Genomic DNA, 72,089 nt, shown 5'->3' with positions numbered 1-72,089 from the left:
AATTTAAGCATTTGCCACATCAAGAGGGCTTATCAAAGGTTTTACAGCAATGGACTTGCACAAAACTTGCATTATGTTAGAGATGATGAAAACTTTGTTAACACATATTATTGACCTTGTGTTGTCTGAATATCATAATAAAAATTATTTCCAAACTGACCCTCTGAATAGGACTGCAGCTCATGTCCAGATGTGAATATCCCACCTCACAGGAAGGGCTGTGCTTCCTACAGGAGCAGGGTCTCCAGGGCTGTTTCTCTCTCCAGTGAGAACTCCCAGTGTGCAGCTACCTGCAGTTTGCAAAGACTTGGTGAAGACTGCAGATGAGTTTGCTCTGTGGCTTTAGCTTACTGGGAGAGCAGTCCTTATGCCAACAAAGCCTAGGACCTTCAACATGAAGATTTTCTATCTGAATCAGCTATGGTAAGACTCTGTTTTGAGTCAGAAGTTTCTCTGAAGCTCCAAAGTTCTCTATAGTAACATCTACTACAGCTCTCCCACAACCCCTCACCCCAACCCCAGCACCACAACACAGGGCAGCAAGGCCCACCACGTGCCAGCTCTGCCCACTGTAGGTCATGCCTTGGAAACAGGTCTGTCCTATCACCTGGTGGGCTCTCACAATCATGGATGACAGAGCTGAGCACCCAGTCTAACTGCAGGTATTTTTTAGAAACAGCAAGCCAGGTCAGAGCCATTGCTATTTAAAGGTGAAACACTTCTGTTGTTGAGGTTTGTTTTTAAAAATAATTGACTTGTACATATTCACAGGTCATCACCATGAAAAATGAACATTTTGGAACTACTCATATACTTCCACACTGCAAGAAGTGCCACCAAAAATTTGCTGCAAAATCACATAATGTATTTACCCTAGAGACAGATAAGAGAGCACTCCACTATCTGGAACACACCATGTGCCTTTCCCAGATCTGAACAGAGTATGTTACAAGCTAATCTGTACTCTCAGTTGGTCAGAGAAATATTGAAGCAGCAGCTTTTGCCATGACGTGAAAAGTCTGAAAAAATACAAAACTGTTTTTGTAACTGTTAGGTTATTTTGCAGTATGTTAGAATCATTATGACATCTTTGGGGTTCTTCACATTTTGGTTTTCATTTTCTTTCCCTCACCAATAATTAGGAAAGAAAAGAGCAGCAAGTTATGTACCTTAAAGTTCACAGCACTAGTCAGACCATCTCTTCCTTGGCACCCCTCAAATTTCACCCACTGGTTTATTAACATCGATTTATATGGTCACACAGGTTGTCCAAGGCACATTCATTCTTTAATTTGTTTTCGAAAAGAAATCTCAGTGCCTTAATTCCAATTACTTTTTCTTAAAATTATCAGCTCTATTATTTATGGCAACTGTAGAAAACATTTTCTCTCAGGAACAAATATATGGTCTGAATTTTTTTTTGTCTACTTTTGATATATATATATAGTATTGCATATATTTTGAAATATAGTATAGCATATATGGCATGTTCATACCTTAGGACAGGCCTTAGCTTTTACTCCAAGTAACACCTTCAGACATAGCCACATCTCATCCTTACCTCCCTTATCTGCTACAACTATATATATATATATATTTATATATATATATTTTTAAGAAATGACAAATGTTTCTATTGCCCAATGTGGATTCTGATTTTAAAATATTAAGCAATAACAAAAATCTTCATGCTTACAACACACTACTTAAGAATTTTTGCAAGACAGAATGGAGAAAGCAAGAGATATCTTTCTTAATATATAAGGCTAATCTTTTTTGTTGCTTATTATGTTTACTATTACATACCTAGCTACAGAGTCAATCTGGTGGGAAGCTAAAAGAATGTCTAATCTTCACTTTTTTAAAGCTACTCTCTCCCATTTACAGTACTCTTAAATTTTCTGTTAACCGTGACAAAATTTCTTCTCCCTTTAACCTTCTTCCAAAAATTTTTATCTTTGTTTTGTTTTCTCCTTAACTGCATAAACTGCAACTGCTTTGTGATCAGTAAACAGATACGGAAAAGGACATTAAAGATTTTGCCTAGGAAAAGTAGATCATACAAAAATAGAACCTCCCACACAAACATACTTTAAATACATTTCTTATAAGATAGTCAGGAAGCTATTGCGGAGAAGTCATGATATGTGTGACACACTTCTCTGAAAGACTGCAAGCCTCATTTCTGCATGCACTACATTTGTAGCAAAATCAGGAAAAATAAGGCCAGCCACTCCAGATTTAGGGACAGTATTTTACATTAATTGATCAGCTTGATCCCCCCCTCCGCTGTTAAAAGGATGGAATACTTTCTGATAAAGCTCATAAAGCCAGGAGAAATGACTTCCAGCAGTTGTCCATGACCATATAAACAGAGAGAGTATTGTCAAACAACCATAAAAATGTAAGCTTTGAGGGAGATGATGTTTCCTTTCCAGAACCAGAGTCAGCAGTGGAAAAAGACTGGAAAGTTAGGAAAGGGACACAAACCCTTCTGAAACAGGAGGGGACTACCAGAAGATGCTCATCAACGGTCAGCACTTCCAGCTGTGCAGGAGTCAGCAGTGCCCATGGTACCAAGAGCAGCAAGATACCTCTGCAATATGGGAAGCACCATTAACATACAGGCTTCAGCAAAGATGCTGTGATAAAATAGATGTTACATCTTCCTGCAGTCAATCAGCATATGGAAAGATGCAGTCCTGTGCTGTAAGCCCTGCAATTCATATAAATGTATCTCAGGCAGAATGACAGCAATTGAATTTCTGAACATATTGTGCAATTCCTTATGTTTCAGATGACTGTAGTGAAGAAATGCACTTACAGCAGCTGGAGCATCCTCTGTGTCCCACTCCAGAGGAAACGCCAACAGTGATATAGGCGTTTTCCACCATTTGGCTACGTCACACACAGGTTAGACCACTAGTCTCTGGACCTTTCAATTTCCCTATTAACAGAGATCCTTGCCTGAATGCTGCGATAACCTCTTCACAAACAGCGCTGCAGAAATTAGTAGTTTAATTTTTGCTATTTGGATAAGAACACAAGGCAGAAAAGGAGGCCTGCAACTATACAGCTTATAAGAAAAATCAAAAATATTGAATAATTTCTAATTTCCTAGGAAATATGGGAGTTACATCCATACTGTACAATGATGTATATGATGTATATGAAGACTGTACACTATCAACACAGGGCTCAAGAAGCAGCATATCAGCAGATTCAAAGATTAAAAAAAGCTGTCCCCTTCCATTAAAAGGAGCTTATCTGTACAATCTTTGGCATCAAACTCACAAGGAAAACTAAAGCAGCAATCACTTCGCTTAACTTTCAAATAATTGTTCAGTTCTATAACACACTCCCTTTGCTCAGTGAACAAAGGGGCTCATCACCTATATACTGACCTTTCACTTGCTTAAGAAATTACTCTGAAATGTCAGTATACGAGCACTGGATTCAAGTTGCTGAAGTCCTCCTCGCTCTCTTCCCTAGCATTAATCTGTTAAACATTAATTTACAGCACTAGGATGCCAACAGACAAAGTACCTTTCAAATTATACATTTCTCCAAGAAATCAATGTTTGATAATTTTTGAACATTAGCTTGTTTATGAATGCAATTCATGCAGAAAAGAGACTTCTTCCATGACAGAAAACACAAACAAGCAAAGTGATAGAAGAAGAAAAGAATCTACTTTGGGACATGCTGCTGGCCTGGAAATTAAAAAGGGCAGAATTCTCTATGAAAGCAGCATGAGAACATACACACTTATGATACATTTTATTCACTTTTTTTATATTTTATTGCAGATCCTTCGCCAATTACTTTGACAAGGTGATCAAGCAATTGCTATTATATTTTAGCATAGATAACAATTTACCAGAAGACAAGTAGAGTAGCCTTAAGACATCTTAGGCAATCAGAGAGATACTTACCGTTTTTCTAAACTGAAGCCCTTCAGGGTATGCACATCTGGAGTAACCAACAGGTGCCAGAAGTATGGAGAATTACTACATTATGTAAAGACATGAAACAAAGTTTCCTCCTTCTTCTTTGGCTTATAAATTCTAAAATAGAGAGGTTCTATTTAAATGCAGTTCAGTTTTTCCTTGTTAAAGTGTTATTATACTGGTATTTTGTACGCTAGAGCAGCAGTTGGTGGAAAGAGCTATAAAGGGTAGAAATAAAGTAGGAAAGGAAAAAATTACAACCCTTGAGCTAACTTATTAACTTAAGGTGGGTAATAACGGCAAGTTATTTTTCAGCCCGGATAAAACCAGAACTGTTCTGTGCAGAACCAGTCTTTTAAAAAAAAAAAAAAAAAAGCAGCCACTATATATAATGCAAGGAGACCTTTTCCACCCCTTCCTCCAGAAGTGCTAAGCTTTTTCCAAAATATAGAAATACCCATGTTTATTGGGTATTCACATTAGCCTTATGTCACCAATATATGTATATAATAATATATATATAAAATATATATATATAATAATGTGTATATATATATATATATATATATATATATTTTACCAGCTTACTACCCCTCTCAAAAACAGAGTTATACCACTGAAAGGCTACAAATCCAGGCTTATTTGTACGATTCATAGTGTAGAACACTATGTTAGTCAGGCAAGCGTAAAGATCTTGGCTGGTTCCTGTGCAGATAGGGTCACGCTTACTTAGAGGCACATGGCAAATCAGCTGCACACAGGCAGGCAGCTATGCTAAAAACAACAGGGGAACGAAGGCTAAACGCTCATGTATTATAAAGTTTTAGACTGCAAGTCTAAAAGTTTTATACAGCAAGGGTGAAAGTTTACTTACGTTGCAATACACTTGCAAATTTTGCAAGTGTGATGGAGGTATTTTACTCATGTAAGCTTAAACACCCCTCTGAAAACAAGCTGACAAAATTCTTCCCCATACTGTGCTTTTATAACGCAAAGGACTCGGAATGCTCCCCTGCATGCCACAGACTGCTGACTTTTCTCTTCCAGGTCTGGTGCAGGCAGAAAAAGTTTGGAAACGAGGTGGGGCTCCTGTGCAGCACATACCACAAAAACAGATTAATAAGGGGCTGCCCCTGGCGAGGCACCATTTAATCAATGGTATTAGAACTACAGTCCCAACTGCTGCGCTAGCAGAATTCATGCAAACATCTCAGGGAGGAAGCAGACCATGACAAATACTTCTTTATACTGGCACTGCTCAGAGATGAACAGCTGTTGGAATGAAGTACAAACCTGCCTGCTATTTCAGGCAGCGGCAGCAGGAGACCCGCTCTTTGGGCTGTCTGACCTCTGTGGAGGCAGAGCTTGCTGAGCCGAGCGGCTCCGCGCTGCCGTTTGGTGCAGCTTTGGTGCCTGCGGAGCAGCCCTGCCCGTTCCCCAAGGGCTGCACCTCTCACGCGGCCGAGGGGCAGCGTTGCTACAGCCCGGCCAGACGCCTTGCGCAGGCCAGAAGGCACCTGACAAACCAAAGCCATAATGAACGTCAATCCAAGACGACACCACGAGGTGACGATGCCGCCGAGGACTTTACTGCGACACGCACCCTCAGCCCAGGTGCAGCCTTCCCCAAGGTACAGGAGCTGCAGCCTGAGCGCCCCGCGGCTCCCACAGCCTCTCGCAGCCAAGCGGGCTCGGCAAGGCCTCTCCCACGGAGCCCATGCTTCCCTGCTGCGCTTCACCTCCCCTTTGGAGGCCTGGAGTCCCGCACAGGCTTCCTCTTCTGGGACTAGTCTGCTTCTTACGGTCTCTTTGGGAGCTTTCACGCTGCACTATACAAACGTGCCTTACCTTTATTCTTAGCTCAGGCAGGAACAAAACTCAGTGAAGGAAGGACTGATTTGAAAAGCAAAGTTTTCTGGGAGGTGCAGTGGCAATAAAATCTTCAACTTACTGAGCCACGTGAAATTTTCAGGAAGAACTAACTCTTAAAGGAGGTACTAAAAGTTCCAGAGTCATTGAGATGTGCTGATATACTGAAATGTCCAAGCTAAAAAAGCGTGAAACTGGAACTGCACACTGGAGGCTTTACATTTAGTCATAGGCCTTACCAATTACCCCACCCTACAAACTGTTTACTCTGACTAGCATACAAGTAACACTAGATGCACTCATCACATCATGACGAGGAAGTATACAGAGCTGCATACATACATATATGTGTGCGTGTTTCTGTATTGTGTAAATATAATCTAAGGGAAGAATATTGAATGAGTTCCGTATCTGCTACAGATTAGAAGCCAACATTCTTCAACAGACTAAAGCACTGGCAAAAAAAATGCACGAAGTGAATCAAAACTTATATTATACGGAAAGGAAATGAGAAAAAGCATTTACCTTTGAGATCTTAACTGCTTCCCTGTAAAAGGTCATCCTTTGCTGAATTGTCTCCCTTGTACATAGTAAATAGAAACTATCATACCGTGCTCTTATATAGGCATACAGACACTTCACACGCACACTGAGTCCAAATACCAGCTCGCCTGGAAATATCCCATTCATTTTTAGAACACATCAGAACGGATATCTAAAGAAGGGATTTTATTTCAAAAGAAGCTCATTCATTTCTTTTAAAATTCGAAGTGTAGTAAAATAAATGTGATACAAGAATACAGCTGTGCATACACGCACACACACACCATGCACAGGCATGTGCCATCAAATATATGCACAGAGAGACCTTAACTAGGCAAACACCTGACTATGGCCCAAGTTTAAGTAGTGAAAGTGTGTGCTCCTTACTTATACTATGTCGGCAATTCCTATAAATGTTGATCAGGAAAACCTTGCGGCAAATACAGCAGACACATAGGCAGGAGAAGACTCAGTGCCAGAAACTTGCAACACTTACCATACTATCAAGGATCACAAAATAGGACCAACATTAATCAGAAGCATTCCAGAAATTTCACATTAACAGAGAGCACATTTTACGAAGAAACTTGCAAACCTAAACCACATCACTTAAACACATCACTATGATCTCACTATTGGTAATATAATAGATATTATATAAGTATAATACATTCTAACCAACAGTTTGCATGTTTCTTCTCTTTTGAAATCACAGGTGAGAAAGCCATGCTGCTCAGTACTTGCTTTTGAAAACTACAAGCTGGTTTTGGACTAAGCAATCCCAACGACCTTTTCTAGGGCCTATGCCCACTGCACAACTAAAAATGAGATTGATTTTACCTATGCTATTCACAGAATTTTCTGATATGGCACCGAACTTTGGTCTTTCTATAATCAGTTTCCCTGCAGTCCAACTGCGCAGACTTGTCTGTAAAACACAGTTATAAATTAAGCAGATAAAGCCAATTAACCTTGCATAATTTCACCTGCCTTCCCACCTCCAAACTTCACAGTTTAATGATTGCCTGAAAGTCATGCTGCTAGAGACATGTGCTCATCACCAGGGAGCTTTCTTCTAGGTCTATCTTCTCCTACACACAAGCTTCCTGTGTTCCCACATTACTCAGACTCAAGGTTGCTGTGAGGTTTCCCCTCCAGTCATCTGAAACTAAGGCCTGAATTTTCCTGTGTGGTTAGGTGAGTTTTAACCACTCAATGTTTTTAGGAATACTGTCATCCAGCTGGTTTCTATTAACACTTGCAATGGATCATCAGCCAGTGAAGGCAACATCAGATCTTCCCCCACTCTCAACCTCCTCACAGACAAAGAGGTTAGGGGGGACATAGAAAGGGACAGGATATCTGTTATCAATAGACTGCATCCTGTTAACCTCAGTCACACGAGTCTACATGACCCAGACTTACTAAGAGTTAAACAGAAACCACAATCTAAAATAATCTTCCATTCGATGCCCAGCTGTTAGAACATGAAAATAGATAATATTTGTGGAAAGTTATTTATACTGAGCTGTGACTACTCCCTGTAAGCACCGAAATCACAGGCAAGAGATGGATCTCTGTTGCAAACCCATGAAGAAAACTATTAATTCTCTGTTGCATAAGCCCCAAAATCAGCATGTCCACTGGAAATGCCAGTCCACCAAGATGCAAAAGTGAAGTAACTTTCCAACATTGTCCAGGAATGACTTGAAAACACTATTTCTTTTGTGAATTTTCTCTTCCGCAACACTAAATGGGACCTTTGGAAATAAAAATTGCATGATAAAAAACAAACAAACCCAAGGCCCGTTAAATGCAGGTCTAAAACTAACCCTCCCCTTCCACAAACATTTAAATACCTTCGTATAAGAGCAGTAGTATGAACAGTTACATTTTTAATCATAAATGAGTCATTAATGCCTGTTGCTCACTTTAGCACCTATTTCATTACTGTCATAAAACTTTGTTTGCATAGGCACTTCCCTTCCCTCTGTGACCAGCCTCTTTCCTCTATTATAGCAGACTCCAAAATGCTGAATTTGTATTTAGTGTAATAGATATTAACATTCTTCTCATGTCCTCTTGCAAATAAAAAACATGCTTAAGCCTGATTAAGTCAACATAATCTTATCCAGTCCAAGAAACAGGATCCAAAAAAGCAGCGAGACAATTTGTAAAATTTTAGTTGGGCACCGTCTGTTATTATTCATTATATCCACAATGCATATGCAAGATATATTACAAGCTCAGGTAATATTTAAAGAGTTTTTAGTCTGGGTTGCCAACAATCCATGTGAAAAGCAAGTCTGTCTTAGTAGATCTATATCCTATGTCCTGATTCCTCCTGGAAAGATTTAGATATTTCACTGTCTTGGTCTTACAAAAACCTCCCAGATCACTAACGAGTCCAATAACGTCAAGCATCTTACTCCCCCTCCCCTCTTTAAAAAAGGAGGGGGAGTGGTGTATAAATAAAAACGAACAATTTAGTATGACCTAATAATACAGAAGCTGAAGCAGGAATCTGAAGCTCTGGACTCTGTGCCTGACTCTTTGATAAAAAGACCACATGATCTTAGGCAAATTGCTTTCACTTCTCCGCATCTCAGCTTTCACAGTTTGTGGGCAAAGGAAACGCAAATGGTTTCTAAATTAAAAAATAAAATACAGTATAAAGGCTAGAAATATGAGCAAAATCCTGCTTTTATTTCACATAATAAATAAATACCTAATGGGTAGGCCTTTGCACATTATGTATCAAGAACAGTGGAGAGGGGAGAAAAAAAAGAAAAAAAGGGAGGAAAAAACCCAAGCACTTCAGAATATTTGGCTACATATTGACAGCTGTTAGAAGGGGACAAATATCAACTTTCAGAAATACTATGCAACGCAAATTACCTATAATATTTAAAAAGCAAATCTGCATGTGATTAATACTTAACAGCCTTAATGTAAGTTCTCATTCAGCATCACAGATACAGCTGAACATTTAAATTCAAACACAGTGGAATAACACCACCTTTCCAAGTAGCAAAAGTGATACATATATGCATATATACACCACACTCCTCAGCCACACTACTGAGAATTTTTGTCCTGCAAAGGAGCACATTTGATACTGCAAACCAAACAACCACTGACTTCCCCAATTGTACACTAACAACAAATGCTCCTTTGCCAAAGCCATGATGAAAGCAGCAGAGGCAGCAGTTCAGGCTGGCAGGGTCTCACTGGTCAGATTTCTGGAGACCTTTTCTTTGCCTTCCCCTTAAAGCAAAGTTGTGGTGGGCGACAGAAATAAGACAAAGAACTTCAATTATTCCACTTGATTTGAGCTAAAAAGGAACAGATGACAAATTGGAACCTCCCTGCTGGCTAAAGTAGCTCTGAATAGACATTCAGCTGTAACAAATCTGATTTAGTTCTTCACTCTTAAGAAATCTCAAACCCTGCAATCAGCCATGACTCAACAGAGATGGATAAACTTAGTAATTCTCAAATGTACCCACAAAGTCCAGATTAAACAGATACCATTGCCTTTTGGAAGCACATTAGATTACATGTGTGATGTTGAAATACTTCTTGGAGGGAGCTACTGACTATGAATGATGAAGTTTCAGTAACAAAACACTGAGGTCACACAGCAAGGGGATACTAAGACATGTCAAGTCACACACAGACCTCATTTGGTGCATTCTCCTCGTAATTTCTGTTGCTAAATCGGATAATGAACTATTCTAAGTGCCTTTGAGTCTCTATTCATGAAAATGGTTGTGTAATATGAAGAAATCTTACAGAGAAAGAGATCTTGAGAAATGACTCGCTTTTACACAAAACCAATACATGATCTCAAGCTACTAGATGTCTTTCTATATAATTGAAAACAGAAGAAATCTGTTCACCTCATTTCACTTCATTTCACAGCTGCTTACTGTCTTTGCTAAAATATTCAGGCACAAGAGACAAATTCATCAGATTCAAGTTTGGATCAGTTAGTTCTTCATGTTCTTTTCCCCTTCACCCATTTTCCTCAAAGTTTTTTTTGTGCTCCGTCTCCCTCTGTCTGTATCTATCACCTTTTGAAAATTCCTGTTCACAAGAGTGCCAGGAAGCCAAATGTAACATATCCCACAATAGCTGCACCAAATACAACCCGTACTTAAGGAGGGAGGGAAGTATACTATTTTTTGTTTTTTTTGTTGTTGCTGTTTTTAGAAGTCACCTCAATAACTACATCCTGCACTTCGCAAATAGAGTTTCAAATAAATCTGAAGCTTTTAATACCTTACAAATATTTTTGTTAGGATCAGAAGAGTAAGAAAAGGTTTCTGTGGCCTCATTTGGAACGTACCAACTCGAGCTGCATGGAGCAGTGAATCTCCAGTGACTCAGTTGCAGATTTCTCTTGAACAAATTGTGACAGGGCCCATATTGAAGAGCAAAGCAAAGCAAAGTTCCCAGAGCAAACAAGTACGCAAGTCAAAAGGTTGGTGTGAGGTTGCTTAAAAAAAATGAATCTCTCTGACCATAAAACACCAGCTACACTTTTTAACACTGCTTTGAAGAGGTGAAGTACTATACAAATAAAAATGCTATTCAAATATTAATGAGATCAAAAAGAACAAAGGAAGCTTTCTGAGGAGGTCTGGGGAACACTTGGTGCACTGACCAAACAGCAATGTATGGTAATTATTCAAAGACAAAACAGTTATTGATTTAAATGCAAGCGCTTGTTTGAATAGCCTCTGATAGAACAGCATTAGTAGTACCTATTTCTCTCCAATGTAAGCAGAAAGATGTGAAAACTCAACTGCAAGTGGAAAAATCCATGTTTAAACGCCACAGCAACAAATAGGTACGTTTGCTGACTACATTAATCCTCCTCCCCAGGAGGCCATACATCCATTCTAAATTCACTAGGGAATCAAGCCTTGCCGAGGAAGAAACCCTGGGGATATTTTGGCAACACTGCAGTGAGAAGGGCAGGCTGATCATGAAGATGAGGCACTGTGATTACAACAGGAGCTCTAGGGCATGTAGGACTAGCATAGAAATGAAAAATGGTGAGACACCAAGTACTTCTAATCCTAGTCTCCTTCAACTTTATGTTGTCATTTGGGCACACGTTTTACTGTCTAGTTTATCTCATTATACTTGAACAGAGTTTGTTATGAATAAAAATTGGTTTTGAAATTTTAAATCCAGTCTTTCTGAACAAAGACAAAAGGATATAAAAAACAGGAAGTTATGAAAAGCAGTTTGCTTAGTGTCAAATCTATATGAAATTTAAACACTCATTCACAGAGGAATTTCACACCCTCAGAGCTTCATATGCATCATTGTTGCCATATTAATAGATAGTAAACAATAAAGGTCTAAAATAAATATGATTTTGTTCTAGGTTATTGCAAACTGCTTCCAAGATTAAGGCTTTCAGAGATTCCTTGTAGCTTTTTGGATTTTGGTTGGGCAGGGAGGGAGTAGTGATCTAATAGGGACTTCAGAATCAAAATGGAAAATTTCATTACGCTTTGATAATTTTCATGTTGCTGTACATTCAATATTCCTTGGCAATAGCCATCGATATTAACAGAGATTTTCCAAATGAGGCACAAAAGCAAAATAAGAACTCAGCAATTTAAATATCTATTGTTTATTATAGAAATTTAATGATACCTTGCACACTTAGATCCTCTTGAGAGGTTTAAGCAAGTCATGAGTAGGATTTATTGCATTCCACCAAATAAGCATCAGAAGAGCAACCTGTTGCTGCAGGAATATGGGATGACCTATCTGGATGTTCTAACATGAGCACTAGAGCTGCACCACAGAACCAGTGTCCTGCTCACCTGACTTTCAGTCAGTTATGCTCAGATAACCTGTTTCCAGTGGTGTCAACTGGGAACCAAGATTTCAAAACCTGGAAGAACCTTGTCTTCCTTTTATTCATGCTGCAATCTATTCATATAGACCTGCTGTTGTTCAAAAATGGACCTACATACAAAACCATCTGCGGTCAAGATGGAGGATTTCAGATGCCATTCAGACAGACAGTGCTGAAATCTTACCCATTCAAATTAAAATCACAGTGCATCAAGTATAATTGCCTAAATGTAACTGCTAGACTTACAGAAGGGCTTCAATAATAGTATGTAGTCCTTGAAAGTCCAGTCTGAACTCTACTTCTGCACTGCTGCCCACATATTACAGAATCAGCATACCCTGCCACACTATTTGTTCTGTTGCATATATTAATCAAGACAGTTCCTAGGTTAGGAAATGGATTCCATTAAGGAAACGTTAAAACTTCAGAGAATATTCCCAAAGACTACAAGAAAACATCACAAATTTACCCTGTTCTTAAGTATATAAGATTAATTTGAAGTATAAGGGAGACATCAGTTGCAGACTATTACAATGATAGAAAATATCTCGATTGGTGGATAGAAACTGAGTGAAAACTGGAAGTTACTCTAAGCTGTTAGAAAACAGCAACCTTTCATTAGAAGGGGTGACTGCCACATTGATCACTCAATTCTTATCACTAAAATGAATTTTGTACTAATCAAAGAAATACATGCTTATTGACTTGCACAGCTTATTTCAGTATATAGCAGAAAAGTACGCTTGTTCATCTATGCCCCAAAACACCTGGGAAAGTAGGTAGCGCAGCAGCAGGAAGCTTTGCACAGAGAGATTGTTATGGCCAACTCAAACCACAGGGACAGTCAAGCAATGAGCGTGCAGATATTCCCACTAGAACTGGGGAAGGCAAACCAAGCACAAGGCCTCCCTCTTTTACTGAAACTCTCTTAAACAAGAGTTCAAAGAAGTGGCACCCTTCATAACTTGGGTTCACATAATGATAATGCAGTGATTCAGTTAAAAGTCTGACTACCATGACACCACCCCTAGAGAGCTTCCATACAATCTGTGAATCCATCTAATTCAATTTGACCCTTGTATTCACCTGACAAAATTCACACTTGAAAGCTGGGATGGCTGTGACTTGTGTTTAAAGCACCAACGCAGAACCAACTTCCACAAGCAAGCTCAAACAAGGCTCTTAAAATAGGGACTTATTCTGGAAATGCTGACACATCTCTAGCACTGCGAGTGGGCGCCAATATAATACACACATTGTGTACACATATGTTGCTGTCTTCCTGGGAAGCTTAACTGAAAGCCCACATGGTTGATGTGGGACAGCAGGAATGCCTCTTTGAAAGCACTCATCCTGCTTGTTCGTAAGATCTCAAATCAATCTCCAAGGCATATGGCAGGATTATGCTGCTTCACAAAACCGTATGATGGATAACAATGCTTCTGAATCAAAATGGCCCTTCATACTTCAAAAAGAAAACCCACCTTGTTGACAAAACTAAGACAGGCAAGTCTTAGAACATTTAAATTAAGAGAAATACAAAATGCTAGATTTTTTCTGGTAGTAAACACAGTTTAAGAAATTGAGTTGCATTCATTAAAAAAGGAGGAAGGGCTTGGTTTTGGATTTCTTTTTTTTTTTTTTTTTGCCAAAGCACACACCCGCTACAGAGGGTCACACTCCCAGAAGATTAATGAAGCTATAGATGGACCATCTGCTGCTACATAAAGCAAGATGAAAGCCCAGAAATATAGTACAAGGGAAGCCTAAAGAAAATAGCATTACCTTTACATTTTCTTTCACACCAGAATCTTATCATAGTTAAGCTTTAAAAACTGGAAAGACTATAGGGACTTCCAGGCAGGACAAAGCAGGACATTTCACACCCTTCAGAAAGGCTAGATTTTATTTCTTCATTGACCCTATGCCCATGACCAACATTCCAGTGATGAATATTCTCCCTCAGGTTTGCATGACAAATCACCGGCGTTTAGGAAATACAGCTGCCAAACTCTAAAGTGATTTTATAGGTACCTTGAATACCAGCTCCACAGATAGCACCAACTTCAGTGTCTTCTGAGCTGTCAGCTGATTGTACCCTAAGGCTTTCCCCAGCCCTCCCCTCTGCAGCCGATTTGTGCGCGCCACAGTGCTTTAGGCACTGAGAACTCCCTAACAGCCAAAAAACTAGCAGGAACAAGAAATTGCCTAAAGAAAGGATTGTCACAGAAAGATTCTCTGAAGAATAAAGGATTACCTAAGAAAGAAAAGCACAGACAGATGAACAGAACATTCATACTCTTCTGTCAGCTGCCCATAAATTCAGCCTCAGATTGCTGTATCAGATAAGATTCTCCTCCTCCAGTACTTTGGCATGATTTAGCCGCTAGGCACCTTTCACCATGTTAAGACAGATGCTAGGAGCTGGGGGTGAGACGTCTCATTTTGTTGCTTTATGTTGACTCAACAAGTAAAATTTCCTTCCTTCTTTTCCTAGCATTTCAGCAGTTCATTTCTTCCCTGGCTATTCCCTTTGCAGTTGCTAGCTGCATTAGGCTTCCAAGAAATTACTTACGTCAAAACACTTTTCAGCTATCTACTCCAGTAATGCTCTGCTTTCCCAGAAATCACAAATTTTAAGGACTGCCTCTTTAAACGAATTATCCAAACTCTGTCCTCTGTGCACATACTTTAATATGTTAGCAAACTCTGCTAAACTTTTATGTTGCCCATTAGAGCTTAGCAACACTAAGGTTAAATTCATGCAACACAAACAAGAAAACTTAAACCACTTCAGCCTTTCAGAAGGGCATTTGGTACGGGTGCTTCCTTCCACTGAAGCACTGCTACCTGCTGTCCAAACAACTCTCCCTCTGTAGTGAGGCTTGACTGAAGATGGATGCTACGTGCCTGCTTAGGCCTGCGTTTTCACCGGATGCCTAGGGGAGCTCTAGGTCTTCCCCTCACAGAAGGGATCTTCCCCCAGGAGGAAGTGCAATAAGGAGACAAAACTCCTCGCCCTTGCTCAGTGGGCCCCAGCTGCTTCACAAGGCCAGGTTCCCTTCACGCCATGGTCCCCCGCCGCGCTGGGGGAGCGAAGGAAACCACGTAAGCACCAGCTGCACGCCAGCCGGGCCGCCCGCGAGCCCCCGGCCAGCGCCTCCAGCCGAGCAGCCGCTGCGCGCGCCGCCGCGCTCCGCGAGGGAGCACGGCCCGCTCGTCATCGGGCCCTCGTTACGGGCATTAGCACTAATAGGAAACACGTGGACAGGATGTTACTTTTTCTTGCTTTGAATCTTTGCATTATTTGCTAACACCACGAACTATGGAGCAAGAGCAAAGTAAGAAGAATTTTCAGCTTCCAATGTGCTGTTTTAAGGAAGTCCATTTAAAAAGGAGTATATGGAGGAGAGACTTTCAGCTTGCTGACACGTGGGTTCCTCAACAAGGCAAAAAAAACAGGGCAATACATGTCACACTATTTTCTGTGTTTTTTTCTGCGGCTGCAGCACTGAACACGTGTAAGTTGTAGAAACACAGAAGCATCAGCCACACAGAAGGAGCTGTCACTTAGACACAGTTATGAGGTAGATCAAAAAATTCCTAAGTTAAAGCAGATAGTGGATTTTATCAGCAGGCCTGTCATCCCACATTGCTCTGTTATTACTATAACCAAAGAGCATAGGACTCAGAATATTACTCTTTATTCTAGGAAAACCTGAAAGCGCCACACAGTTAATTAAGCATCAAGATTCTTTACAGATGTAAAATACTCATAATGAGCAAAGATAGCCAGTAAAACAGTAACTTAACTGGAAATAAAACCTAGCCAACACCAAGAGCCTTGTTTCTAATAACATTAGCAATACAGGTTGCTATTCAGGATCTGTTCTGCTATGGCATTATCAGGATAACTCAGCAACTGAATATATCCTCTTCAGATTTTAGTGGTGAGGAGCTGAAAGCTAGGACCATATTTCATTACAAAAACACTGGTTTTCCTTAAAAACAAATAGCTTGAAAATAGAGAAAGCAATAAAAGCTGCAATATAACATAAGACGGCACTTGTATTACTAATATACTAGAGTAGCAGATGTTTGTAATAATTGTCATCACTATTTTCATGACAAATGTAATAGCCGCTACACAATCTCAAGAGGTTTGCGACAACAGTCTCCACCTCAGAATTTTCATAGTAGATTGTATATTTTACCTATGACAAATGAAGTGCTTTCAAACTCTTTGTTGCCACAAGCCTTCATTAAACTCTTTCCTAACACTGGGAAATCAAGTCTTCAAAAAGTGCTTTCTTCTATCAAAACGAAACTTTCTCAAAAAATAATAAGTTTGCCCATGGGATTTCATATGAAAAGACTAAATAAACTAACCTAGCTACACTTAATTTTTAAAAAAGGTATGTAAAGAGTGTAATCTACTATATTCCCATGAATTGTATAAAGTGTTATGAAAATCTGAAGCTGTTTCTATTCACCTTATATGCTTTCCTACACAAACTAGAGAGTACTTAGAAACCAAGATCTGCTGTTGAATACGTACCTGCAAGCACTCAAAAGTGACAGACTGTTTTTAAAAACAATGCAAATTCACCTTACAAATGTTCTTAGGTAAGAGATGTTTCATTACTGACCTTGCATTTCATACTTTCCATGACAGATATTCATGACTCGGAACCAACTCCAAGATGAGTTTACAGAATATTCTTTTGGCTGAGAACCATTTTCCATTGGAATAGTTTGAAAACAGATGCTATTAAGTTTGCCTGTCTTGAATTAATGCCCTTTAACTTGTAAGGGAGGCACATTTTTTCTCATGCAGTCATTTTGAAACAATACAGTACAGCCAAAAATGCCCTATTTTAAGAGCAGTAACTAACAAATGAGCATATCACCTTTTCAAATGCCATGAGTATTCCCGATACAGAGATAACAAAGGTTTTCAAGTCTTACAAGTCTTGAAAATAACAAGGTTATCAAAAGCTTGCAATACAACATTAATTCCCAACACACAGAAAAAATGAAACAAACTAATCTTATTAACGTATTTCTTGATCCTTAGTGTAGACAAGCCTAGAATTTTTAACAGAAAAATCCTCTATGCAAGTTGGGAGCTGATCACAGATTTTCTAGCAGGTATGTGGGTTTGAGTTCTTTACACAAGTTAGTGAACAGATACAAGAAAGAAGAGATCATGCTAGTCAGGCTCTTTAGGAGACATTTACTGCACCCATCTGTAAAAAAAACCCACAGATACATTCCTTTTTCAGTGGGTACCCAGGGTCTAATCAAATCCTGCAAGGTGCCAAAGATTTCCTTAAATACTAAGAGAGATTTCATCATCCTGGAGACTAACTCATCAAATGAGCTTTGCAGGTTTACATTGCAGGTTCAATGCTGGTTTACACAATTCATCAGATACTAAACTGAAGTTACAGCTGTGCAGCCTGACCATTCAGGAATAAAATAAATAAATAAAATTATCTTGGGATCCCCTTATTTGGAGACCATGACTCCTATCCATTCAAAAATTACATCTAGCACAATTGGCACATTATTACCGACAATCCTTCATTATATGTTCCCAGATTGGTTGTTTCGTATGTGCCTCCTACATTTCAGCTTCCATTGTTATCCATTACACTAGATCAAATTAGGAGAGAAAAAAAAACAGTTAAAACTATTTTTGCATTAAACGTACCAGAAAAATAGTGAAGACTGTGAGCAACTATGCTGAAACAACCAATCATGTGATTGAACTATGTGTTCACCTGTTTTATAACCTGCTAAAGCTTTTGCTAAGTGTAAAGTCAATATATTATTCAGTACACGTATTCTACGTCACACAACGTAAGGAAACGGGCAGTAAACAGAGATTAGGGTTAAGATCTTCCATTATAAAGCAGCTTCAGCTCTCTGTGTGCCGCACTCAATCAGAAAAATTCAAAATCAATTACTCATATACAACTGTGGTACTGATTATAGTTATTGATCTGCTTGCTCTGCAAGTTTTACTCCATATACAAGGTGGCTTACTAACTTTTTTTCATTTGTGCTCTGTATTAAGATTATCCTTAGTTTCAAAAACTTTTTACTGTTGGTACCTTCCGTGTGCCATTTTTCCCATTTGCTTTGTCTGACAATTCAGTTGTTTAACATTCATTGCAGTCTTTTACTTAAAAAAAAAATATAGTTTGTTTTTTTTCTCCAAATCAAGCAAGCCATATTCCTGAGCTGAGTTACTGTTAAAACATTTGAAATTCCTTAATATGACAGAATTGAGAAACATGCCAATATATTGATCTTAGCAGTAGTAAGATCGCTTTCTTCAGACAAAAAAATACCTATGTTTCGAATCAAATTACCAAGGTCTTACTCTAGCATATAGAAAGCATACAGAAAAATAACTTGAGAACGTGCAGTCACTCAATAAATCACAAGGACAGAAAATATTCACAGTACGAACACTTCTGTATCATTTTTTGGATGCCTAATGTTAATTGACTGAATTTATGTTGAAGCAGGGAATAGAATAGATAGGGAGAAGTTTATGTGAAAAGATTCTGAAACATTAAAAAAAAGCCTCAGGAAATTATCCAAGTACACTGGTCACTACATTTCAACAAATGGATCTGCACTTCTCCACTCAGCATCATCTCCATCAATACCTCATTCAATTCCTTTTGTTCTGAATAAGTCAAGCTTTAACCATATGAACCAAAACGCATAATTCCTCTCCCTTTTAGGTAAGTGCTATTTTCTACTCTGCACAGATTTCTGAAACCTTCTTTACTGCAGGTTAGGACACATAAAAGGTATGTCTTCCAGCCTGATATGTGATCAAGCATTTTTTTGGCAACAGCATTTTCACTACAGCTTTTCCGTTTTTATAAAGAAGCTTTAATTCGCTTTTGCAAAGACAGCCAAAAAAGCTTTAATTAACTGAATAGCAAGCGTGCCACTTGAAAGCGACTACTCAGTAATTTCCTTTTCAATTCTTCATAGAATAAAAGCAGATTCTTGTTCTTTCATGTTTCTAATTTTTAATGAAAAAACAATGTCAGAGAACATTAGAAGAAGCAGCTTCAGTTTTAATTTCTTGGTATAAAAAATAGATATATACGTAGAGGCCACTCACTTCTAAAGGCTTTCTCTGTGCTTCTTAAATGGCCTAACTGCCCCAGGAAGGCTAGTGTTGAAGACGCCATAAAAGCCAGTAGCTAATCACTGAATATAGAACATTGTTGATACTGGGAAGGCAAAGAGCAGTTTTCCTAAAAATCAACCCCCAATTCAACAGCAAGTGATCAAAGACCCCGGCAGAAGCATCCCTTTTACAAGGTAAATTTAAGAGTCTGTGTTGTCTATGCATCAAAATCCTAAAAGCTGCTCGATATTGCCAGCTGGGCCCTACAATCCCTGGGAATCCAGCTCTATTTAAAGCTGGCAAACACAGCCAGCCTAGACAAGCGCAGTTGTTCCCCAAAGAGGCCATGCAGAAAAGTAGGCTGAAGAGATGCAAGAAACTGCAACTAGGCTGCTATAAAGCAGAAACTCTACTACTACTGCTACTGTCTACTCTGCCAAATCAGAATGAATATTCCCAGACTTCTCTGACCAAGTGTATCCCTTCTTCCCACCTCATCTTGTCATCCTCTAACATCTTCTGAAGCCACAACCGAGCCCCACACACAAGCATGTCTGCATAGACATTGTATCAGTTGCTCTGTGCAGCAGCGGAACTGCCACTCCTTGGATCACAAAGGAAATTAAACACGTGAGAAATGAAAAAGCCTTGAGGCCTCATTCCCCACAGCTCTGTACTCTCCGCAGCCTTCACACCTGCCCCCGTAATGAGCGTGGGTGGAAGTGCTAGGACAGCCTAACCCAGGAGCACTCACACATGTTTTTCACAGATATAAGTGACCATGCAGAGTGCAACAAGGAGGAGCTCAGATGGTAGATTTCCCCTCACAACTAGCTGAGCTCTGTTCAGATGTGACTGCCGACTCCACATGAGGAGTTCCTCATGAGGAAACACTGCCTGATTTTGTAACAGGGTAACACAAAAGTGCACATATAGCCCCTTTTCTACCCCACCAGATATGAGTCAAGGATCCAAAGCAATAATAAAAATTCAGAAACCATTATATTCTTAAAGTCTTTTGTGGTTTTAAAATCTTGTCTTTGTCCACAATTTGAATAAATAGCTGCACCTTTAGGTTACTTTGATACTAACCATAGAATCATAGAATCACAGAATCATAGAATCATAGAATAATACTTCATTTGTTCTCATTTTGCAATATCCTCCCAAGAAGTGAAGATCAAAACACTTAAACTGAAATACAGCCTCACAACCAGTGTCACACAGCATATTTGCTTTTATATGGAGAACAAGCTGTCATAACACTGCCCTACCGCTTGCAGTCTCCACATGCTCTCACCTGCCCTCTGCAACAACAGCCTCTTTGTCACAGGGGTCTGCGTGCCTACATAACAGTGTGTTTAATTTAGACTCAAACCAAAAATAGCTAATAGCATATGGCTCGCTAAATTTGCACGAAAGCTCAATTACTCATACAGTTTAGGTATGCCAAACAGTTCCTTAAAATTGTTTTGGTTTACAACTCGCTTTACAGAAGGCCTGAAAAACAAGGAGGGACGAAGAAGGAGGAAATTCTCACCATAACATAAAAGCTTTCCAAAAAATTCATTGCATTTCCTCCTCCCACACAACCCCATCCAATTTGTCACACACTTTTCCCCCCCACCTCAAAAAAAAGTTTTTTTATTCTAATATACCTAGAGACAAATTCCCTTCCCAATTACAAAGTTTTAAGGTTATTGATATTTACACCAAAAGAGAAAACGTTCACTCATTTCGGGAAAGCACAGGAGTTGAAGCAATGAGCCAATATTCAAGAAGCCTATTAAGCAAAGGAAAAGGCTTATTTTCTTCCATCTGAAAATATGCATAAATAAAAACATGAGAGTAAAGGGTTCTGCTCAATTCTTTCGCCTTGATTCCTACAAATCTAGAAGTTGTCAATATAGTTGATCTTTCATAACCCTTGTGCTAAAGCAATGTAAATGTGTAATAGATTGATAGTAATTTGGAATCAAAGCGTTTAAATCACAACTTACTGTGATATAGGTGTATATCACATACGTATTTATCATACCTGTGTATGATAAATACATATTTATCAAATGCTTGGAAAAATGAGACAAATAGGAGAATTCTTAATAGCAGCCAAGAATTTTCACCATAAGGTGACATGTTCAAATCCAACCTGTCCCACTGAAGGTTTCCATCCCTACTACTCAACAGCTGCAACTGCCTACATGAAGTAGTGGTAGCCAAGAAAAGGCCCTATAAAAAGAACTTTTCTGAATCTGTACGTTCTATTTGTCCAATAATAAAGCCACCAGCCAAAACAACCTTCGCTTTTCCAAATAAAATTGTCCTGAATTAAAAATACACTCCTCCTTGGAGTTCTCTCAGTCAACAAAGTCTCCCCTGCCTGGGGACACCAACAGCCAAGTAGGCTAGGCAAGGTTACAAACATCACCACTTCCTGTAAATAAACAGCTACGTTCTGGTAGAACATGAGGTAATTCAAAGACGGCGGGTATGCGACCTCACACTTACCACAGTGCAAACGCACACACAGGGCTATTGCTGTGACATAATTCAAGACCACCCCACTGCTCAACATTGCAACTGCCTTATGAGCCTGCACACAGCAAGGAGGGTATGGGCCAGAAAACTCAGGATGAGGAAGGTCTCTGCTGAGAATGCTGTGTACTTTGATGGATCAGTCCAGGGATTTAATTAAGGAACTCTGGCTGCTGTCAGCTGTCAATACAGATGGAAGGAAGAGAAATGAAGCACTTTATAAATACCCTGATGATTCACAGCTTTGTAAAGCAAGGAACAGCATGAACAGGACCAAGGAGAACGTGACTGATGCTATGAGGCACAGGTGTGAGACCTCCCTAGAACGAGTCACATGGGGTAAGAACTCTGTGCTAACCAAAGTAGTTAAGTAAGCTGTAAAATCAAGAACTACAGAACTTGACTCAAGATACAAAATACCTAAATGAACAAGAGAGTTTTGCCAGGCTTTCTGTGCAGAAACAGGAATGGTGCTAGAATCTCCTCAAAGAACTTCCCTGACTCTTTTCTCTACGTGCACTCCACTTCTTCATTCCAAAACCAGCTCACCTCTTCTCTCCACCTTCGTCTCTGAAGATAGTGAAAGAGATAGTGACCTTTTATGGAATTTTCCATAAATCGACTTTTGCAATGCTACTTGCAAGTAAGCAGCCAGCTAATTTTGACTAAACCAATGCACCATTAAAGCAAACAACCAAGCAAACAGTAGTCTCACCTCAGGATGTATATGCTTTTAAGGACACAAATTACAGGTAAACAGAGGAAAGCTCCTATACTGAGAAACAGTTATGTTAACCTGGAAGACCATATCCAACTTTTTGAAGGAATCCAAATGTAACCAAATGCAACTTACCTATTGCCACCTTATGCTTTCTCAGGGTATTCAATAGTGAGTACAGCTTCCAGAATTTATTCAATACAATGCCTATCTTCATTAAAAAAGGGGGACATATGAAAGGACATAATGCTCTACTAGAGATACCATACCCAGAAGATGAATGTTACTTGTACACATTAAACAATTAAAGCAACTTTAAATCACACATTCTCTTTTTTAAAAAAGACCACTTAGCAAGATTCAACCCACAGACTACAGAATGACAGTACCAATTGCTCTTAAACATCTATCATTTGTGTATGGCACAGAGCACGCGATCAAGAGACAGCAGCTTTCCTTTCACCATTTGCACATTAGCTAACTAGGGCACTAACTCGCTTGTTGCATAGAATCTTTCAGAGCTAAAATTCGTAACATTTTTATAGTAGATTAATATATATAACATATAAATTATATTAATATAATTTATCAGCACTGGTTTCTAAATGTAGTACCATCACCAAAGGTAAGATTATTCAGTAACCCTAATACTTCAAAAGTATGCCAATCAAACACATACTGGAAATGCTCCCAAATGCAGCCAGTTTCTCTTTTTCATGACCTTTTATCTAGCAACCACAGAGACGCTAACACAAAACAAAACAGGAAAGGAAGATGGAAAACCACAAAAGTTGGCCAGGTGTCAACAAGAGACACTTTTGGTTTGTCTTTTTCTAAACTGGCAGCACTTGAATTTGACTCTTAAAAAGATGGCTTGAAAAGCACTTCCAAATGACTGCTCTTATGTTTACATTACAACTTTAAGAAAAAGCCTACTTCAATTAACATAAGTTTATTTGGAAGCAAAATGAGTTAACGGTTTCTCTTACTAACCAGCCCAGAATTAAAATGATTAAGGACATTAAAATGCCATAATGGAAATGGGTGTCTGATAACAGGGCTTAGCAAAAAATATACTTTCATTCAACTTTAACTTGTAGGACATATCTACACATAAAACATGGCCAGTGAATGAAACAAGGTGCACTGAAGTCAGAGAAAATGGAGGCTTTGACTGATAATGGCATGAAGCATCAAGTGCTGAAATAATTCCCTTCCCTTAAAAGGGCGGGGGCCCTTTTAAGTATTCTACTCAGTTTCTGCTATATGTTGGAATCAAGCTTGTATAGGAAATATCTAATAGTGTTTTTTTGTTTGGGTTTTTTTTCTCCAAGCTTGAAACTCATCAGACAGCAATAAAGCAAATATAATGGATATTTTCCAAAATACAGTTTCAGAGATCCCAAAGTAGTTACAGTGCTCTGCACTAACATGTTTTGTTTCTAACACTTTCCTCTCCAATGGTCTCACAAGAACAGCTTCAATGACAGTAAATATGGTAACTGCACCTTTTTCACAAACTGTCAGCTTCACAGAAGGCATCGTTACATCATCACTGCTATCCTTATGCAGGGGCTGGTAGGTAATTGGAGAGAAGAAAGCAACTCTATTAACTAGATGCAGTTACTGACACACTATGTGAAGGACTATGAAGTGGCTACTGCAGAGTTTCTTTCTGAAAAAGTGGCATTGAAACTGGTTTTCATTTATGCTACCTGTAAGGAAAACCACAAGCAAATCTGGGGCTCGAACAACAGAGAAATCAAAATAAAACCTGTTTGCTTATGCAAATGCTTATGCATTCACTTATGTCAAATTTGCTTTACCAGAAGAACCAAAAGAAGTTCTCAATTCCTTTGTAACACAATGACTTGTACAGTCTACAAATATGTTATTAAAGGAAGAACCCATTGGCTCAATGCTAAATAATTCTTCCATAGGTTTTGGTAATACTGCCTCCACAGTGAAAACATTCTAAAACATTTATCGAGATCTGTATCACTAAAACGTCTCAAACTGCATATTGAGTTCTTTTGAGGCAAATTATTCTAAGCAGCTTAACAACTGGGAAGTCTTTAAAAATGTTTTAAAAGACCTTAGATGTTTAATCAAGCTTCAGATGAGCTACCGAACAAACACAGCAGGACTACCATAGTATACTGATTAGCTACAATCATTGCTAAAAATCTGGGAGGAACATATACATAAATAGAATATATCAATAATGACACGTACAAAAATTCAAGACATTTCACTACTACTACCAACAGATTCACTAGCTATACAACTATACCGCAGCCCTGCCTCTGAGCTCAGGTGCAAGAAAAATAGCAGGCATTCAATACTTCATTCACTTCCTTGCCATCTCTGCTTCCCCACTACCTCCTTTGAAAAGGGAAGACTCTAGAAACAGTGTCACATAAGCTTTACTTGAATAGATTCAAAGATATATCACACATGGCAGAGGCTAAGTGCCACAACACAGGATAACTTCTGTATACCTTTTCCAAGGCGAAACCACAGATTTTGAAGAGAACTTCTTGAAATACAATTTTTAAAATATATTATGTAACACTATCAAATATTAAAAGCCTTCCCCACTCATCACCAAAGGAGTACATACAAAGCAGAGATTAATCCCTGCTATCAGAATTGAATCGCTGCAAACCAAGGCTCCATTAAGTTTCTCAAAAGACTTCTCAGCACCAGGCTAACATTATTCTTACTGTATTCTAACATCACACAATTTCTCAAAAATGTGGATATTCATTTGTTCCATTTCACCACTCATGAAAGCACTAAGTCAATATGCATCATGGCTCCCTCGGTTTTCCAAAGGGTGCTGGAGAGGTCACGCTCTAGCCAGATAAGAGTCTCTCTATGCTAGATGAACAACTACATATTGTAAGGCCCTCTGAACAAGTAATTACAACTAAATTAATGTTTTATGAAGGAAATGGACTTGGTTTTAAAGGTCACAAAAAAGTGACAGATAAGAGCACACAGTGGAACAAATCCAGTAAATTACTGCTTGACCTGCAGGGTCAACAAATCCAAACAATAAATATTTCTGCTCTTTAAATAATTAAAAACGTCAGGACACAATGACCACACTGTTAAAAATGCAGACAAGCAAGGCAATCCATACTACAGTATTTCACTCACCTGTCCTGTGACTGCTCCTCATACATTCTCTCCTTTCCTTCTTTGAAAAGTCTTATAGCCCGTTTTGATTTCTTCATAAGACTGTCAATATAGATTTTAAAATATTCATTCTCACTGAGTTGTGCAAGTTTCTGGTTGTCATCATATTTGCTCAGTATAAGTCTCAAATGTTGATACGTGTCTGGTAGAATGTCAAGTATGTAAGGTGGGCTGTTTTTCAGTTGAAGCTTTGGGTTTTGGCACAGTCTTACCTAAAAGCAAAAACAAAAGAACATTTAAAGAAAAGAAATGCACTGCAGCAAAAGCTGATCTGACATCTTAAATTCACAGGTGCGAGCATACTTTGCCAACCCCAGGCACAGAGAATTAAATCCTACTTCAAATATATCCCAAGAAATCCCTTCCAAATCAAACGAAAGAAAAAAAAATTAAAAAGGAAAATCCCTTGACTTCTGAAGAGGTGAACCCATCCATCTCATCCATCTTTCTGCATATCTCTTTAGTTTATGGTTGTGTTTTTATCTAGAAGTGTCTTGGCTTGTCCACTGTATGCTACAGAGCATATTATCAAAACACTACTCTCTACGTTAGGTGTTGAGTGTATTTGCTGCAGCTCTGATTATTAGAAGTGAGCTTCCCTATGGATTTTTAAATGTCTAGTAAGAACTGGTCTTATAATTTCGCATTTCATTAATTAGCTCTCTCTTCTCTATCCAACAATGTACTTTCTTAAAAGTCGTAAGAATTTGGAGTTTGAAATCTCTGCACATACAAAAAGGGTCTAATGAGGTCACTGTCTCAAAAGCTTTTAATTAGGATGATCAGAAATTAACAGTCATGCATAAACAGTAATCTAGAAAACAAAACATTAAAAGCTGAAGTGTTTTTCAGTTCATGGTAGCTTTTGGCTACCTGTCTGCTTTGGTAGTTGGGTCTGTTATGTTCTGTAACCAAGAGTGGATGGATTGAAAATACTAAGACAGTTAAGTGCTATTGCACTCAGCTACCCAAACAGACTGCTAAACTAACTACAACAGTGCAGCGTAGCACACTACATGTGTGTGCAGCTGTACACACGCAAACACTTTGGAAAAAAATGTAAGTCCATGTGGTATAAAGGCTTTATAGGTATCATCTGGAGACAGCTATGTTACATAACAATGACTTGAAAATTCTTTTGAGGTACCTAATGAGGCCGCAAAAATACCATAACACTGATGAAAACAGACTCTTATTCCTGCTAAGGTACCAACTTAAAAAAAAAGAAGTGCAGCATCCTAGGCACTTCCAGGTGGGGGCGGGGGGAAGTTTCCTGTTAAATACATAGCGCTGTAAAATCAAAACTATCTCATTTCTGCTGCTGAGAACTCCCCATTTCTAGACCTACACCATTAAGAAATTCACTAACTTGAAACTGTTGCCAATGACAGACCTTTATGCATCACAAAGCAAGCATATAATTGATTTTTGGCTGAATGAAATGTTTACCTAGAAGCATATTAACATGTCCCCAGTGACATAGTGGAAAGATATGTGGACTGAACATGAGAACAGTGCAAACTATTAACTACCAAAAAGAAATATTGGTACTGGCCCACTGCTACTTTCTGAGTTTAGAATTCTTTCAGCTTCTATACAAAGTAGTAGATCAGGAACTCATCTGATGAGTGCTGTAAAACACTCATGTCATGTGGAAAAAAAAAATCTACAGTACAACTCAATTAGCCTTACGCATTTTCATCAAGAACAAAATTTTAACATTTAGTTCAAGTTAGTGATCCAGTGAGGTAGTAGGGAGCTTTCTTTGCTTTTAGATAGTACACAGGTTTCAGTCCAAAGGAAATACGTTTGTAAAGAGCAGGCTAGTGAACCATATGGTTTCCAGAGTCAGGACGTCCTGACACGTACCACATAAGTTCACAATTAAAAATAAGTGGTAAGAAGTGACAACTGCTGACGCAAAAGATTTACCAATCCAACAGAAGTGGCACACATACCTTTCTTCAAAAGAAGACAGAGCTCAAAACAAATAAAACGAAAAGTCCAAAGGAAACCAAAATAAAAAACTCCACAACATTTTACAAAGCAGTCCTCTCTAACGCTGTAGAAGCGGACATGAATCATATCAGTGTGTGATTTGAGTATTGTTATGACTGGAAGTAGCCATGTGTATATTTAGCAAGCATTCAGGCTAAAAAATGAAAAGCAATCAGTCAGCAAGAAAGAAACATCTCTCCCTGAAGTAAGCTGAGAAGGAAAAACCGCTTTTACTATCTCACTCAGGAAAAGTCCAACACCCAGAAGCACAGAAACAAAGGAGTGCTATTACATTTGTTAATGACTCCAGGAATACCCTATCCAGCAGAAATAGAACGACACAGTTAAGTCAGAAACTTCCAGGCAAGCTTACTGTAGTTCCTATGGATGGGTGGGAGGGGAACAAGAAGAAACACCACCATTCATAACTTTGAAAAGTTCATGTGCTTGGCACCATAGGTCACTGTGATCATGTTGCTAGGATGCATGAAGCTCCTCTCTGCCTCTCTCTTACATAAAAGGACTAGGCTGCTGTACTGCTAGTCTCACACTCTAAAATAACAGCCCCACAGCAAGCAAACACACCTGCACTGGGAAGGAAACAGCACCCAAGAGGAAAACTGGCTCACCATAGTTAAAGACCCGAATGGGACACCAAGAACTCCCCAAGGTATCACCTGTGTTTTTGGCTTCGACTTCCTCCAAGGACTTTTCACTACTCTGAGCGGTATGTGAAGTCCGGGAGAGCCTTGCAAAGACTTGACAGGAAAAGGAAGCGGGGGGAGGGGGAAGCACTTAACAAGGATTTTGCCTTCTCCCTTTGGGAAGGGATTTCGCAGCTTCAAAGGGTGGACTCCAACTCAACCCCGAACACTTTCTTTTGCTATAATTTCCCCTCTGCAGCACCTGGAGGCAGGAAGGTGCATAGATAAATTATGCTGCCTTGCCAAGATTTTGCATAACAGCAAGGAAAAGGAAAGAGAAGCTAGGGATTGATGTCTTTAAGTAAGAGGAAAGGTGCTCACTATTACTGCCAAAAGCTTTGTGCGGTAAATAAATATTTAGGCGGTAATCAGCACCTTAGAAATTCAACAGTTTTTAATGAAACTTAAGTTATAGGGCATGATTTCATGCCATATTCAGAGATGAACAGAATGGATTCTCATCATATTTAGACATCAGGTTTCTGCCAGAAAACCTTTTAAAGCAAATAAAAGGTTTGGAAGGCCCTGGACAAAACAACTTTCATTCAAGCAACATACGGCCACCCAGACACCATCTGCTTAAACACTTACTGTTAATCAAAGACAATACAAGGAAAGTTACAGAGCTAAAACTGATCAAATACCTAATAAGTAGGGTATCTACTAAATGCTCAGTTTTCAGCTGCCACGAATGCACTAGAACAGAGTATCAGTGCTTGGACGCTTCCCAAATTGCACTTAAAAAAGCTCTTGCTGAACTAGTATCTTCTACCACCAGGTAGAAAAAGTCAAAAAAAAAAAAAAAAGGACAAAAGTGTTTTGAAATACCACAGACAGGATAGAGATAGCTCTTCAGTAAGGGACAGCAAGAGTTCTCCAGAAAAAATGCATCACATAATGCTACCAACTCTCTGAATTCTGAAGAACTTAAGGTGGGGGGGGCAGGGAGTGGGAGGATGGTGCTAATCAGGAAAATGAATGAAATCTGAACATTATGCTCCTTTTTCATATAACTCTCTCTCCCTAAGGGAATCAGAAATTCCCTTAACTACCATGTATTGTAATTACCAAACAAAAAATCCTCTGAAAGAAGCCATCTCATCAAAACATAAGCAAAGGTGTCTGGTTATCCAGTTCTTTAGCTGAGAAAACAGCAAGTGTTTGTTCAACAGCTACCATGCTGCAACTGAGCCACATATTCCCATACTGGAGGAACACGATATAAGCAAAGCTGACCTTAAAGGGTCATTTATACCTTATGCTGATTAGAAAAAGAGAAGTTCCCACTTCTCTATTTTTCTGTGCAATATTTAAACTCCCGTCCTTTTTCACAAGCAGCAAATGCAGACTGCAGATCTTGAAATCAACTTCTGCTTTTAACTGAAGTTAATACACTGAAGAACACCGTGGTTATGATTGATAATATCCTATTCTGTATCCGCAGTAGAACAATGTCGAAGGTTGCAAACTGGAATAAAATAACTACATTATACACTGCAAAGAGCAACTAACAAACACAGTGTCAAGCTGATGTACTGTGCTCTGGGTACACATTTAGATGATGTTGAGAACTTGGATGTTGACAAACATTAATTTAAACAAAACCATACTGCTAAATGAGTTACAGAGGAAATAAAGCTTTTACTCACCAAGTCAAAAGTAAGAGCTTTGGAACACAATCCAACTTTCTCTTGTGATAATATCAAATAGTAAATCCAACTGCTCTCCATACTCTACATAGTCAAAGAGCTGAGTGGGCCATGACAGCAGACAAACAGTTTAGACAACATATTGTTAATCTTCACAGTAGAAGATAATTATATTCAGGCCCAATGCGTACTGGAAAATGACTGAAAGCTGCTTAAACATTCCTATCAAAAAACCCTGTTCAAAACAAGTCAGAAGTTTCCTGGCTTGAAACTCAACAAAGTAGAATATGCAAAACACTGCTGTCAACTCCCGCCACAGCAACAGAGTAATTAAACTACTTCCATGTTTACACAGGAAGCATCCCCCCTCTAGGCATTTGCAAGATGACCACTATCTTGTAATAGTAATACATGGCTAGTTTCTAGATTACAAAATCATTATCTTCAAATTCTTAGAAAAACCATCCTGTACAACTTAACTAATACTAACAGGAAGATTTAGAGTTATTTCTAACAATAACTCTTGCAACTTTTAAAATACAGCATTTTTATAGCTCAAGCACTGAATCAAGCCTAAACTTCCAAATCACAAACAAGGTATGATTCTTTGCATTGTGAGGGAAATCAGTAAAATACTTTTGGCTTTTAATGGTAAAGCTACTGTTAGGCCTGAAAAACTTGCAGGGAAACTGCATATTGGCCCTAACAATTGGTGCCTCACTAATAGTGTAGTTAGTATTTTAGATTAATGTAACAAGCCTATCAGTAAACCTGAAAAAGTACAGATTCCAGTGGATAAAAAAAAAAAAAAAAAAAAAAAAAAAAAAGCAAGAGTTTGGTATAAGGTCATATTTCATTCACTTATAACTAGAGAAATTATTTTTGCCTCCCTGCAAGTATGCTGCTTACAGCCACATTTACTAGTAGGGCTGGACCAGGGGCAGTATCCCAACCTTCTGTCCTGCCAAAGAACTCTTTCAAAAATCTGCATGCTTGAGGGACTTTTTTTCTAAACTGGTAACAGAAGATTGAAGAGAAGACATTAAGTAGAACCACAGCCTCGTGCCTATTTTAATAGCTACGGCATAAAGTCACAAAAAACAAGTATTATCATGTAGTCTTCGCAATTTTAAGGCATGACAGATGAGCATTTTTGCAAAGAGAAGTTGGCATGATATCTCTGAATAAGCAAAGTTCTTACTTGCACCATAAAAAACAGTCCCAGAGTACAGTTCCTATAGAATTGTAGTATTTCTAGCATTGGTAAAGCTCTTATTGTTGAAAAGAAGTTTTACTCATGCATAAAGTCTCACCTATCAAAGTAGGAAAAAAAAAGAAGAAATGAGAGAATAAAAGGAAGAGGAAGGAAAAAGAGATACAGAAGGAAATTGAAAGAAAGAAATGGAAATCAGGAATTACTGAACTGTGCTCCTAGCTGGGAACACTGTTCTTTCTTCAGTTCTTTGGTTGAACTAAAAGCTTTGCTTTGTTTCTACTCTCCCAAAGCCTTCCGTCTCTAGAATGGGAGAAAACTTTAGCTACTTCACTGGAGGAAAGAGATGGTTATCATAGCGATTTAGTTAGAGAATAAACAAGAAGGATGCCTGTTATTACAAGAGGCAAAATAGGCCTCAAAAATCACAATCTTGACCTTGGCGGCACCGCACCGACTGCAGAGCCTGACACCTTAGCTAGGTATTAATTCAGTCAGTGATCCGTCACAGAAATCGGTCATAGGACAAACTCCAGAAAAGGGATTTTGAAGCAACTGTCCACTAGGCAGTTTTTTGTTTCTGACTCTAATCCCTGGTTTTGATTTGGACAGTAGAGAAAATGACTTTCTTGTGCCTACTGCCACACAAGGGTAAGGGACTCAGCATTTGTTTGTCAACATATTAAATGTGCTCAAGCGCATCCTTTCACTGTAAAGAACAAGCACCACAAACTCAAGCAGAAGCTACAGCATTCTCACGCTATGACATCACCCGGCCTGGTATACTTTAATGGGATTTAGAAATAAAATCTGATTAACTCACAGTAGCTTAAAGAGGATACATTAAAGATCCAAATTGAGGACACTTATCCAGTGAAATGAAAAAGAGAGCGCAAGTGCAATGTCCAGCCTTTCCAGTGAATTCTGCAGCACAGGCCACACTGACTGTTTTGATGCTCTGCTATAATAGTGGCAAATAAAGTTATCCTCTAAAAGCTGAGTAAAAGCAACCCACAAGTCTAAGCCAAGAAGATTAAGATTTTCTAGTACCCGTGGCCATACAAACCAAACACAGGACAACCTTACTATATAGCTTTGCAAGCAGCCTGACACAGGAGGAACCAAGCTGTACATTCTCTACATAGTTTCAACATTAGTGAACCACATTATGATTTTCCAAACTGAAAACTTCTTCCTACCGAAGAAGAGTGCCTGTTCCCAAGCGTTTGTGTTTGCAGTTCTCATATGCAGCATCCTGATTCCTTACCAAGGAAACTTCAACAAAGTCTTTGTCATAACGAAGATTTGCATCTAGGCTGGGTTTTAAGTTTTCAATTAGCATCAGGAATGGCAGTAGAAATACAGATACTATTCTTAGAGCAAAGAGTAAAATGTACAAGTAAATGTACAAATGTACTCAAATACTTTAAAATTACCACTTGACAGAACATTAAATATCTCCACTATGTCAGTGTAGCTACTTACGAACTTCAGGATGCATTAAACACCATCACTTCACAAGAACCACATGGAAAGCCAACAGTTAGGCCAGTTCATGGAGAATTAATAACTCTAATTAAAATGGCACAACTTTTCTTATGTAAGAATCTGAGCCTAACAAGTAGCAGCTCTCTCAGCAGCTTCAAAAAGAAGTGCTACAGTATTAATTCTATGCAAAGCAGAGCCCTCTCCTGCATCTCCTGAGCAGATATCTGTGTTATAATCCAACTATTCCTAGCATTGCTAAGAAATCCTCCTAGCTATTTTAAAGCAAGCTGTCATATTGCATAATGCTAAGAAAAATATATCAAGTTCATCCAAGGATCTAGAAAACTATGGTCTATGTTCCCGCCTCCCAACTTCCTGGGAAGTAAGTTTCAGTACAGTGCCTATTTATGGTTTAAAAATGAAATGTACCTAAGAAATAATACAAATCCAGAACACGTGCTTAAAAATTAAGAGCACCGTACAAATCTGTTTACTATACTGACAAGAGCGACATCCGCCAGGCTCCACGCGCATTCCTGCAAGCACAAACGCATCCATCGTGAGCATGCCTCACGGGATGATTAGCTTAACTGAACTTGCATGCTTCGGAGGTGTCCTCTTCCGACTAACAAAATGACCCCACATCAAACATACAGAGTGTCTGATTGGAAGAACCAAGTTTACAGGGGGGGCTTTTTTTTTTCTTGGGGGGGGGGGGGGGGTTCTTCAAGTTCAAGTCATTTTAAAGGATCTGCAAATAACAATAGCCCAAGGCAAACACACGCATTTGTTTTCATTTCTTTTCCCTCCACAAATCAAGATTTTAAAAAACGATAGCCACAGGGCAGAGAAAAAGGAAAAAAGGCCGCTGCTTGAATAACCTGAAACACAGGTCTCAGCGCAGGGCGCAGGCACCGCTTCCCCGCGCGCGCCCGCCGAAACGTCTCGCCCCGCGCACACGCACCACTTTGTCCATGAGCTTCCACGTCTTCTCCACGGTCCTGCGGTCGGCGGCCGCCTGCTTGGGGGGGCCCACGGCGTCCTGGATGGCGTCGATGAAGCCCAGGATGCGGCCCTTGCGAGGGTTCCGGCCGTTCAGGGAATTGGCCATGTGGGAGGCGGGCTGAGGGGACAAGGGGGCACAAAGGAGACACTCGTGGGGAGCCCCGAAAACGGTCTGGCAGAAAAAAAAAATAAAAATAAAAGCGGCGAGCCGCAAGCCCACGCTTCCTTCTGCGCGCGGCAGGAAAAGGCAAGGCGAGGGGATGTTTAGGAACAAGTTTAACTTTCCGTGACAGGCGGCGTAAACGCACCTGGGCCGAGTTTATACTGCCAGCGGCGAGGCCGGATTTATTGTCAACATCAACATAAACACGCGGGAGGCCGGGGTGGGGGGAACAGGCAGGCGCAGGGCCCCGGCCGCTGCCCCCACCCGGTCCCGCGGGGGCTCCCTGCCGCCGGCACCGGCGCCGGGGTCACGCTGCGGGGCCAAGAGGGCGATAGGGAGAGCAGCTAATGCAGAAGCGAAGCGGCACGAGGCGCCCGCAGCGGCGGCGCGGAGCGCCCAGGAGCCGCTCGCCCCGGCCCCACGCCGCGCAGGGGCTCGCGGTGGCCGCGGGGGCTGCTCGGCGGGACCGCCGCCCTCCTCCTCCTCCCGCCGCGCAGCACGGAGACCGGCGAAGCGGCGCCTCCTCGGACGAGCCACCCTTCCCTCCCTGCCTCCGCGGGCGGGCGGCGGCGCGGGGAGCGCTCTGCCGCGAAGCCGCCACCGCCGCCCGCCCGGCCGTTGCTCCGCGGGCGGCCGTTGGCAGCGACCGTTGGCGATCGCCGCCTCTCCACACGCCCCCGCGGGGGGTCTTCCCCGCGCAGCCGCCGCCGCGTCCCACCGTGGGGGCGAGCGCGGGGCGGCGGAGCCCGCGGGCAGCGGCGCGATGCGGGAGCCGGGCGCGCACGGAGGGGCACGCGGCGCCGCTCGCAGCGCCGGCCGGGCGGGCGAGCTGCGCTCCCGCGGCGCTGCTGCGGAGTGAGGCTGCTGTGCTGTGCTGTGCTCTGCTCACCGGCGGCGCAGCGGCGGCTGCGCCTGCTGCTCCCGCGGCTGCTCCCGCGCCCTCCCCGCGTCGCTCTGGCGGCCGCTCCGCTCCCCGCAACATGCCCAGCCCGAGCACAGCGCGGGCCGCCGCGCATGCGCGCCGGGGGGGGGGGCGGGGAGCGCCGAGCCCTGAGGCTGCCACGGGCGGGAACTCCCAACCTCGGCAAGGCCAATCAGAAGCGGCAGGCTTCTCTGATTGACGCGCCATCCCACCAATGAGAGAGGAGAGGGGAGGGAGGGGGCGGGTTGAGGCGGGAAAAGCGGGTGGGCGGGTCCCGAGTGATGGCTGGGGTGCCCAATGGCTGAGCTCGGCGGAGCTTCCTGTCCCGCCCCCAGACGCTGCCCCTGCTCGCGGGCGGTGGGAGGAGGCGGGAGCGGGACTGGGGTCTGGGGCTGCGGCGGGCGGTAGCGGCGCCGCGCGGGGCCCCCTCGGGATCCCCCTCCCGCCGCGCGGGGCTGCGGCTGCTGCGCGGTAGGAACAGCAGCCTGGACCCCTCCTTGGGGGTTTGGGATTTTTTTTTTTGTCCTTTCGCGATTTTCAGAGTTCCTTCGTGGCCAGAGAAAGCAGGAACTTATTTTGCATCTCCTCTACTTGCTTACTTGTTTGCAGGTTTTCTTTCTTTTTGTTTTTTTTTTTTTTTCTCCTCTTCTTTTTTCTTCCCTTCTATTTTGAGGAGGGCGAGGTTACTTTTAAGCAAATGCTGAGATTTCCCCTGTTAAAAGCTCGACCTGGAGAAGTGAAGGGGAAAAAAAAAAAAAAAAAAAGGCAAAGCCGCGAGATGCCTGTGAGCACGTGAGGACTCCGGTTAATAAGTCTGTGTTTGTGCTGCTGGAGATGCTGGGTGCCTGTTTGGCAATGGGAACGGGTCAGAGGCCTTGAACCCTTCCAGAAGGTTTCCCTGAGCATAGCTGTGCTCTGTGTTTGTTAATTTTGTAATTAATGACCACACAGAGAAAGGTAAAACGGAGCTCTGAGGCTGTCTTTATGAAAATCACGTCAGTTTACAGTTGTGTGTTTTTTGTTTTTTTTTTTTTTTTTTTGAATATCGTGGAGTGTATTTTCCACAGTGGATTCTTCTCTAAGAGTTTTGCTGTTTCTTTTCTTTATATTATCACTTATTAAATACTGGTATCTTTCCACTGATTTAAAATTTAGTTATTCCCTTGAGCATACATATAACAATAAAATCTTGTTAGTGATGCTTCCCTCAAATATCATTGATCCTCTATAGCTTTAAAACATGAATTGGCAAGTTCTTGCCTTAAATGTGTTGGAATCTTCCCATTTCAGTATGGGTACTCCAATTGTTTCTCTCTCCTGTGCTGCTTTAAATGTTGTTTTAAAACTTTTCCTCTGGCACCCCTTGGTTTCCTTCTGTGCTTTGGCGCTCTCTTTGCATCAAGACGAGGACTGGAAGAGGCAGCTTTGCCCAAGTAGGGTCAAGCCTGCAGGAGGACAGTGAAAGGTCCATTCCTAGAAGCCAGCTGAGGTGTAGGTGAGGCTGAGAGGGGAACAAGTGGCTGCTGTGTGTGAAGCTCCCAGGATACCCTTCTTGGCAGCGGAGAACATAAGGACTTTGCTTACTGGTGTAACCAGCTGGATCTGTGGGGTGCCTATGAGTAAAGGTCCTCAAAAGGTGGTGGCTGAAGGCTGTGGCCTCCTAGAGTATTTTGATGCAGGTGCGTGGCCGTGTCCTAAGGACATGTGTGAGCGTATTCCTGCTGCTGAACCCAACTGGAGCATTTTAATGGTCTAAATTAAGAAGCTGGTGTGCATAGGTCCTGGGGGGAGTCCACAAAACCACCAGAAGGGATTCAGAGCAGAAATCCACATCAGATACTTGGGATCTCAGTGGGAAGAGGAGAAACTTTGGGCTATATGTAGCTTACATGGATAAGTCTGACTTCTGATTAAGGCCTTCAAGTTATGTACCTGCCACCTGAATGCCTGCCCAGATCTCCCTTCCTCACAATCTCTCTCCCCCCAGTATTTGTTCTTGTTCTCATAATTATATTAAAGGTACTGACAATTTTGATCTGTTGCTTATATGTATTTTAACTGCGGTATGAGAACACACTGGGATGGAACCCAGGTATATCAAAGATAGTAAATTTTTGTGACTTGTATGTTATGTCACATTGATCCTTGCCCTAACCAAGTTACAAACATACATGTAATGATGTCTGGTTGACTATGCTGTAAGGATTTGGTGAAATCTTGTAATCAAAGAGTGGAGTGAAGGTATTTGACTCGGAATGTGATAGAGGAAGGAATCAAGACAGAAAGAAGCCTAGTTCGAGCTTTTGAAGCCCCCTGTAAGATGAGGATTTCTGACCGGACTGCCTTACTGAAAGGTAAATCCTACCGCTTCTTAGAAAGCTCAACGGCCTCATGGAAAGTGGGGAAAAAACAGGTATAGGAGATTAGAAATAAGCCAATGTTGTTGCATCTGCCCAGTTAACCCTTTACTATCTGCTAACTTCATTTTGCTCCACTGGTGACTCTCATTCCTCTGGAGTGGCTGTGCAGCCCAGTAGATGAAAGTTTATGTTGCTCTTCCTGCATGAATTGTATAAAAGAGCCACTCACTGTAGCTGGAAGCAAGAAAGATGGTTTGGTGGCTTTTCTGTTGTCGTGTGTGTTTGTTCTCCCCCACCCTCCCTGTTTACCACACATTTAAAATATTATTGATCCTCTACACTCAGTCACCGTATGTGGTCGGGAAGCGGTGTTGATTTGTGTTTAGCCCCATTTGAAGGAGTTCTTTGCCAAAATCTGCTGAAACATACAAAGAACGAAGAGGTAAGAGGCAGCATTTATTTGGAACCGTATAGAAAAGATAAGGTATTGTCCTCATGCATGGCACAACCGCTAAGGGTATTCAGTGTGTGGAGTGAAGTGATACGGTGAAAGTAAAAGGCAAATCATTTCATGTTATTATTTTTATAGTAGTCAGGTGTGCTAGGCTCTTTAGAACCACACACATAAAAAAAATGAAAAGGAAAAAAGTTTGGAGATTTTGGGGCTGTTAAGCTGCAGCACTGTGTATAACTTATAAACTAGTTTGCAAAAGATTTATGTGTTTTAGCAGAGCAAATTTATAGAGACAGCAAACAAAACATCACCTGTAGCATGGAGAAATCTATTGCTAATTTAATTAGGTATAGCAATGGCTCAGTTTCCTGGCTTAGTAGCTAATTACTTGGGAGAAAAACAGTGGTAACAATGACAATTTGTCTTTAGATTATTATCTAGTTAATTCATCAAGCTCTAAATGAATTCCTTTTTTTTTTCCTTTCTTTCTTTCTTTATCCTCCAGATACTTTACTGACTTTTTTATAGTCATCCAGTCCTCAACCCTACTCTGTTGTTTTTTGTTGCTGGTTTCTAGAAATCTGAAAGGTGATTTTCATGTGGGAACTAGGACTAGCCTTGTGGCTTAGCCCACTCTGCTACAGGCCCACTGATTTTATCCTTGGATTGGAAGGATAAGTTGAACTTGATGGAGTCGTGCTTGTAAATAAGAGGGACCAGGTACTGCTCTCTGGCCTTGGGGACAACATGGCATGATGTTGCTGCAGCCTTGTTTCTTATTAATTCTTCCTGTCCCCAGAACAAAGTAGCTGTATCCAGGCAAGTGATCCTTGACCTGTGCTAATCCCTGAGTCTCCCTGGATGTTGTTTGGGAAGCACCAGCTGACATGGGCCGAAACTATGAGGAAATAGGAAACCTAACATTGCAGATCATTGTGTGCCCAGGGCACCATGACCCTTCTTACTGTACACAGGTATGGATGTAGCCTTTCCTTGTGTGTGTGTGTATAAGCTTACAAACACTGTACATATGCAATATACATATAAATGTACATACATGCACTGTAATACAGGACCTTACATCTTTAGGTTAACTTTAAGGTTAACTTGAGTTTAACTTTGGGCTTCAAATAATGAATTTTGCCACCATCAACTTCTTTGTTGAATATGGAGGCTGAACTACTAAAGGCTACATTTGAAGTACAGTGGAAAAACGTGGAAAAGTGGCCTGAGAGCTTTAATTATTACAAGTCTTTCACTCGTACTAGGAGCACATCAGCGAGTGCAGGATGCTGTTCCTGTCGCGTAACAACTCGCCTTACTGCTAACAATTAGAAAATACATTATCAGTTTGCAGGGTAGTGAGATTGAAAACCAACTGGGGGAGGCAGGTCTGTGTTGTCTATACACCTCACTAATGACTTCATTTACTATAAACGAAATGGCCTGCTTCAAAACACATCTTTGCCTTAATACATTGTATAAAAAAAGCGTGTCAGCTTAGTTTTAAAACAACATAACCCCTAGGGAGCAATTTTACATGAATTCTTCTGTTTCTTCTCAGTTATTAATTGCATCCATCTGCCAGAACAGGTGCAAAGGCTTTAACCAAGCTTCATCATTTTAACATTACCTTTTGAATTTATCTCATCTGTGCGATAGCATAAAAAGAAGTTGATTTCAAAAATCTTTTTCTCCACCCTGCTATCCCCCTGCTTTCTTTTCCCCAGTTCCTGGCAAGTGGCAGGAACGTAGAACTTCATAATTTGGGTATGATAAAATGACAGCAGCAATATTTACCCTCCAGCATCTTATATAATATCTGGTCCACATGCAACTGGGATTTCATTTGACTTAAGAATTTGGAGCTGTCCCTCTTCCATTCAGATAACTCTTTTGCCAAAATTTCTGAGTTTTCCAAATTGAGGCAAATGACTGTTAAATAAGTGTTTAAAGACCCCTGCCATCCTCCTCTGGAGCAGGGCTGTACTGTAATAGAGTGTGTCTATTGAATGCAGTTTAGTTTAGCATGGAAAAAATTTCCTCTGTGCTTCTGCAAATCTAAATAATCTGAACTAGTAGCTTTGCTCTGGCTAGCAGCCAGAGTTTAAATATTGGAATGAGACACTGTCTGTCGTGTAGCCTTTTTTCAGCAAGTAAAAGTATTTTCAGTTTAGTAAAATAATAGAGTAAAATGGGGAATAGAACGCTGTGTAAAGAAATAAATCTGGGCATGATGATTTATTTGCTTACTTTTATTTTCTTATGCTGGTCATTACTGTAACTTCTAATGTTTTGTCCTTCTTCATTAGAAAAGCTCCTTTTTTCTGTATCTTGCTTGACTCCTTGACTGTGACTTCAAGGTTTATCTTGTGTTCCTCATGCATTTAAAACTCTATGAATATTTTATTCGTGAGCGAATATTAGGAACCTTGTGTCCTCATGACTGGTGTAAATACATAATGTTCTTCAGCCTTTCTTTCTTATTTACCTTATTTTAAAATAAGGGTTTTGTGTATGTGTATATTTTGGTTTTGTGCCCTTCCCCTCCCAATTAAATGTACAGATCAACTCTTTGGGAGGCAAGGAACTGTTTTTAATGCCTCAAAGCATTCAGTGATTTTCAGACTGAGTTTACAAGGTGGGTGGAAAAAGCAATTTTTGCCTTTCTGAACCGCTCATTTTCATGTCTTAAGCAGTCATACTTTGAATAACAGTGAGTTTTATTTAGAAATGTGCTTTTTTCATTCTTCTGTTAATTCTGCTGTATGGAAGAGCACAGGATTTGTTCCATAAAATTTCAAGTTAAGGCGAGTTGTCTCAGATGAAATTAAAAGAGGCCAAAGTAAAATTAATAATGAACATAAAGGTTGAATTAGACTTTTTTTTTCCCCCTTTGAATTTCTGTCGGTTTCCTGCTTAGTTCTCATGTGTCCAGTTCTGCATAGAAATCCCCGTTGCTGAGGCAGACGAACATTGTCACTCGTATACCAAGCAGCCCAAAGGTGGCTTTCATTCCTGAAGGTGTGGTTTTATTCTGGTTTCTGTGCAGGTTGTTGACCAACTACATTTCCTGCTATTTTTGTTTTGTTCCGTTATCAGTCACTTGCAGGTAAATGCAAAAGCAAGTTATTCTGGCTCATAAGGCATGTGTACTGGTATTTTCTTCTCTCCTTTCTGTTATTGTTGACTTTTTGTTTCTTAAGTCTGGTAGCGTACAACTTCCTTTTGCTTTAAATAGCGTAGCAGTGCAGGGCCTAACCCAAAATTTCACTTCTTCCCTGAAAGTCTCCTTTCAACAGAGCTGAAAATGACTAAAGCACCTAGGAGAACTTGGCCATGAGGTCAACCATCATCCATGCTCTATGACAGATCCTGATGGGCTTTATCCAGTTCGTGTTCAAATTAGCAAAACTCCCTCAGTGCTTGCTTTTTGAGGAATAAAGTGTTCATCACAAAACCTTGCATCTTAATAGGTGTATAATTTTGGCACCAGCTCCAATACGTGTCAGTACTTGGTATAGTCTGCTGTAGCAAGTGAGAGTCTCTAAAGTTTTGCTTCAGTGATCTGAACAGAAAGAGATCTGCATAGTATTTGTTAGATAATGCTTAATTTTGAAGTTTGACTTATCTTTCTCTTGGTGAAAGAAAGATAGTCTAAGTGTTACAGCTTTTCCTAAGAAATATTTGTTAATGTGATTTGGAATTAGCAGCTTAGAGACTGATTCGTCAGTCTGGCAGAAGTGACTGTCAGCAGCTACAGTTCTCGAGTCTTCTGATACTTTTGTCCAGCTCCACAAAGAAAGACTAATGCGATAGGAGACTCCTATATTTTCTTCAAACAGTTTTTATTTATTTTCCTTATATGTAGGCAGCACAGTCAGGTTTTTGAAATGTGAATAGCACTCTGTTTTAAAATCAGGCTTTTAGAGATTTCTGAAAACTCCCTTGAATGTGAAGGTTTCTGTTCTTGAAGGTGCTGTGGGCTGCGCTGTCGCCTGAAGGCCTTGGTGGCTTTCATCTTGCTTGCCCTGATCTTCCTGGGGTTGCTTTGGAACAAACGCTCTGGTTTTGCCATGGAGATCTATGGAAAACACGTACTTTCCACGCACAGTATACTTGGTTTTTGGGTGGGTTTTTTTGTCAGATTAAAAGAGAAGTGGTTCAAGAACTCCTCACTCCACCGGGCAACTGCCAGCGGCCTGGCCGGGCGCTCCTCGGGCCGCGTGGCGGGAGGGCCCCGCTGCGGCGCGGCGCAGGCCTCATGGCGCTGGACACCAGCGTCTTGGCCTCGGGGCGCTGTGCGCCAGCGTCCTGCCCACGCCGCGCGCGTGCGCTGGTCGTACGCAACTGCTGCGCGTTGGGCTGCCCGCCGCGCTCCTGGATGCAGGCGGAGAGCCTGCAGCTTTCTGGGAACTGTAATCCGTAGGCTGGAAGGATTGGCTGAAGCTTGGCTCAGGACTTGAGAAATTTTAAATCCTTCTTCTAAAGGAGTTAGTAAATACTTTAAAATAAGGACATGAATATACTCAGAGAGAACTTACTCCATTCACTGACATACAAAAGTTAGCATAGTAGTGTTGCCACACTTTTTTGTATAAGCTTAACACAACTTCTAAAGGTACATGGGAATTCTTACAACCTTTTTTTCTCTTACATAGCTCTTTGGTCAGCTGTTGCAGGAGTAATTCATGATCGTACATTTTTAGCAGGGTATAGTCGATACTGGGATGTGAGTGAGAGAGCATCTGCCAGTGCAAATATTTAAAGAATGTGAAAAACTTAGCAAAGGGGGAAAAAAATGTGACATAGATCCTTTTTATTTTTTCCTTTGGCCAAGGCTGAAAATACTCTCTTGTCAACTTGCTTCCCTTGACTCATTGGCTTTCTGTATTTTTCTTTCCACTTGACTAAATTAGACCAGTTGGATTTTAAATCTATCAAGTCTATCAAGATCAGTGAGCAGTGGAGCCTATGAAGAGTGTATTTGTTAAAGCACATAAACTAGTCAAAACCCCCGCGGAAGGGACGGGTAAAATTTACAGAATTTATGGTGGGTGATTGCTGAACAGCAGACGTGCTGGAAGGGCACTTGGAATAATACAAGCCAGACACTAAAGGAAGCATTAAAAAAAATCTTCAAATAAGGCAGTGGTAACATAAACACCACCTTCATGGAAATTGTGTTTATTTCAGAGTCCCCCTGTACTGCTCTACAGAGGCAGAGCTACCCCAGGTCCTTCCATCTTAACATGCGGTTGTGCAGGTGTCCTTGGAAAGGGAGAAGAAGGGAATTGAGGAAGAGGTAAAGTAAGCATGGAGAAGAGTAAGGAGGGAAGATGCCCTGAGCAATACGTTTAGATTAAAATCAAGTCAAAAATATAGGTTTGTGGCTCCACTTAAATACCATGTTTCCACTTACATTGTTTTGCAAGTATCACCTTTGAGATTTTCTGAAACAAAGTGTGTCCATATTTTCACACTTTCAGGGGGTGAGAAAGGAGGTAAGTTGTTTATTTTTATCAGAAAGTATGTGGGATGTTCCTCACTATTGATGTGAGTGACACCTGGCCTGTCCCCCCTTATTTGTATGGCTCAGCTTTCCCTCAGTTTATAGTTCGGCTTATGGTGTAAATTATTTTACACTGATGCTCGCTCAAACTTCCCAACTGTTTTCACTTTGACTGCATTGTCAGCTCAGCATTAGAGAAGTGCATTTTATTTTGAAAGAATTCCTGTCTGCTGAAATAGTGCGACTTGCCTGAGTATGGTAGGTAGTTCCTACAATGTGAGTTTTGAGCTCATAAATATTTGTTCTTCTTTGCAAATAGTTGAATGTGGCTCTTTCATCTCCTGTATGAAACAGAAAAAATGCCACGTGGCTTGAGTTTTTTTATGAGAGCCTGTCAGACAGACTTTCAAATATTAGAGTAGTCTTTATAAGTTGCTTTACAAATAGGGGTAGGATAAGAATTGTTCAGAGCTTTGGCAGAAAATTAAAGTGTAATAAATTCATGGCAGTCACAGCTGTTTTTGAAGTAATGTAAGTAATGAAGGAATGTGATTGTTTTATGAAGCTTCTGGATCTTGCCTGCACAGTTTAAAATCAGGAGTAGTTTAGTGGAATTTGAATGAAATATTGGAAGTAATGATGACAAATTAGCCTAAACAACTGAAGAATTCAGGGTTAGTTTTCTCAGCAAAGTATAGGTGTAGAAGAATGTGTAAAATGAGTTAGGTTTAGCTTTCACCGAGCTGATTTTATTTTCAGAGCGACAATCATATAGGATCAGCTGTATTGGCCCTAATTATAACTAATGTTTAACTGTATTACACAGGACCTTTAAGCAATATCAGTGTTTCAAATTACAATTTTATGTGTTCACAAAGCTTGTTTTTTTTTTTTTTTATGACGGTTTTGCAAAGTAATACGGTATTTTAAAAACATACTGAATCTTTTTCAGGAGAGATCAACAATTAGAGTAAATTGACTTCAGTGAGATCGTCTCTCTATTCATTGGTAAAATGTGTGGCTCTTTAGGTCATCTTCTGTATTAAATCTCTCTTTTTATAAATATTTACATACATGCTTAAGATCTGTTCCTTGTCCATTTAGCAAGAGTTTTGCTAAAATGCTAGAATGGGTCTGATTATTTTTACTGTGGCTTTTCAGGAATGGTTAGCAGCATAAACATAAAAATGTGCATTTGCAAAAGAAATGTGCAGGGCTTCTTCAGAAAGCCCTCCATCATTTTGGGTGTTTGTCACAAAATATAACTATGCTTTTAGCTGGATGATTATTTTAATAAAGAGTATTTTCAGTCCTTGCTTATGCCCTCTGCATTTCTTATCTGTTTTTGTTTAGCTTATGATGCCTTAGACATTTTCAGAACTATTAAAACAATCTTTCATAGTTTTGATTATGAAGCATATGCTCTCCTACATGTTGCTTGTAGTAGATGCTGTAATAATTTATTTTTTCCTCTCGTTTTTGTGCATTTTTGCATATCCTATTACAGACCCCAGAATAAGAGTAACCACATGTAAGAAAATACAAGTCGGTGCATTTTAAAGTGATAAAGACTTGTTGTATTCTCTTTCATCCTCAAGTTGTTACTAGAACAAGGACTGCAGCACTGGTAAAAAGGATCTTGAGCAACCTCTAAGATCCTACTGCACAGGCAGAATTTTATGCTGAGAGTAGGTGACACATTTGCCTCAAGCTGCAGAGCTTTTCATAGATGAACTTGCTTAAGTGCAACTGCTGATCGTCATGGCTTGCTTCAAATTCTATCGGGACTTGTTTTAGAGTGGACATTAGGGGCTGCCTAAAAATAAATTTAAAAAAAGGATTAATTTCTTTGATTTTTCCCCTCTTTGTTTTTGAGTTAAAACTTACCGATACAGCCAAATGACTGTTTTTTTTTTTTTTTTTTTTCTTCCCACAGACAGATGGTGAGATGGAAAGAAATGATCTTTTTTAAATAGCCCCATAATGTCATTTAGGGGGCATGACAGTCAGTTCCTGACAGAGGGTGAATGAAGGAGAAAGATGAAGGAAACTAATTGGGAACCAGTTTAGGGCAAAGATGACTGGAAGTTTGATAACTTACAGTAAAGAAAAAAATGACTTGGAGCATGGCACGCTCCAAGCTCTGTATTTGTTAAAAGCTCCGTGTGGCAATACTCTGCTTTTTGTCCATTACGTTACTGGCATGATGGCTATAAAAACAAGAACCTCTGAATTCACCACTTAAAATAAATGGCACTTACTTCATCAGATATAACATCACATCACTGAAGCCTTCTTGAAATGCTGCGAGATGAATAAATCTTGTGTCGCAAACATACAAATCTGGTAGGAATGGAAATGATCACTATGCAGTGTTTTAGAGTACATTTTATAAAGTCAGGAGCTTTACTTCTTTGCTGACGTACTGCCTATTTATACTTGACCAATCTTCTTCACTTCACTGATAACTGGATCATGCTTGCTTTTTATGCAGATCAGAAAATGCGCTGTTCAATCAAAATGGCACGTAAACTTCCAATATAATTTTAAATTTAACAAGCAACTGGTATCTTGAGTCCTTGGTTTCTGCATTTTTAGTGAAACCTGCTTTTTACATGTCTACTCAAAGGGCAAGGGGAAAATAACTCTCTATCAAAGAACTTTTAAATTTATTTTTACGTGAGTGTTCTTACCGCTTATTAAGAGCAAAAATCTGTTGGAGTTGGATTTAGCAATAAAAGACTAAACTGTATTTTCAGATGATCTTCATTAAAATTCTAAATGCACTTTCCAGCATTATTTCAATCCTAATTGAATTCTCCCTTATTGTAAAAGGGGCAGAAGAGAGGTCTGCCCTTTGTATCTGTCACTGTTTGTTCTTTTTGTTCCGTGCCCTTTTCTTCTACGCTCCCGACAAGCCTTTGCTTGCAGCCCGCTAGTGGCACTGCACGTAGCAGGAACAAGCAAATACAGTAGCTCAGCTGTAATCTTAGCTTCTACTGCCCACGCAAACTCATGAGCTCTCTGCCTTTACCTTTACTTAGGAGTAACTGGAAGTTTGGAAGGAAAAATGACATAGAGAAGACAGTTAGGTCCCCTGTTAACTTTCTGCTGTCCTTCATTTTTACCCAGTATGTCAGATGGAAGAGAAGAATAAATAGGGCAAGGCTGAGCTCCTGCACTGCACGTTTCTTGGGTATGGTACGATGCTGGGTTGTGTGACCTGGTGAGCAGTGGCAATCACCCCCGTGGGAGAACTCGAGGAGCTGCACTAGGCAAAGCGTGCCAGCTCTCACTATTTTTGATCGGTTTGATATGGGACAAGTGGCTCTTTGGGAGTACTTGGGTGGCAATTTGCAGCCCCCCATGAAAGATGCTTGCTTTTGCTAACTCTGGGCACCTCTTCAATGCCCGGGTCATACTGCTCTCCTTTTGTGCATAGTGTTTCTGAAGTGTATGGGTGGTCTTAACATGGGCTGGCTATTTCGATTCATTATTTCCTAGTGCCAGTGCAAATGCTTCAGCTTCAGAGGCACTGGAAGGCCTTTTTCATCTTTGTGGAAGGTTTTTTTCATACAATCGCATGTGTGGAGCGGAGGTGTTGCTTCATGCAGGCCCATCTGGAAGCACAGCTGCCTGCTAGATGGGACGATGGAGCATGACCACTGTGTATTGCAATGAAACTGTTTCCTGTTACTTGTGGAACTGGATGTACCGCCTTCCTTGCCTTCCCGCCTTGTGACTCCGTGTTCTGGATGCTTAGACATTGGAAAGAAATGCTCTAGGCGTGAGTGCAGAATGTCTCAGCAGAATGTCCCGCGGACTCAAAAAAGGGAAGGCGGAAGCAAATCGCCTTCCTGTGCTGATGACCAGGCCAACTGTAATTAATACAATGTCACCATGCTAATGTGTCTTTGGTTATGAATAGGAATTCCCAGTGCAGTAGTGCTGAATTATTTTGAAAGAGGACCATCTCCATTTCCTGACTATGGCTTTGGAAGAGCCTGTAAGTCACCCAAGCTGTGATGCTTGTATAATGTGGTCCCACTCACCCGTCCCTGTGCTGTTGGGTTGCAGTCCTTGGAGCTCTGCAAGAAGAGAAACCCTGGAACAAACCACGATGCTAGAGCTGATGAGGAATACGTAGAAAGCCCAGCTACCTGCTGTCCGGGGGCTAGTTGGCTGTGTGTGTTTCCCTTTGCTTTTAAAACATTGCCACCTTCTATCCACTTCACTGTGACAGATTTCATTTCCAAAACGGTCTTTTCTGCCTTTACTGTGAGCTGCTGAGGTGTCTCCTGAATGCCTTTTCTCAGCCCTGCTCCCCTGTAACAAAGCAGGGATGCGGGTGGCTGATTTCTGCGTGGAGGGAAGCAGTTCCTGGATTAGTAACAGCATGTGTGCTCCGGCGGGAGGTCCTTGGAGGACACTGCTGGGAGATGCTATCCCTCAGGTGAGTCAGCAGTAAGCAGGGAAAGGCGCTGGGCAAGGAGGGAGCCTCGAGTTCTGCTGTTTAGCAGCATTATCCCTGCCAGCTGGTGCAGGGGCAGGCGAGGCAGTCCTGAGGGAGCTGCTTTGTCTCGCAAGACATGGTCCAAACCGCACTGCTGTCTTTAAGGTGCCTTCCTGCGATGCCTGTGGACAAGGATAAAGAGCAGTGCTGAATTAGAAGGCTTCTGCAGCGCTCGCTCCCGAGCTGTAAACAATTTCAAAGCCTTGGGCTGTTTTACCTTGCGAAAGCAGCTAGCTAGCGTATGTTTTTTTTCCAGTTGTTTTTGTTCTCTTTCTATACTTACTTCCTTGCATACTGGATGCAACCCATTTAATTTTTAACCTATGTGGGGCATACTCGAGCTTGAACTGCCCAGCTTGCTTCACAGGAGGGCGAGGGAAAAGAGAAAATGAATGTGATCAGAGCAGGCATAAAGATGACAAACTCAGTTGATGGCTGGAATTGCAGCTGGAATGTTGTGGAATTTGATACAGATGGAAAGTAGCAGTCTAAAAGTGTAAAATTTCCAGTGTGGGAGCCATTTTGAGGAAGCTGTGTGGGTGGAGAATGGTGTTAAATGCCAAGCGGGCAAGCAGAGCAGAGCCTCTTTTCAGCCAGTAACTGACAGCTAGCAATGGAAAAAAGGTAATGCAAGTGTCCTCATGCAGCTGTTTTGTAATAAATCACTAATAGTTATGGGTAAAGCTCAATTCCTTGGAATGTGCTGGTTTCTTGTCTGTGGAGTTCTTCTCCGCAGGAGTTTGGGTAAGATTCCTTGATAATATTCTTGTGGTCAGGTGGTTCATGCTGCTCCAGAATCTTTTCTTGGTCAGGCTGTTTGGCATACAGCAAGTCAAAAGTGGTTTTAAATACCTTGAATTACTGTCATTTTTCAGTTTGGTCATGGCATTACTTATCAAAACAAAGCTGTGCTCCTCATGAGCAGGTAATACTAGTGTAGTCGAGCTGTCTCATCTGTTTCTTTGTACCCAGGTCCACTGGAAAAGTTCTGATGCTTTGGTTTGGCATCAGGCTCAAGGGTGGATCTTTCCCTTTCGCTTGCTCCAGACGTATTTTGCCTGTGTTCATAAGGCTCCCCTTCCAAATAAGAGTGAGCGTCCGCTTCTCCAGGAGACTACTAAACAGTTCATAATAAGAAAAGGGTGCCCTGGAGCGTTTTATGGCTTACTGCTTGCTTCAGCCACATTTAACTACTATATCACAAAGAGAAATAATGAATTATCTTTCCTTTGGTCAAAGTAGGGATTCTTCAGAATTCTTTTTTGCTGCAAGGAAGTGAGTCGCTGCCTCTTCCCTCTCTTGCAATGCCATAGAAGGCATCAGCTGGTGGGGAGGATGTTCCGGGAAACAGCATCATATTGTAGCACTATTGCTTTTCACTATTTCAATATATTGCATTTTCCTCTCTAGAATCAGTTATTATGAATATCATTTCATGAGATCCTTAAGTAATGTTTTGACTCACTAGTACTTTGCCTAATATGTATATACATGCATATATACATATATATGTGTATATAAACAAGCTTCCTTCCAGCCTTGATCAATAAGTGAAGTATCAGTACAGCATCGCTCGCAATTAACATTGCAGCTTTCCCACTAGCAGCGTATTTTGCCCCAAACATTGTCTTATTCTCGAATCAAGGTGTTCACCTGGAGTGAGATTGTTCGCAGAGGAAATATTACTCAGTTGGCAGAGGACAGTATATCATTTGCCTATGACAACCCAACTTGAAAGCAGAACTTTCTCTTTTTTGAAAATTACTATTTCTGGTTTTGATTTTTTTTTCTCTTTATGCTATTGTCCAGGTGCAAACTATAGCTCTCATAGCTCTTCCATTCTTGCCTCCTACTTCACTCTTGGTACCAAATACTTGCAGACATGGAGAATGATCCTTACTGTAAGGATCAGGGACCTTCATCTTGTCTTGCACTTTTCCAGGCTTTTCTTTGACAGACAAACACATCAATCAGTTTTTATTTAAATTGTGAGCAGTTAGTTTTTGAGGGCAGAGCAATAATGAGCAAATTTCAAATCGGAAATAAAGGCACTGGTAAAGGAACTGGTAAAGTGGAACATGTTCCACTTCAGTCTTTACTTAGGTCATTTTCTAGCAGGTTGCTTTCCTTTAGGAAGAGGCTGCAATAACTTTCCAAAGGCAATTTCCTATGCTGAGAGTATATGCCAATACTTACATTGCCTGGTAGGTAAACATATGGAAGAAGAGGGGAAGGTCAGATTTTTTTTGTTTGATGGTCACTGAGTATTGAGGGGTACTTAGCTGCTTGTTGATCAAATGCAGTTCTCAAATGACCTGAAAATTTATCTGCTGCTCAGGGCAGACCCATGCCCTTTGTCAGGAATCATTCAAAATCAATGGCCCAAACTTTTCTACTCCCATCTGAGACTTTAGGAGAACCTGCCAAAGTAGTTGATTATTTGTATTTATTACCAGATATGAACTATGCAGAGATCATTAGCAGCAAGAAAGTTTTTCTTTCATTTCGGAGAGATTTAGCCATCAAAGAGCTATCAGAAAATCTCAGCTGTAATGGGAGGAATTTGACTCAGGGCAGGCAGTTATAAGTCACAATCCTAGGGCTTTTATTGCTCCGGGATAACCTTTTTGTTCATCCACATCCTCTGTAGGAGAAGTTCCAGCGCTCCTGCCCTGTACTAAAGAGTCCAAGAATCTCTCTCCATAGTATTGAGAAAGCCCCTGCCAGGCGCAGCCAGAAGACAAGGTTGTTCTGTACTCAGTGCACAGCAGACTGGACAGGACTCAGGTCAGCAAGCTCCCCAGATCCATAGGTGGTTCCGTGTAGGGAGAATGGACACGGCAGCGCGCGTGGTAATTATCTCTGTGAGGGAAAGACACGACCTCTTGCAACAGGAATTTAAGAGCAACACTGGGACCGAGGCAGTAACTGGGAAGCTGTTAGAGAGACAGAAGCAGGATGAGTGCGTAAACACCAGAAACTACTAACCCCAGATTGCCGTTCACAAGTAGCAACACCAGATTTTGGATGGCGAATACAGGGCGTGGGGGGAGGCGGTGGTTTGTTTCGTGTTCCCTCCAGTTTGCTTAAGGAGCGAGAGGCCCCCGTGGCGCTGGGGCTGTGGCGCGCGGCAGGCCGCGCTCGGAGGCCGCCGCCCGGGCGAGGGAAGCGCGCGGTGTCACCACCTCTCCCGGCTGTCGTCAGGAGAAGCACTGACTCACGCGCACCTGTGAGTCAGAATCCCTCCGGTTTCCTTCCTGCCGCCCCGCGGCACTAACTCACCTCTGGCGTCTTCCAGCTGTAACCTTTTCGTGCCGTTCCGGACCGCGGCAAGCTCTCCCTTAGTAATCCGGCCCGGCAGCGCTGAAAATCGTGCAGGTCTACTGGCCTCTTCCAACCTGCCTATTCTGGAGAGAGACCAGTCAGAAGAGTCCCCTGCTCTTCTCTGCTTAAGAAGAATATTCTGCCTAAATACAGATTGTACAGAGTAATGACTTATAAAAGGAGCTCTTTTTTTTTGTTTGCCTTTTCCCCCCGCACGCCGGTGTTCAGGGTCAGTACCTGAGACATGCGGCTTGTTACGAGGAAAAGGCATGTCTCTGAACTGATAATTTTAATGGTGGCATACTGCTTAAACATGCAGGAAATAGTCTTTAACAAGTGAAAAAACCTACGATATATTTAGCCTTCGGTAGGACATTAAATGAGTTAGCAGCCGCAGAAACAAATGGTCTGTGGTTAGTTCGATCACTTCCTTTGCTACAGAAAAACAATCATCAAGTTTTTGAAGGCTTATTGGAACGTGACGGGGGCAGCCCCTGAGCAGCAGTATCAGGAACATCCACTGCTGATCATTTTCCTTTGACGGGTCTTCCTTCAATCCTGCAATTGTTCTTCTCACAGAAAGGAAATGGGACAAAAGTGGGGTTTATTTTTGAACAACGATGGCCAGTTTAAGTATTCAGCAATACAGCTGCCGGAACTTTTTGGAAATTAAACTTTTTGTTAAAAGTATGTATGCTAAAATAAAACTTAGCCTCTGTAACACATGGGGAATACTAGAGTGAGAAGTGAAGGTGTCAAAATACTAAGTCCTGTTGTCTTAGGGAAATAGTCTACTTGGAGTAGACTATTGGGATGGAGTATCTTACAGTTCTTTTTTTGCTTCTTTAAAATTCAGTGAGATTTGGATTTTAAACTATTCTGCACACAAAACTGTCCTGTTCAGGTTTGTGAATTGAGCCTGTGCCGCTGCTCTTTCCCTTTAGAAGTGCTCAGAATCTCTCTGCAAGCATTTAGTAATAGAAGCTGCAACCGTTTTTCTTTGCAAGCACGTAATTCTCAGGAGCTTGCTGAAAACTCTGGCATTGTTCAACAAGCAGCCTCTTGGGGTGTTCTGCTAGGGCCAGGGTCTAAAATGAAGGCAATCTGCCCAGATTTGGTGTTCGCTCGGGACTTCTCCCCTTCAAAGGCCTCTCTTTGTGGGCAGGTGTTAGATTCTTCACCTAGCTGGCACCGTCACCAGCGTGCAATAAACTCTGCAGAAGATGAATGGGACCCATTCACCGCCAACCCACGCTGGAGATGCTCAGGAGAAATGCACGAAACTGCCAGGTTTCCAAGGTAGAAAGTCCTGAGAAATCAGATGTTAGGAATCCCAAAGCGTAGGTGGGGTCTACTTGTACGGGGCGCTCTCAGCGCACGTGTGTTGCTGCCACACTATGTTTATTGAAAGCTTTCAAAGAGGAAGCCTCCTGACTACTAGAATATATCGGCACTTTTGCTAATGGTAACAGGCTTTCAGTGTGTTATCTTCGCACTACAGCAAAAAAAATAAATAAATCTGCCTTGGTCAGTAGTCTTCGTTATAGATAAATGTTGTTTTCTGTGTTTGCATCTTGGGACAGGACTTAATCCTGACTTCATGTAAGCTCTTTGTCAGATGTTTGTGCGTTTCCCTCTTTTACAATGGGCAAGCCCTAACTTTATCCTTTTCGGTGATTTGTATGTGGTGGGTTTGTGTGTGTGTGTGTGTGTGTGTGTGTGTGTGAATTTCCTTCTGTTTTTGGCCATTCTCCAAGTATCTACATGAGGAATATGGACATGTGTCACTGAGAAAGTGCCTGCATTTTCAGAGTTTCTTTTCTTAAACACCTAGTGCCTAGTCCTGGATGCACTTGGAAGTCTGATTTTATTTTGTGTGTGTGCGTGTTTTCTTTCTTTTTTCTTTTTTTTTTTTTTTTTCCTTTGAGCCAAGAATCTCCTGGGACAGCTGAAAGAAAAGTGCTGAACAGGGCTAAACTCAAGGGAAGAGACAGAGTAGTCATTGTATTCTTTTCCGTCTCATTCCTGTTTTGTTTAATTTAAAGACTAACATATTGAATCTGCAGGAGTAGCTGGAAATATTGAGGGTAACTGACAGAAAGTTTCACTACTAACAAATAATTATAATCCATAAAGTCTTCCAAAGAAATGTTTCTGTCAAGTGAATAACCTATTTGCAAGAAGAATTTTGGCAAGCATAGCATAAACCACGAACATGTGTTCAGTTAAAAGGAGGCACATTGTATTAATGAGCACATTGCAGTTGGGTATTCAAAAATACATTTATTTAACAGATTATATTCCTTTAGAAGACCAGTTCTAATGGTTTTCTTTCTGTGCCGTCGGTGCTTTTGCTATTACCTGCCTTGCTTTACATGTGAGCTAGTATCTCAGCTAGGCTGAAGAGGCATCTGCATCGAGTGAAGGCAGGAGAAAAGCTGGTGCTCTATTCTCTTGCTTCTTCTTCTGGGGTCTTGAATTAATCCTATAGTGCATGTCAAAGGCACTACCCAGAATGAGATGTTTTTGACTGCCATCTGACATGGGTACTTCCAAATGGACTCCAAGACCTGGGACCTGGGATGCTTTTACAGCACGTACTCCCGTAATGAATGGAGAAGAAACAACTGGTAGCAGCTGAAGAGGAACGTGGATTTGTTGTACCAGGAGTTCAAAGCATATTCTCAATGCACAGGCATGCTTTCTTGCTTGAATTTTGATTTTTATTATTTACATATTTTTGGAACGAGCTTGTGCTTGTACATGGTTTTCTCCAAGAACTGCGCCACCAGATATTTGGGCCAAACTCCTGCTTGGCAGACAATCTATCATTGGGGATGCCTCATTTTCCAGATAGGCATTTGGTGATTAGCAGAGATTTACTTAAAGCTCCAAATTTGTTTGCATTTGGAAACCTAAGACTTGGAGGATGACTCATGGTCTTGAATAAGAGAAGGTGGAAAAAGGCTTAAGCAATACACTTTGTACTGTAAAGTTTAGCTTGGATTTTAACATTTTAAAGTGCTATATATAAAAAAGACAAAACAACGTGGCACGTTTGGGAAGCGCAGCTCTAGCTCCTTGGTCGATGGTGGTTCCTGGTGAAGGTTGATGGGCCTGTGAGATCTCTAGCGAAGGGGGTGTCGTGTGGCTGCCCCACACAGCAGCCCGTGCCTGTCCCTGCGTGAAGGACCTTGGGCTTGTAACAATAAACCCCATCCGTTTGCCACACTCATTTTGACTCCTTGCTGCTTTCAAGGACTTCCTACTAGGCTAGTTTTACCTTAAGCGGGCATGGAAAACATAATTTTCTAATAAAAATGTCTTTTGTCTGGGGAAGTGGTAAGGAAGCAGACTGTCTATAAAAGGGCTTTCTTCCAAACTTAAGCAAGAAGAGAAATACGTGTTTATATACAAGGCAGGGATTAACTGTAAAATTTCTACCCACTTCCCCCTTTTCCATTCTGTATCTGGCATCAAAATGAAAGCAGGAGAGAAGGGATTTTTTCCTGTGTGCTCACACAAAGGGGATGAGAACTGTAGCATCCCTACCTGTTCTTCTTAAGCTAATGAGACAAACGTTGGGGCATTGCATGGTCTGAGTTCAGTCTCTAGCCTTCATGGAACTGCTAACAAAACACAAAAGACTTTTATTTTTGTTTTATTGCAGCATAATTTTTAATGCTGCTGACCCACCTGACTGCTGAAACACAACCCAGGTTTATTCACAGAGTGGCTCTAACGGCTGCAGTTGCATTTTCCTGATATGATTCCACAAATAGGGCTTCACACTGACCTTTGGGGACCACTTCCTTTGGAAAGGGGGAAGCTTGGTGCCCCTGTTTATTCAATCCTTGGTCTCCTTCCTAGGGTTATGCAAAATGACGTGGTGACGTTATCAGAGCAGCCACTGCTCGCTGCAAACCCAACCCTGAGCACTGCTTTTACATACAGCAGCAGAGTCTGGAGCTAGTGGCGTGTGGGTAGAATATACTTTGTGTGCCGGTACAGATGTGCACAACCAAAAGCTAATTTTATTATAATATGAGGGGTGGTAGAAAAGGGGGAGTGTTTGCATGCCTAATTTTGACATTCAGGTGGGTTGCCTGCCTCCCTCGAGTGGGGAGGGAGTTAGGCTCAGATTTAGTCCTCTGGATTGTACAGAAGGTGCTCTGAGGTCGGTGAATCCTCGGCAGGCGGTTGGTTCGTCTCGGGCACGTAGGTGTGAAAAGACACCGTAAAGGGGTTGCTAACAGCCACCTACCATCGCTCTAGCTCCCAAGCAGTTGGTAAACATGCAGTCATTCTGGCTGCAAACTTCAGAACTGGGTGCTTTCTAAATATTTGTAAAGACGTTAGGGCATTTTATGCACTTCAAACCCAATTCTTCCCGTTTAGTTTACTTTCTTACTCAGTGCATCAGAATTGTGAATAATCCCATGGGAATAATGAGCAAAGATGGGGGGAGCTAAGGGTTTACAGTAACCCTGTTCTCTCTCGAGTCCTTTCATAATAATCTGTACTAACGTATTATAAGCATCTCTGTACCTAGTCCACCTCTTAATGATTCACTGTAAAAATACAAACTAAAACCTCGATTTGCGTGGCAAGTTGCATAACTTCTGCAAAAAATTAAAGGGTTTGGAATTGTCCTGCAAAACGGCTAATTCCCACGAGGCACATATTTGTGCCTTTTTTTTTTTTTTTTTTTTTTTTTTTTTTTTTTTTTTGTGAATGAGTGTGTTGCGGTTCCTCCCTAGCATTTACAGGAAGCAGTGATGCTATTACTACTCTGGGCATGGATATTTTTTTCACAGCCCCAGACAACTCCCAGCCATGCGAGCGAGCGCAACACGTCACTGGTGATTTGTTTGCCTTTCAGCGTGTAGGGAATTTGAAAAGCTTTACCTTCTCTCAAGAAAAGAAACTTCCAGCACCATATAAGGGCACAAGTTTTCTTGACGAGAAATCCTTTTTTTAATTTTTTTTTTCCTAGGAAAGACTGTTGTTTCTGTCTCTTGGCACATTGAAATCTAATAACTTTTTCATTTTTCCCACAGTGTGTCTGTGGACAGAGTGAAGTTGAGCTGCTCCCGATCTGAAAACTTGAAGCAAACTACATCCTTAACCAAATAGGAAGCAAGTCAAACAGCAAGAGTGTTTTATAACCACCTCTGTAATACAAAATAAAGTCAACCTGGGATGGAGTTTCAAAGGTTGGTTTCTAAACTGGGTAAGGTTTTTAGTTAGGGGAAGGACCTAGTGAAGTTACATAGCCACTTGTTTATGAACAGTAATATTTACTGTGCTTAAGCGGTACAGCTACATGAAATGTATCTTTGATTCTATTTCAGTGCAGTTTTTTTTTTTTTAGTTTTACTTCCTTTGGTTTAAAAATACACCTCAACTAGTATCAATAATAAACAAAAATGTTTTGATAATTAAAATCATACATCTGAAGTAATTCCTGTGTATTAAAAGCATAGTTTTAAGATTTTGATTTTATTACAGGCTGGAATGGCATTGGAGCACAGGTTGTCTAGCAACAGCACAGCAACTAGGCTTCATTTTAGAGAGGTTCTTAAGGTCTTTCATTTTCTCCCTTTGCCCGTGTAATATTTCTTCCCTACCCTAAACTCCAGGTTAAAAAAAAAAAAAATCACAAAATCAGTCTTTGTAGGATAGTTCTCCATAATTCTGTTTTTCCCCTTTAAAAATCTAAGGGGATCTCATGCTGTTCATTGCAGAGAACAGGGGAGTCATCACAAATCCTGACTATTAGTTTCTGTGGAAATACAAGGGAAAGAGCAACCTGTAAAGCATTCTTTCTTACCTAATAGAAGTCTTGTTATTACCATGGTAACCCCAAGGTATGGGATTCTGTGTGGTTTTGGAAAAATTAGATCCCTTCCTGCAATACAGGGAACAACATTGTCAGCTCTCGGTTTTATTGCATAACATACAGTACCTGTGCTCAGAGGCCCAGCTGTGCTGAATCAGGTTATTACATAAGGAACCTCTGTACTCACTTTAAAAAGAAGCTTTAAGCTTTGACAACAGCAAAGAAATACCTTGAATTCTGTCTCCTAAGCACTCCAACAAACGAAGTAAAATCATCCTTGCAATTAATTAGCAACAACATCAGCCTTAATCAAAAGTCCATCATTGAGCATTGGAGCTGCCTGGGACTGCCTGTTCTGAAGCCAGGAAATTAAACATACCATAGAGGTCGAGTTAGGGACTTGTGAACTTTAAAAACCAGGTGTCCATGAGCTCAACACTTTCTGAACAAAGCATTTTATGAGGAGGAAATTCTGTGGTGCCCAGCATGGCCTTAGCCACAGTTTGCGTCCCAAACTCTGCTCTCGGCATAGCTGGCTTGCCAAGTTGAAGTCTGTAGAAATGTGTTAAATGGGGAGTTATGCACTTTGAAGCTCTGCATGTCTAGCTGTTGTGGTTTGCAAAAGAGTTTGTACGTTGGCAGGAATGCCCTAAACAAAGTAGTTCTGTGGAAATGCATAGTATTTTTGGAAGCTGTCTTCCTCTTTTATATACCTGCAGCCTTCTGCCTCTCACCAGCAGCAAAGGACTCTCTAGTGTTTATACTGTTATTACACTGCTCTTGAGCAGAATATGAGCCCCACAAATAGAGATTTTGATTCATCTGGGAAGCTAAACGTTTAGATTCAAAGATAATCTTTAGGATAGAAGCAAGACATTATACTTACTAATTTAACACGGACAAGTGTTTCTTCTCTTGAAAGGTGGCTCAGCAGAGCACTGAACCATTTATGTGTTTTTCAGATTGCTAAACTGGACTCTGAGTTAAACAGAATTGCTTCCAAAGCCAGCTCTAAAAAAGAGTTGTTTAGGACTAAAATCCAAGCTTCGTTTCTCGAAGGAGCTTGGGATAGTCCTTGCAGTAGCCAGGTCATCACGTGAAGGTCTAATCAGACCGACCCCTTTCTCAGTTGAGTTCAGTGCTGCCTTGTCTTAAGCCTTTCACTCTTCAATACTTGTACCACAGACTGCCGTGTTTGAAGACTGCCTGTGCTCCAATTAAAGATATGGAGGTCCCATTTTCTGCCACGATCCTAAGTGCTGCACTTAAAGTCACTGCAGACTTGCTGCTGCTGCAAGTTACTCTGTTAGCAATATAAACAAAATGAAGTCCATGTTAATGCCCTGAGCATTTTTGCCTTATCTTTCATGTATACTGTAATCTGGTTTCTACTAAGTATTACGTATTCGTTGAAGTGTCCTAGTAAGAAACCTCACTTTTTAATTTTAAACAACCTTTATTTATTACTCAATCTGCCAGTGGTTGTTTTTATTCAGATAGCCACTTTGGATCAGGCAAATTGCTGCGTGGAGTGGCTGCTAGAGTTTCTGCACTATCAGCAAATTACCTACGTGTAACTTGGAGAATTTCTTGTGCGGGTTCCAGGAGCTGTAGGGCATCTGAAGCGATAAGCGACGATGACTCATAAAGAATAAAAGGAGCTGAAGTGGGAGTTTTCAGGAAGAGCATAAGCTATTGTTTTCCTCTCTGATTTCAGGGTTATTTTTATAAGAGGCAAGGGAACTTCTGCATGCCTAGACAGAAGGGAAAATGACCAGGGATATAAGTGTTTTAGAGAACAAGATAGGTGCATTGACCAAACATGTACCAGTTGTCCCTGCGTTCGGGTGCAGAAAAGCCAAGACTGGCTGCTTTTTCCATTGCAGTGGCATCTGCTGAGGTTAAGGTGCATGTTCATAGCGCCTTCAAGGGCTCAGTAATCGGTGCTGCTGCACAGCTTGCCTGCCTTAGGCTCTGCAACGGAGTACTTCGAAGTAGAGCCACCGAAGTAGCTCACCCCAGTCCTCAGTAGCACTGGACTATGAAAGCTGCAATCTAGTTATATATTTTACTGCGAAGGGGGTAGAGTATTTAAAACGTAAATACTCTGTGCCTTCCCAAACTTTGTGTTTCTTACAGAGAGAGGCTCACATAAGCAGAAGCTGTTACAGAAATCAGACGAATAAGATACCACTGCTGTCAACAAACAAAAAAGAAAATTAAATTAGAGGTAATTTCTGCTTAATACAAATGCCCTTCCCTTCCAATATCTGCAAGGTTTTCTGAAAGCTCTTTTGAGATGAGCAGAGCTATAGCTGCTTGGATTTGAAATGGGTGCTTATGTTTGAAGGCCTTGCAGCTAAGAAAGATTTGATCATTTCAAGACCAAAAAGAAAAATTACATCTACCTACATCTGCCCTGCATATAGCTTGTGTGAGCATACCTCATCCACGCCCGCAAAGGCTAAGGGAGCTATTTCCAAGGTTTTTGCCACATGCTGGCATACTGCCACCCAGGAGCAACAGCAAAATGGGGAAATTCCTTTCAGTGACATTCATTACCCTAAGCTAGAAACAAGGTAGCAAGGTGTCATTTCCACACACATGCTCACAAAGTTAGAAATTGCTGGTATAAACCATGTCTGAGGCCCTGAAATGATGCAAGTTCATGTCATTACTTCAAATTCAGTGAAGCCAGCCAAGTTAACATGTTTCTAAGAATTCGGCCAATTTAAAATTTTTGGACAATGAAAATAGTTTGAAAACATTCCTAATGGTTCATTTTTCTCATTTACATGTGTTTGCTGTCTGCATCTCATTCAGAGCAGACTGGCTGCTTTGCCTCTGTTTGTGTTGGAAGTCTGCATTAAGAACCATTGTTAGAACTAGCACTCCTAACTTGGAGCTTGTGTAATGAAATATGTTATGCTTCTGCTTTATAACTGGAAAAATAAAATGTTTTTATATATGTAGACACACACAAACACACACACAAAATACAGTTAAACAATGGTGGTGAGGGGGGGGAAAACTGATAAGTCTGAGAAGCAGCAGATACTTTCTCTGTCTCCTTTGGGCATAATATCCTGTTCTCTATCTTGCATGCACACAAATAGTACCAACATAAATATTTCACCAAAATAGAGTAAATGCTGAACACCAGATTGTACAGGTGAATAATGGTGATATCAAGTAAACTTGTAAGTGAATCATTTTAGGCTGTTTTCCATGTGCCTTGCAGTGCATGCATCTGGGAGATATTTTGGTGAGAGGAATGCTTTTCACTTCAGACTTAAATTATGCCTCTTCATGCTGCAGTGTCTTTTTTTTTTTTATTACAGTAGCTTATTGCGTCAGAAGGAACTGTAAATTCATGAAATTTAGGTAATGGAAAAGTTCTTTCCCCTCTTGGTTCTTTATGGTTTTTTCTCTTTGTTTTTTCTTTTTTTTTTCTTTACCGTATACCCTTAACATGAAGGTTGCACTTTCTTAGACTTTTTCAGACTGCAAAGTATTCCACGCAATTGGGTATACAGAGCTGAAACATTTCACATTATGTAGACTATGTTTGTTTGAAATTTTAGCTTCACTTTCATAGGTTGCTCTAGGCTCAAAAATAGCCTATGTCTCAGGTGCTGTGTTTAATACCTTTTGCTTCTGTTATTACTTACCTGTACAGCTTCAGAAGGGAGATGAAATTATATCATAAAGAAGAATCACTGCTTACCTCCAGTTGTTAGGGCTTGTGCTTTCCCTGGAAGCAATGGAGTCTTACTGACTTGGAGAAAGAGGCTCTAATTTACCCTGGTTTGTTTACCAAGGAAGGAAGATGTAAGAAGTGCATGTCCTTGCATCTGAGGAGGAGGTGAAGGAGCAGGTAATTTGATGAATGCAAAAGTCAGTTGAGCCAGAGTAACTTGGAGACCACAGCCATGCCCGGACTGCTGGAGCTAAGTCACCAAAGACGCTTTGGTTGCCTCCTAAGAACCAGGTGCCCCTGAGCCAGCCACTCTTCTTCCCCTGCCCTGGTTTGCACTAAACAGAAACGTAGGTGTGTGACCCCAATAAGAAACATACCTCCTAGCCAAGCTGTTGTCCAGCAGGATGAGGGGAGCAGAACCCTGGAGTGCAACTGTACATTAGTTTACCTGCTGCCCAAATAAATACTCTAGTCTGAGGTCATAGGGTTGGATTTTGAAAGGTCCTTGATGCAAGTTGTCGGCAGTGTGTGTTCACCCCACTCCCTTGGCAATATATGCACAAATACCACAGAGAATCAGGAGATAAGTGCTCACCTTCATCTTTAAACACCCAAGGACTCTGCGATTCCTGGCATTGAGTTAAGGCTAATGGTAACCTGCAGTAGCTGAGGTGAGCTTGAAACACTGATTTAATGCAAATGGATGTGAACATGGACCAGGAAAGTGGCCCTAAGAGCTCTTAGAAGAAATAGCAGTAAAATAAGCAGATTTCAAAAACGAGAGAGGAAATATTTGAGTTCTTAAGTTTAGGAATGCAGAAGGAGAAAAAGGTCACACTGAAAACTGGTAAATGCACCAGCGCAGTAGCTTTTATTACTGCAGATATAAAATAGAACTGCATTCCTTTTCAAGGGGAATACGAGGGGATCAAAACTTGACATCCATATTTATTGATCTGAATTTAGTTTCTAGAAGTCATTGTCTCCTGTATACATCTCTGCTCATCTCAGGATTAAATTTACTTTGCCTTCCAACAAAAAAATGAAAATAAATGCTAAGACAGGTGATGATTACAAAACATAATCTCAGCATGTTTATGCAGCAAGCAGAGCAGTCAAAGAAGTGGTATTCAGACCTCAAATTATTTAGTTCACTGCACAGTTTGATTAGATGCTAAAAATATATGAAACTTTGTAGAAACCTATTAGCATACAGTATGTTAAAAGCAGTGTAAAGCATTTTGTACTTTAATGTACCAGACTTCTTAATTCAGCACAGAAGCTGTGTGAGACAGCAGAACATCTCTATAAAAAAGATCACCAAGGCACTATAGGGAAAACTTATTTTTTATGCTGTGTCATTAAAACAAAATTACTTTAATATCTCCCTTCTAAATATGCACAAGATAGAGAAGTAAGCCAAAATCACATTGAGGAATAAATTTTCTAGCCTCTGCTTAAGGTTCAGATTACCAGCAGGCAAGGAACAGCTATTTCTCTGTTAGGCAAGATTAATGTTAATTTTGTCACAAATAGTAATGATTATTCATTAAAATCCCTTTACTAATGAGTGTGTGGAAGAAGCTTCTGTAAACTAGACATACTCTGAAACAGAATATTTGAAGTTTTCCACATGTGGCACAATTTCAAGATAACTGTGCATATGGTATTGACAATATTGGGCCTGTTAAGAAAACAGGTCAGCTGTTATGTCTGATTGATATGCAATTTGCTCAAAAAATGAGTTTTTCTCTTGTTGAAATCAGATCTATCTTCCTTTTCTTTGCAAAGCTGTTTGCTTTTTGGCTAACTACTTTCAAAACTAAAACTGTAAAACTAAATATGAAGTTCGATACTCATTCTTCTTAAATCATTAAATCACTACGGAGAATGAAACTGCTGATGCCGTTGCCTACTGTTACATAAACAATCTATAAATTAGAATCAATTCTAGAATCTCATGCTTTTTCATGCTTCCTTAACACACTTCTCTTCAAAAAAAAAGAAATGCGGAAACATTCTAATTTCATTACAGCATTTGACAGAAGGAGGTATAGTACAGGCAATTAAGCCACTAAAATCCCAAAAGCCTGAGGTCCAGATGGCTTCAGTAAGGAATTTCACATATAGTTAGGAAGATATTTTTTTTTGTTTACAAACCAGAATAACTTCTAAGCGGTAATGCTCATTTCCTCCGAATTGTAACCCAGAGAGAAGTTCAGCAGAAGGCATGTTCGCTTTAATTACTGAAGACACTTATGCTCACATATCTTTGATTTGGCTTCTTTGATGATATTGATCCTGAATTTTCTTCAGTCCTACATCTTCTTTATTAATTTTCACAAATGTCCAAAGCTAAACAAGAGTCAACGAAGACTTAATAATCAGCGTGTCAGCTAAGAATCTGGCCCCTAACTTCTCAAACTAGAAAGAATATCTACCATATCACAGACAATTTCTGTATGTGCTCTATCAGCTTTTTCAAGAAACACAATAACCTTGTTCTTTTCATAGTGAAAGTTGCCTAGAGGCCATGCAACAAGGGAGACCACCCGGGCATGTAATATTGTGACCCAAATATTGATTTTCCTTTGTCTGGTGCCTTTGCATAAAATAGAGAAATGGCAGATGCAATAGCATTTCCTCTTCTACCCTTGCTTGCTTCTCCAGAAGATACAGGCTAGGCAAGGTACAAGGGCAAAGTAAGTAGTGGGCAGTTGTTTTAAGTAACTGAGTGGCAGCAAGGCTCAAGTTAGGAGTTTTCAGAGTGGACTGAGTCTGTTCTCCTAGCCATACATTTCTTTGGCCTCTTGTCATGGAAATGTTAATTATTTTGGGGGGATGGAATTCAAACTAAGATTAATTGGGGCAGAACATGTTAAAAAATTGCTTTTTGGAGGTACTGAACACCCCATGTCTCGCTCACTCTTCCTTTGATGTCATTCTGATGAGCATGCATTCAAAATATGGTTTTTTTTTTTTTTTTAGGTATTTCAGCATCAAACTGTGTTTGAATATGTTTGATGATGTGCTCTCCAGACCAGAAAAAGTGCAGAAGACTTCAGTGGGGTATTAGACTGATGTAAGAGTCATCATTTTTGTACAGCTGGCCTGATCCACTGATCCACTGATTTTAATTCATTTGCCACTTAATTTGCCTGTTTTCCTAGTTCATGCCTCGGTTAATTTTACCCCATGATTGAACATAGTAGTTTATATGAATAATTTATATCTTTTTGTTATTACCCCTGTTGTTTTCACTGAATAGCTATTTGATATTTCAGATTTTTTACTCATTACAAAACTAATGAGAACAAATGGGAACTACCTTTCTTAATGGCCTCATAATTGTGCTTCACTATGTATTTAATTTTTCTTTAATTAGATCTTTTGTTGTGCAGTATATGAATGGCAAGAGTCTTTCAAGTTTTAAAGCAGAGAAACAAAAAAGCAAATCTAAATAATGCACATGTCAAGAAAAGTGATTTTTAATGCTATCTTATTTGTCCATCTTTATCTATATATCTCTAGACAGAGAAAAATCTCATAGCAAGTTAGCCTTTTAGTCACTTTTTCACTATAGACGAAGCCCAGGCTTTAAACAAATTTTCCTCACAGAATGGCTACTAGTAGCATGACTCTTGCATATGCTTTTTGTGGCTAATTAATTAGGTCACCTGAAACCACTCATCTTCTACTCAGCTTATTTCTAGTAGAGGCAAAGAGCAATTGACCTTAAATACATAGACAGAGGTTGGTGAATTTACTCCTGCAGGTTTCTGGGCTCCAGCTTTGTTAGGTGGGAATAGCCTCAGCTGGCTTATCTGATCCTTGTAGCCCAGCCAGCTGGGAAATGTGAGAAGCAGCAGAAGTTGAAGATTGAATCATTGAGTTCTGTGTTGCTTTTTTATCACAGTGAAATAGATTCCATGCTTTCTAGTGGTTGTGCTAGCCCTACTTTCTGTAGTTCCTCAGAGTAGTTTCAGAGACTAAATAAATTGATTAGGTTGAGCATGGCGTATCTTCTAAACACAGCAAAATCCTCATGTTGATTGACCTGAAAGACCTTTCTATAAACAACTGTTGTTTGGGAAATGGTGTTATTACTGTGTTTTCCTTTTTTTATTATTTATTATTATTATTATTTTTAATAATGTCAACCAACATAGCTTTTCTTTCCCTTACTTGTTTTCAGTGAAATCATTGCATTTTCTCAACTGGTATGTTTGCTCTAAAAGAATATTTTGAAGTACTGAGTTAGGGTTCAACAACAGAAAGTGTGCAAGCTGTGCCTAAACTTGAGTTAAAGTTTTTTCCTTATGGTTGAAGCAAGTATTTGAACCTGTCTTTGAGCTTGAATACCGTTTTTTTTTTTTAGAGTAATAGTTTCTTACTTAGGTGAAACGTGCTTAGCAACTTGTGCAACTAAATTACTGTAGGGAATAAGCAATGAAGGAGATAAAGAGAAAAAAGAGTTGGGATGCAGGGAAGGGAGTTAAAGTGACTGGGGGAAATGGAGAGCAAAATCAGCTGGGTTGTAAAATGCAGAACTCTCCCAATTTTCCTTTTCGTTTGCTGTCTGGGCTTGGTTACTGGTTAACTGACTTAATTAAGTTATTGAACTAGCCTCATTATCAACTGGAAAACATCAGTTGTATTCTTATTTTCTCTTTTTCATTTCGCATATCCCCTAATTCCAACTTGTGAAGAACTGATTTTTATGGAGCTCTGCCAAGTATGATTATCACCTTTCTTTTTTGTTTTTGGCAATTAGAGATGATTCATCTTAGAGATGATGAAGGAAAGTTAGAACATATGGCTGAAACAAAGTGGCCATTTCATGTAATACCTTTAAAAATATAAAAGATCCAAAATGATAAGAGATCTGTCTTTCACATTTTTACCTCGAAACACTTTCATTCTTCATCTCATCTGAGATTTAAAGGGTATTTCGGTGAGATTTTTTTTGTAACTTGCCAATTCTGGAAAATGCTATCTTTGCATGGTAATTGTTGATTTTATTTTCGGAGTTTTATACTCAAAACCTACAAACGGGTTATATAGTTTTGGGTGCGGGCAGTGGGGAAGGTCACTGTTGCTGTTACTCTTAGAACTTCTTTTCCTTAAGTAAAATAGCGGAGATACTGTGATAGAATATGCATCCTTCCTAGTTTATAAGTATCAGATAGCTATATATTTGCCAGTGCAGATATTCGCAGGCCAAGACAGTTATTTCATTAATATTAAAACCAGTTTTATTATGAACTTTCAGAAGACTTCTTAGTGTGGGGAAGGTTCAGTGCATTTGAGTATGTTAAATGCACACCAGAATCTCACCAACAGCAATTCATACTGTGAGGGGCAATGAACATTAGGCAATTTTATCTGGCCGTCTAATTTTAGCCTGAATTTTCCATCCTAATTATGTTTAATGTCATTTTCTGTTTGTGTAACACTGATTTAAAAACTGCTTTCGAGTTTAAAAAATAAAGGTAGGGAGGAAAAAAGGAAGTGCAGTGATGTGTGTGTGTGCAGCTTTCCAAGTGGCTTCAAAAGAAAGAAGACATCTCTCTGAATTAACATAAATCTGGGACAAATACAGTCTTCTAGCTATTTCTTACTGTGACAGTGTATGCCGGTTAGAGTTGATACTGTTTAACTTAAGTTTAAGAGTAATAACCATAATCCTCTATGAGTTAGCTTTAACAATTGTGTCAATGTGTACTCAAGATGTTAAAGTGCTTCTTTTTTCTTTTTAACTGCTTTACCTTGTACAGTACCCAGCTTCGCGGAGTGAAAGAATGTGTGATAACTTTTCCCAAGCAGTACTCAGGAATTGCTGTATGTATGCAAATCTTTGCAGGTTGAAATCAAGCTGTTCTTGTACCATGTTTAATTTTACTCTCATTGACATCTACATTAGTTGCAAATTTCTGTAAGTCTGTGTGGCCTTAAGACAAGGCTTGTCCTTAGATGATGCGTCTTAGTCAACAGCTAGACAGAAAGATGAGAAGGAAGCATGGTAAAAAGGTGCCATTTAAGGAATTTTTTTCCCTTTTGGAAAGGGAGGCCGGCAGTTTACAGAAACAAATAAAAATGGCTTAGGATCGATATACTTACAAATGAAATTGCAATGCAAGCTTGCCTTCACTGTCCAGGGCTAATGCCACTAGTCCAAAGCAGGCTGATGCACTGGCCTCACTACAGACTTCTGTAGGTTCTGGGTGTGTGTGGGTTTGTTTCCATTGCTGCTACTGAGTTGCATGATGTGTTGAGCAAACAATTTTATTTTCCATATCTGTAATAAGGAAATAATCCTTCTCCTTGCTAATGCGCACTGTGTGATAAGTAGCTTCATGCTACGTTGAACACCAGCTACAACCTATTTCCATTTGCCTATAGCTTTAGATCCAGGCTGTTCAGTGGTAGATAACTCCATGCCAAAATATTTTTCCAGTGCTGTGTGCATCCAGAAAATAAATTTCTCTAGTACTATAAATGATCGCAGCAGAAACAAGTCTGATGCCATTGGTAGAGAGCAAATTGCGATGTGCACCTTCTGAGCACTTTTCCTTAAGTCTGGAGGAAAGCACAAGAGTAGATCCAAGGGTGAATTGCAGACCATAGGTGCATTAGTCTGAGAATGTCAGATACTTTGAAGCATTCAGCAGTAATAACTGAGTGAGCTATTTCAATAGCTAAGTGCTAGTGTTAGGAACAGAATTTGGAACCCGTCCTGGACACCTCACAAGGGCTGTGCCAGATGCAGTTAAATAGCTGTTTAAGGTCATGATAGGTATATTAACAGTCCATTAAAAACATCTCGAGCAACTTCTGCTGCTCACCACTGACATTCTGTGAAGGCTCTATGCTCTGACGGTTTTGGCAGTACTTTTTTCTTACTCCCAGCTTCTTCAGATTTGGACTTGGAAGACTTTGCTTTTGAAACTGGCAATGTGTGGTGTTGTACTGTTGGTCTGAAAGCACGTTCCCTGGGTTTGTTCAGACAAGAGAAGCTTTCTGCATATTTTTAAAGCTTTTTAAAAATGAACATCAACAACAAAGCCATGTGTTTAATTGTGGAACTTCACTGAACAGCTTTGTAATTGTTAGAAAATAATGGATGTTATAAATGCTGCTTCTCTTCTCCATCCTTCTCTTCCTTCCCAGCCTGTAATTTTTTCATCCCTGGGTGTTCAAAACTGATCATCACCAATTTACATCTTTGGTGCTGAACATATGTTTCTTACAGTCTCAATCATAACCTGTATTTGGAGCAACAGATTCAGGATGTGCAGGTCTGGTGCTGGTTTGACCAGAAATTCCGGAGGTTAGAGACTAACTGGATGGCTCTTTTAATGATTCTCTTTCTATTTCTCAATCCTATACTGGCTTTAAACTTGGAACATAACCCATCTTCTGGAGAGAACAACTACTTTGTAGGAATTTTGTGAATGTTTCTTCTGGAGATTTTTTCTTCCACAGCAGATTTCTACATAGACTTTAAGACATAGTACCTAGTATTTGATATTAGTGAGGCTAGTATAAAACTCAAGGGTGTGCTGTTTTGGCTCATACTGGTGAACACTTGTACTTGTGCCTCACAAGTAACTCTGTGGAAAGTCAACATACCAACATGTGCATGTGTTTTTGTTGCGGAGGAGTTGGGGGCTATTATTTATACCATTAATGTTCCTGCTGCCTTTCTGAAAGGCATCGGCTGCTAATGAATGTTTCTGCTGCCTGCTCTTGTCTCCAATCTCATTTGTGCTGCAGAGAGAATAGATCCCTAAGGGGACACTTTATGGCACACAAGGATTCATGAAATGACAATACAGTTCCCAAGGTGCAGTGCTGGCCTTATTTCCCTGACAGAACTGAGGGGCTTCTTCCTCGGTTTCCTTCTGCTGTACCTGTTTCCTTTTTCAGTAGGCAGCCTCATAAAGATGGGGATGTGTAGCTACGTAAAAATCAACATTTAACCTTGGTTGTTCAGGTATAAAATTGTTCATGTCAACAAGTACGTGTCCATCCGAAGTTTTGGCAATGATAATAGACTGTTTTTTCACTTAACTCATGCATGAATTAAAAGCGTTTCTACAAACAGTTAAACAGCCGTTAACCAGTTAATCAGTATTAAAATTTGCATCTTGAAGCTCTAATTCCTAGCAATTGGTAGGCTTTCGTTTACGTACTGTTAAAATAGCAGGTTTTCTATGAACAGTATGTTCCCATGCAATATTGTTTAATCTGATGAAAGTGACATGTAAGCCCAATGGAATAAATATATAGGGTAAATCATCACTTTAACAATTACTGGCTTGAGTTTAATAACTTTACAAGTTCACAGAACACAGTTTAAGAAATAAAGGGGCCAGTATACTGTGACTTTCTATTTTGACTTCTGTTATTCTCTTGATTTGAAGGTTTTTTCGAGAAGGTCTAGAATCCCATCTTCATTTGTAAATATGATAAAATCATGAGCTTAATTCAATTGCAAAATTTGGCAAGGATATGCTGAATATTATGATGCTATTGTGGGTCTTTTACCCTTTAGAAGTCTGATACTGAATACACTTTCAGGGGAAGGAGGAGGTGTAACTTCTTCCTGCTTGTTTTTGATGCATGTTACAGTAATATGTATGAATTCAATTAGAAATCAAGTTCTTTGTACAGTTAAGAGACACTTTCTCCAAAACTTCCTGCCAGTTGTAATGCAGGCTTATCCAAAGGGGTTTACTCTTGACTTCTTTCTCTTTTCCTTCTGGCCAACCAAAAAATAAGAATTTGTGTGTTCACTTACCTCTGGTGAAATCTCTCTTCTTTTTCTCCAGCCAAGGACTGATTTATTTCTCAGCTTCAGTGTTCAAATCAGCAAAACTTGCATCTAAAGGCTTGGGTGGCGTGAGCTATGCAGTGTCTTAGTGAAGATCTGCTTTAGCTGAAAAGCCTAGAAGTTTTTGCCTGTATCAAATACTGGAGGGAAGAGTACCACAGGGAATCATAGTCAAGTTACAGTGAGGAAGAGCATAGACAACATGCTGTGGCAGTGAATTGGTCATAGATTTACTGTCAGAGAGGCAGTAACACTTTCTGCTGTGGCACATCTCTCTCAGTGTGGTTATAGGTGGGAGCATTGACTCTCTTTAGCTGTACATTTCTTGGGTGTAGAAGATGCTGATGTAAACTCTATTGAAGGGAACCTTACTGGCTGATACGCTCCTCAGAAATGCCCCTGAAGGTAGCACAGTTGCAGGTGACACCACTTTTTGTTTGTATGAATGAATGTCTCTGGGGATTTGGAGTATTAATCTGGCTCTAGTTGCCAGCCCTCCAACCCTTCCCTGCTTTTCCCACACGGGACTGCCTTTGGGAAACCAAAAGAGCTAGAGGATCTGATTCAAAAGTTTCTCCTCGAGTCTGCATGTAACAGATGCTAAGAGTTGAGGTTTTATGTCTTTGTGTGTATGGGGGGGTATTTTGCTTGTTTTGATTATGGTCCTTTAACAAGTTATATCACTGTTGGAATATAATAACCATGCAGATTTTCCTGTACAGAGAAAGGGGTAAAAAAGGTAGCAAAGTGGTCATGTGCATCCATTACCCATAATAAATCTGCAGGGTCAGTAAAGATCTGTTCTGCTTTTATGTACATGTGCAGTGTCATGAATGATTGACTTCTAAAATTAGTTATATATTAAACCTCTATTGTGCAAAAGGTCCATATAGCTTTCATTTTCAAAGTACTGTACAAATTAGTGTGTAGTTTTAATGATCAGAAGAAATTTTAGTAATTCTTCATTTTGCAACTTGATCAGGCATGAATTTACTGAGGCCAAAAGAAGGGGAAAAGCCCAAACCAGCTCTTGCTAAAGCCTCTGGTGAGGGTCTGTACTGATTTTTAGTACAAATTGGATGAGAGTAGAAGTGCTTTGGTGAGGCCATTTAATTACTAGCTTATACAGGCAGGAGTGGAACAAAGGTATCATAGATTCTCTAATTATTGTTTTGTAGCTGCTCAAGACCTAAAAAATAACATTAAATTCATCCTTGTAAATATTCTTTTGGCTATACTATTGAACAGCTTATGTATTTTTCTAACAAAGCAAATTTTCTTCTTCTGTCCGTCTTATATTAAAAGTATTATTAAAGATAATGTCCAAATAAATAAATAAATAAATAATGTCCAAATAAATAAATGTCCAAACTCTATTTTAGTGCAGCTGCAATTTAAGATGGAGAAACGCATCATGTGTTTTCACTGGTGTATCAAAGAACAACATTTGGTCCTTTACAGGAAATTGGGGAAACAAATGCTCTTAACTGGGTAAAATATAATGATTATCTGTTTATTGCCAGTTTTAATTCTGCACTGTAAGTTTGGAATAAAAAGTAAATTATCCTGAATTCCCATGTGGCCATAAAGCAGATAGAGTAAGGAAAAAAGATTTTTTTTGTGTGTGTGCTTTTTTTCTGTCTGCTGGTACTTTATAAAGGGCAGAACTTTAGGTTGAAGATGATGATGATGATGTGTTTGCTTTTGACAGTCAAATTGGGTGGAGTTTTTGGTTCCATCTTTAGATTCCAATGAGGTGCCTGAGGCAGCATGAGTATGGGGTGGAAAAGGAATCTCTTCAAAAAGATTCAGAAATCATTTTGATACATTTCTATTTTCTTGCTTGACTTGACAGTTTCATTCTTTGTAGTGCCACTGGCTATCGCTGCCTCTGATTCTGTCTCTCTCAGTTCAACATACTGCACTGAAGTATTTAATACCTTACAGAATTTGAAATTATTTTTACTAAGACATGAAAAATTAAAAAAGGAACTGACAAAGGTGGTGCATTCATTAACAGCTGCAACTTGTTCATTACAGGGCTTTGAGTTTTGGTTCCTGCTGGGTCCCTCTAGCAATTCAGCTTTAAGTAACAGAAGTCTTGAGAGATTGTGACATGAAAGCCTCAAGGAAAAAGAACAGTGAAACAAACTGAAGCAAGTTGGGTGATAAGTAGATATATATGCAGGAGAAAGGGGGTGGGGGGAAAAGATAACACTTGACTGCATCCATATATTCAGTGACTTTTTTTGAAGCCACATATAACTGTGCTATGTAGCTTTGGACACTCTGTGTCCACTTGGAGCTCTTTCGGATCACATGTTGCTCAATGTATGCACAAACGTGGGAAGTGCTAAATAAATTGATCAGGCCTGCCAGATTATGTCCCTCATAATAATTGGAAAATGTGTAGCCTCATGGGTTGTGCCGAGTAGAGAAGAGGGCAAACAACACTTCCGCTCTTACCTTTGGGATCTGAATTGATTGAGATTGCTTCTTATGGCTAAAGGGAATTGGCAGGTCAGAGGAGTAAATTATGAG

General features: G+C 40.4%; 1 protein-coding gene across 1 annotated transcript; it reads right to left on the bottom strand.

The window, feature by feature from the left end:
- Positions 1-25,385: 25,385 nt before the first annotated feature.
- LOC148595995 (E3 ubiquitin-protein ligase CBL-B-like) lies at positions 25,386-34,051 on the bottom strand. Its single transcript, XM_088533860.1, has 3 exons — positions 33,882-34,051; positions 25,827-26,077; positions 25,386-25,544 (listed from the first exon to the last, which is right to left on the bottom strand). The coding sequence occupies exons 1-3, from the start codon at positions 34,026-34,028 to the stop codon at positions 25,520-25,522; spliced, it is 423 nt and encodes a 140-aa protein (XP_088389986.1). The 5' UTR covers positions 34,029-34,051; the 3' UTR covers positions 25,386-25,519.
- Positions 34,052-72,089: the final 38,038 nt, after the last annotated feature.

Source organism: Tinamus guttatus, unplaced genomic scaffold (assembly GCF_059628265.1).
Source record: "Tinamus guttatus ecotype Peru unplaced genomic scaffold, ASM5962826v1 Tinamus_guttatus_pri_ptg000035l, whole genome shotgun sequence".
In the NCBI taxonomy this organism is placed as follows: Eukaryota; Metazoa; Chordata; class Aves; order Tinamiformes; family Tinamidae; genus Tinamus; species Tinamus guttatus.
Note: the sequence above shows the minus strand (reverse complement) of the source record. Positions and strands in the feature narration are given on the sequence as shown.

Excerpts from the sequence above, each read along its gene's own strand:
- LOC148595995 (XM_088533860.1), bottom strand. The coding sequence starts at position 34,028 with ATGGCCAATTCCCTGAACGGCCGGAACCCTCGCAAGGGCCGCATCCTG. Across the intron at positions 26,078-33,881 it reads GGAAGCTCATGGACAAAGTG|GTAAGACTGTGCCAAAACCC; the intron begins GTGCGTGTGCGC and ends TTTTGCTTTTAG. Across the intron at positions 25,545-25,826 it reads GAGGAGCAGTCACAGGACAG|CATAGAGAGACTCTTATCTG; the intron begins GTGAGTGAAATA and ends TTGTTCATCTAG.